This window comes from Onychostruthus taczanowskii, unplaced genomic scaffold, assembly GCF_017590055.1.
Source record: "Onychostruthus taczanowskii isolate IOZ18803 unplaced genomic scaffold, ASM1759005v1 scaffold46, whole genome shotgun sequence".
Taxonomy (NCBI): Eukaryota; Metazoa; Chordata; class Aves; order Passeriformes; family Passeridae; genus Onychostruthus; species Onychostruthus taczanowskii.
The window spans coordinates 5,004,763-5,068,609 of NW_024502125.1; the positions used below are offsets into that span (position 1 = coordinate 5,004,763).

The window sequence follows — 63,847 nt, forward strand, 5'->3', positions numbered from 1 at the left end:
GTGTGTTTTGTTACTAACTCCCAATTTTCCTTCTTTACAAAACCCTCCTTGCATTTTTGTCGTTTACAGATAAATCAGACCAACACCTGATCATTACACAGCAGGTTTTTAGGCCTTGTTTTTCATTAAATTCTTGGAAACTTTAGAGCTTACTAAATATATAGCCATCTCCTAATATATAGTGCAGATAGCTAGTAGTTTCTGAAGTTTATGGTTTGTTCAGGTCCCTATTGTCTGACATTCAGTGTCATGATCAAGATTTGTTCTTTAGATTTCAGAAAGTCAAAGACTTTAGCTTTTCATTTCTGGATCTGTAGGAGATATCAAGGTCTGGATTAAGAGCTCACAGAGGTAATTTCTGGGTATATGATAAATCACAGACTCGGAGGGAAGAATGAATGAACAGGGTATGTTTGATTGAGAGAGAAACAAGGAATGTATGTAAATCTTCAAATTTTAGCAAAGGAAGAAATTCTTCATGTCTTCATGTCTTTAATGTGCTGTAAAGAAATAATGGAGAAAAACAATAAAAAATAATAAAGAATAAATTCCATCAAGGAATATTCAAATGCGGAAAAATTTGTAAAGAGTGAAGTAACCAAACACAATCCTTGTGGGTCTCTTCCAACTCCAAATATTTAGTGTTTCTGTGATTGTACACATTAACTAAGCTGGTGTTGTCATGGAAGTTACATTAGATTTATTTCCAAACAGGTTCAGCAAACACCTTGTCCTACAAATAAATGATCCTTAGGGCACTGAATACAGGAGCTAGCCCTCTAAATCCCCTTTTACTTCCTAAAGTTTTCAAAAAGGCTTTCCAGGGAACCACATTTCCTAGGACTGTGCTGTTGGCTTTTCTTATTTCCTTAACAAGTAATGTAACTATTCATTAGAAACATGTGGAAATCTAACAGTTTCCTTATACCTACGTTGTTACACAGAAAGAAATGGGAAAGAAAGCTTGGTAGCTTGGTTGGCTTTGCTGGATGGTGGTTTTTTGGGTTTAGGATGGTTTTTTGAGGACGGTGCTGTTGGATTTTTTTAGGTGGAGTTTGGGTTTTCTTAATAGATTGGGTTTATCAGTGACCAATAAAGCACCCTGAAGTTGTTTCCATCCCACTGGAATTTCCTTTATAAACCCAGCCTGTGATATGAATAAAGCAGGGAATATTTGTTTCACCCTGCTCTTGGGCCAGCTCTCATTTTCCTTGTCTTTAAATGGCCTTTAAGTATTTCTAATCATGTGTTAAATTCAACCTTTTCAGACTGGATAAAATTTTAAAAAATTCAAAATAATATATTCATAAATACCAGGTTCTTCAGTATTCTGTGTTGTGAAGTCATTCATTTCAATACAAATTTTTGCACATTATGACAGTTTCCAAAAAATCAGCCCAGCTACTTGTATAGATAGTGTATGATGGTCAAACAGCATTCTATGCAAGAAGTCCCTAAATGGGTAATAATTGTTCAAAACACTTGTGCACTGGTTGTAGCCTTTGTTTTAAGCTGTCTAATCATGCATATGTTCTTAATGCTACATGCATTTTGATGATGATCAAAGATCTGCCATTCCTGTTTTACAGATTTTGCAATATTCCACTCTCTGCAGAGGTAATTTTGAGAATCACTTAGGAAGAAAAGGCGTTTATAAAGCATATAAAGTATATATAGTTACATTGACGTTTTCCAAATAATCTGCATTTTAAAATATCTAGTTTCTTGATTTGTCTGCTTTTGTCTTTCAGGCAAAATTTCCAGCTAGTAGGTATTTTAATCCGTTTTAAGACTGGGGAAGGCAGGTTTAAACCTGTCTGCCAATAACAGTCTGACAAGGATGCATGAAGTTTCTTATTGCATATGTAAGTGTTTCCTGAACTGCAGAATACCAGCATGGATAGAAACAAGGAAACAAGCTTATACATAAAAAGTAGTCCAACTACATCTTTCAACACTAACTGTGAGAATGAGATTTTCATAAAGGTAGTTGCCTTAATGTAGGACGGGTGAAAATTCATTCTAAACAGAAATTGAATTGTATGGTACTTCACAAAAATAAATGATGGAAATGTGTGCTTTACAAGTTCTAAATATAGTGGTACCCTTCCTATGAAAACCTTATCTTATTTGAAAACAAACCATTGTACAAATTACATGGGTTTTCTTAACTTAAGTGGATGAATCTATTTCCTAACAGAGTTTTTCATTTGTTGAAACTAAAATTGCAGAATGGATCGATCAGCTAAAAAAAAAAGGATGTTGTACTACTCTTTTAAACAGGAGTTATATCTTAGAAACCTGCTGTTTTAACATAACGAAGTAATTAAAGTGAGATATCCAGAAATCAGTTGCATCGTTTGAAAATTAGTTTTTTACTGCAGATACAATATATTTTTTGAGGTTTTACAATTTAAGGTGTGAAGATAAAACAGTACTATTTCATTATAACATTTTTAATTTATTTGACATTTCTTTAGATTGCAGAGTAATTCCTTAAGCCTTTTAATCCCCAGAAGAGTAAATCTTGTGTACATGGTACCTTAAGACAAAAACTGAGTTACCTATCTGCCATTTTCTCTTCTAAAAGCTCTCCGCATGTAAGAAATTCCTGCAAGATCTCATTTTTCTTACATTTTGATTACAATTATATATATATTTTATATATATATATATATATTTTTTTTTAGTTTACTCTTGTTCTCATGAAACCAAGAAAGTGACCACAAATAATTGGCAGTTTGTGTGTTCCTGCACTAGTTCTCAGCAAATCTTGAGGTCAGATGAAGCTCCTATAATACCAAACTGAAAACAGACTTGGGAGCTGAAGTCCATTGACACTGTATTTATAGATGGCTTTTTCTTTTTTCACAGGTGAGTTGAGCCAGTCATTACTTTCCAGGCAGTTCTGTGTCTACCGAATTAATGGCACTCAGCTAACAGAAGCTCAATTATTATGAAAATCCAAAATTACTTTTGACTGTGTATTCTCTAAACTATTCATTCAGAGAAGGATTTTGTTATCAAAGTTAGACATGTTTACTATGTAATCACATTTTTTTCTTCATTTTGTCTCTTTCCTTACATTTTAACTGATTAATCAATACAGTTCTCATCTTCACAGATTTTCTTCTGAAACATAGAATCACAGAATTTCTAGGTTGGAAGGGACCTTTAAGATCATGAGTTGGTCTGTAAATAAATCATTTTAAGATTTATATAACTGCAGATTAGAACTTCTTTTTCTGAAAGAGCTCCTTCAGCTGTTGTTCAGTTGTTGCTTCTTTCTGTTGCATCAGCTCCTTGGCTCCTCTGGTCACCCCCCAGCCATCTGGCTTTGACATGCAAGGACAATATGGCCTGCCGGAAGCAGGCTTCAGATTCTCCCAGTATTCTTTTCTTGCCCTAAATAAAGAAAAAGAAATTCAGGGGTTTTTTTCCCAGCACCTCATAATATTGAAGGAAATGTGACTTAAATGACAATTGCAAAGGGTCATCTAACCTGTAAAGATGGACAATATATTTATATATAGAAGTATGAATGAAAATATGCAATTAAATGCTACATGCTTTAAAAGTATGGTTCCATCTTCAAAGGAATACTGTAAGCAAGGCACGTTTAGGAGCTGATACAATATTCTCCTTTTCATTGTCATGAATTACATTCACAGGATCTCCTCTACTTCTCCTTCACCCCATTCCCTGTTCTTAGGTCAGCTTTAATTCTTGGAGATTAAACATAAGACATATAATTCTAAACATAAAATGTTTACAGTGATATTTAGATGCCCATATCAACTAAGCCAGTGTGCTCTGTGGAGCAATGTAAGCCTTTACAAAAGGTGTGTTGGTTTCCAGGTCAGATAAACATACCTTGCTCTGACCCAGGGTTTGGTATGCATGCTCAGGTTATCACCCCAGCTACCATGTTTCTCAGAAGCTTCTGGCAAAAATCCTCTTTCAGGAGCCAACTCCTCAGCTATTGCTCGGATATGATATGGCTCAAATCCACAGCAGCCTCCAATGAAACGAATTCCTAAGTCGTATGCTTTTCTTGCATATATTTGAATGTCCCATCTGGTGGCAATTCTTGGCTCCAGACCTGCAAAGACATTCATATCTTAAGTTTTCCACCATGGCCCATGCAATTTTTATCCATTTTTTTGCTAAGAAATCATGTTGTTGAAAGACTTGCACTTTGTTTGCAAAAGCGATTGTAGATGTAGATGTATGTGTTTGAGCTGTCTGACCTAGAATCAGTGATTGAAACTTTTAGAAGGCTAGCTTTCAGATTCTGTAGTGCTTCGCTGATCTGTGCTTGTAAGCTTGCTTGGCTTGGCAAAACAGCACCTAGTATCTTCTGAGGCTGATCATGTTTCCAATTCTGCAGAGTTCTTAGCTGAAGAATTGGAATAATTTCAATGTTATGGCTACATTTCCTAATAGTCAATACCTGGGAAAACTGATGACCACATGGTGAGCTGTGAAAGGAGAAGGTATGAGCCTACTGGCATAGGAATAATCCTGCTCATTATTCCTCAGAAATGTTTATTACACCTTTTTCCACAATCGGATATTGGCAGCCAGTTGTTTCAGCTGGGATCGTAGCTATTTCTTAGCCCAACCCTTAGTTATAATCCCAGTCATGAGCAGCTTGTTGCCTCGAAGCACCTCATTCCTTGTGGAAAGTCCTGTGTGTAGGTAAGTTAGAATGCCATCTCTGTTGTAAGTTTTGTTGAGCATTGTGATGGAATAACAAGGGTTGAGAGAGTAGACTTGTGGAAGGAAAGGAGTAAAAAGTGAAAAGAGCAAGGACAAGCACACCTCAAGGAGCGGGAGGCATAAAAGTGGCATAACTGGAAGGAAAAGAATGGGGACTGAAGAAGAAACTTTAAGAAATGAAAGTACAGAAATAAAAGAACAAAAATCCTCCCACTTCTTAATGCATATGCACATCTGCAGGATGTGAAACAGCATGGTTATCAGTTAAGTGCAGCATCATGTCTGTGCACTGAACACTGCTGAGCAAAGAAGCTGTGGTTGAGGTAGTAAGGCTCCAGCAACACAAAAGAGAGTAGGATTGAAGGATTTCCCCATGTCCTGTCCCAAAACGAAGAAGCTGATACTAAGCAGATATACCCTAAGTCCATTTTGTAGTTAAGAATCAGGTTTACAAATAAAAAAATCAGAAGGGTGACAATTAAAGATTCTTATGCAGAAAATTATTTGTCTCAGAGGGAAAGATGCAACAAAGGAAAAGTAGGTGGACTAATATGGCATGGAAAACTGTGATTAACCATTTTAGAAAGCTTTTCAAATAAAAACAAGCTTTTGTACAGTGCTGCAGTTGTGATAGAAAGCATCAGAAGCACAAATGCATTATTTCTTCTTTTTCATATATCATTTAAAAGCAAATGCAAAATTTATACAAATGATCAACAGCAAGAATGCATCATTGTGCACTCAGCTTACACCTGTATAAGCAACGAAGCGTCAGGGGAACAGTATAGGTTGTTTCCCTGTCATCTCCATCACCCTGTCACAATCCATGTGACCTGATGAGATGCATTGATCTGATGGCAGATGAAGTGGCTAAGCCACTGTCCATCATATTTGAAAAGTTGTGACAGTCCAGTGAAGTTCCTAGTGACTGGAGAAGGGGAAACATTACTCACACTTTTAAAAAGGCAAAAAGGGAAAAGCCAGAGAAAGAGAGACCAGTCAGTCTTAAAATGTTGAGAAAAACCTTGGATCAAATCCCCTGGAATCTGTACTACGGCACACGGAAAATGAGGATGTGATTGGTGGCAGCCAACATGACTTTACTGAGGGCAAACTGTGCCTACAAACTTGGTGGCCTCCTATGATGGGGTTACACCATTGGTAGAGAAGAGTGATGAAGGTCACCTTCCTGGACTTCCACAAAGCACTTGATACTGTCCCACACAACATCCTTGTCTTTAAGGTGGAGAGACACCTTCCCAAAACTGACTAACATTTTATTTATTTTTTCCACATCTGTCAATGCAATACTTTTCTTGGCTTTATTCAGAATTAAATATCTCTAACTTAACAGTTCTTGATGCAGAAAAACTGTAATGTGCTTGCCCCCTCATATATCTAGGTTTGCCCCCTCAATATATCTACCCTTGAGATAATTTGGTATGCTTTCAGTGACCAGGTAATTTCTTTCTAAACTATTGTCCTTATTTAACTTGTGACATTTCAGAGAAATTGCAGTAAAACAGAAGAGAAAACATAGAAAAAGCTCTAGAGAAAAATAAATCTTTCTGGCATCTAATTGCTGGAGTTTGTCAATACAACAGACCTAATGCTTCCTTAGAAACTTAGATCTTATTTCCCTTATCTTATTGCAGAGAGTATATGTACTCTTCAGATATCTAAATATCTCTTTGTTATTGTCTTCATGAAAACCAGGTAATTTGGTCAGTTTAATAATGATTTACTAAACAGATTATCTGCTGTCAAGCAATCAATTGCTACTTTTGGGTTTTGAAAACACTCACAGAGCCGGTCTTCACCAATTAATTATTCATGGAAATTCTAAATGCTGAGATGTCATACAGATTGCTTATAGCACACAAGCCAAGAACCATAACAAACCAGAGTGAATCCTTCCTTTCACTTGATTGCTCACTGCATCTGTTTGGTTTTTTTTTTCCTGCTTGCAATCAGAGGAACTATATGAAGTAATGAATAGGATAAATGAGTTCCTTACACTTTTAAACATCTTAGATATTTTCAGGACTCAGACGTGTTATTACCATTTAATGAATGCCCCAGGCTTATGCTTTATTCTCTTTCCTTCATTTATGTAAAGAGAGAAATTTAGAGAAAAACAACAAGCCTCCTGAAAATCACATCTACTTCTCAGGTTTTTTTTGCTGCAAATTCAAATTGTGAACGTTTTCGGACCATTTATTCTGATATTGAAAAGAAGGGTATATGTTATCTGAAAATGAAAGAATTTTCTAATCAGCCTTAAAATGTTTAAGCTGAGTTTGCCCCTATGTTACAGGGCAAAATACTCACATGAAAAGACCTAAATACACAAGCCTTATATAAATATTAAATGGCTGACTCTTTCAGTTTTTGTAGAGTTTCTCCTGAGCATACAAGGAGACTTCCTCTCCAAACTGCTAATTTGTTAGCAATATTAAAGTCTCCTTTCTGGTGTCTCTTTAATGTCACATACATTAGACTGTCACACAAGATTTAACTTTTATGAGTGTAATAATAATGATCCTTTATCTGTTGTACTGCATTGTACATTAAATCCTTACACAGGTAAATGTAGGCCTGGAATAGATATCACAACTTAGAAAAATGAGGGTTTTTTACTACATTTGCTGCTGCACTTTGGACTGTTTGCAGCAGTCCTGAACAGGGTTCTATAGCATGAGGAAGAATATTTTTTAAATTAATTTAGATTGTAAACATTTTAACTCTTTTCATCATAATTACACATTGAGTTACATGCCATGATACTACTGAAACATTCTCCCTATGTGGATGATTTTTACTCCAATATTACATTTTGATCTGCCTGTAAAATGCCAGACAGGATAACTAGGACTCATCATATTGAATAAAAGGACACCCTGCAGCTTCAGCTGTACTAAAATCTGGGGGCAAAAAAAAAAACCAGGAACAGCCAATAAAGCAACACCACCTATAAGAAATATACCCTTGTCTTACCAAAAGGAAATTCTGGAAGATCAATAAATCCCTGCTTTCCACAGTCAGGAGTATGGAAAGCAAGTGGCTGGCACATCAGGTGGGCTTTCAGTTTAGCAGCCTGCAAGCCCTCTTTCATCAGCCTCACGGTTTCGATGGAAGTTTCTGGATCAAAATGGCAGTTGACTCCAACTATAGAAGCACCTAGGAGGAGGAAAGTAACTTCAAGTCACAACTCCCCAGGAAGTGGGAAATGAAAGTTCCACAGCCCTCTAGAAGCAGTGCTGTCCATCCTCACATCAGTGCTACAAAAACAAGGCAGCTGTGCTACAGCCAGGCACAATTCTTCTCAGGGTGATCATGACATTTACATCTCAGCTGCACTCCTCTTTACCTTTCTAATGATGAATCACATCTCCAACCCTCCTATAGGTGTTTTTTCTTACAGATTAAATCAGTGAAGTCTGATTATGTAGAGCCACATATGGAAACAGGTGGCAGGTTCCTAAAACAAGTTCTACCTTTGGATTTCAACTGTAACTCGAAAGGAAAAGAGCAGTTCAGAATAGATATGTAAACCTGTTTATCTTCACCCATCATGCACCTGATTAATATCACCCCTTCCCCTTGTTCTGTAGAAAACAGCCTTTCCTAGGTACTATTATTAATTTTTTCATTCTCTTAATTCTCTCATCTTGAGCTTGAACTGTGTGCAAAAACAAGAGCAGAGAACCAACAAAGCTTTGTTCTTGTGATTCTAGAATTTAAGGATGGGTCTGCAATGAAATTTGAGTAGGTTTAGGATTTTGCTGTATTCAGTATCATGAATACATGCTCTTACCCATTTTATACCAATAATCAAGGATTTCTTAGCTGTATTTCCATATGTTTTCACAAGACTGTTCTAGTAAAGTACATAAAAAAACTTTTCTACAGTCAAAACTTCTATCAGCTACACCTGGGAAGCTACCTACTTGACATACACATCTATTTATTTAAATAATTAGGGAGTTTTCTTTGTTACATACTTTCAAAGGACATTAAAACAGATTCTTACCAGCCTTCACCAGCTGGACAGCACATTGTCCAGGGGACACTCCATGCATGTCTCCTTCTGGACCAATGCACATTGTAGCTGCAACTGGCTTTCCAGATTCTTTTAGAACTTCAACTGCCCACACAGCCTCTTCAACATGTTCAAAATACTGAAAAAAAATTGAAATTAAGCTATTTTGTTTATCATCAAAGAAATATAAAAATATTTATTCAGACCCCAAATTCACCATCAATACAAAGGTTTAATTATTTTCTGATTTATACTAGCATAATTCAATTGTGTTTACTGGCCACACAGTTAAAAAAGGATTTTTTAAAGTGAGTAAAAATAAATTAAAAAGAATCACACTTCTGTTTCAGAGCAAGAATGCCCACAGGGGACATTAATCAAGGATTAACCCAAGACCTATAGTCAACTAGAAAAGTCATCTTAGGTTGCTTTCCATGTACTGGAAAAAAAATTGGATTAGTCAAGATCCCAACAACATTTTCTCTTTGTATCTGTACAGAATTTTACTTGACTTAGGTAGAAATTGATGTTGAAAGATCCTATTCTAGAACACCTGCAGATGTTGGTGGGCATTTACAAAAATAGCTGATACTACTGAGATAAAAACACAGCAGAAAATTTTGAAGGAGGTAGCAACATGTAGTGATAATTCCTAAAGTAGGCTAGACATCTTAAAAGTTAACACTTTGCCAGTTGAAGGCACGTACTTATTTTACAGACTTACCTCTGCAATTAAGAAGTCCACATTCTTCTTCATAAAGACTTCCAGCTGCTTTTGAAAGGCTGCTTTAACCTCAGTTTTATCCTTGCAGCTTAAGTAAGATGGTGTTTGACTGACTCCTCCAGCCACTAAAGCATCACCTTCATTAGCCACTTCTCTTGCAATGTCACAAGCAGCTTCGTTCACTTTGTGGCACTGTGTGAACACAGAATCTGTTAGTTTTATCTTACCAGAGGTATGCAGAACCCTAGAAGGACAAAAATAGTCAGAAGTCGTAATGGCTTTTTCATATTTTTGTTAAATTTAAACTAAATGTAATTAAAATCAAATGGATTTTTAGATTGATAAGAAAGATAAGATTCTTTCAAGCAGTAACAAACATTAGGAAAATAATTTCTTGCCTTCTCTAAGTTATCATATTATCAAATACTACAAAATACATTACCTTTAATAGATCTGACACAAATAGCCTATAAAAACCAAGTATTTGATGTGAAGTGGAATTTTCTTTGCATCTCAGAAAATGAGTTAGTTACTCCTAAGCATATGTTTTCATTATGAAATTTGTGAATGGAAATATATGAGAATTTAATATATGAGAATTTAAACTTTTTTAAAATGTATTTTAGTGTTCTAATAATTGACATCTCTCACCCCGATATAATATTCATACAGGGTTATTCAAGACATTTTAAAAAATATCATTAATTATGTGATATTAAAGTTGCCAACTTAAAGAAAGGGAAAAATATTGCTAATTAATCACCAAGACCAGAAGTCATACTCCTATATCTAAATTGGGGTGACCAGAACAGCTTTTCAAAAAGAGCTTAAACTGAGAGAAAAAAAAAAAAAAAACAACTATCAGGGAAAAAGAATCATAATTTGTGGTATTTAACAAGTATAGATTATAGCAGGTTTCTCTGCAGTCCATAGACTATTTAGAAGTCTGTAAGTCCACAATCTTCTCTCCACTAAAGTTTTACATGGCTGCCTCAAAAAATCCAGCTGATTTTTAAAGCTGTTGCTGACAGATTGTCTTCCATTTGCACTTGTGCATGGGTACACGTCTGGGGACTCTGTGAGGTAGAACCATAAATTAGTTAAATCCTGGAGGAACCTGATTCTAGAACTGGCAGGAAATAAATTTTGAGAGGTTTGATGTAATGCAATTCAAATACCAGGTGCTTTCCAGCCTTTACAACTTTGCATGACAGCAAGAACTGAAGCATGGCTTGTTCCAGGGTTACTGTGTTTCTGGGACTACCACTTCAGACATTTCAGTGTTGCATCTATTGAATGTAAAAGGTACAGCATTTCAGATAAATTTGGTCATATGACATTTTGGTATGAACTCAATTAAGCCCCAAGTGTTTCCCTGGTGTCCAGATTGTTCTAATTTCTGACTGAGGATATCTTCACAGACACAGCCATTCCTCCCTTCCTGAGCCCTGGAGAATTTTCTCTAGTTTGCAGAAGACAGAATGTACAGTAGGACCAAAGGAACAGGATCAGAGAAACCACTCAATGCCAAACATTCTAGTCACAAAAGTACTATATAGAAAAGTGGAATTCCACTAGGCTTTGAGCCTTTGTCTAGTAAACACACACAGAATCCTACAATTCCTCTATGTAGGGGGTAAGAAAACACTGACATAGTACTTCAGCTGATGTAAAAAATTACCTTCACAAAGAGAAGGGGAATATCAAATGCAGTGTATAGCTTGGATTATTTTAGTTGCTACTTAATGAAGATGTGGTTTTAAAAACATTTTGTTCTCATTAGCTATTCATTATTCTCTAAGATTCTTCACCATTTTTACAATTCAGTAATTTCTCTGGATGCTAAAACATCTCTGTTTTTTTCACTAGTTTTGCTCCCTGTGCATTTAGTACTCCCTATAATCTTTGTATCTAAACTCCAGTAAACCCATCTCCTCAGATAAAAATACAGAAAAATACATTGTGGGCATTCTCTTTACTCTCTTCATCCTTTCCCTGTTTTGTGTTTGATTGTTGTTTTGGTTTGGGGTTTTTTTGTCACTTTGCCTTGCTTTTTTGCTATTTCAAACTCTGAAATTCCATCATCTCATTCTCTGGTCCTCAAATATAGCCAAAACTGTTAGGACAAACTTGATAATACCTTTGCCAAACCTTTTGAAATTGATCAACTTATTTTGTATCTCCAAAACTGGTTTACTCACACTTATTTTTTCAGCTACATAATTGCCCCTGTTCTCTAGTTTGTCCTCACTGGCATAAAAGGTGAAGGTCTGCAGAACATTGGATCCAGCTCTGAGGAATTCTCGGTGAAGCTGACGAACTGCAAATTAAGAGACAAAGTTATTACTGTGTTATCCCCAAATCCAGAGTTTATTGATGCAACATTACTGCAAAATAAAGTGACATAGTGTTTACTAGGAGACCAATTGTGAGAAATTAGAAGAGTCTTTCTTCTCACCATCAAAAAATTGGGTAGAAAATTTTCTTCTTCATTCTTTTCTGCTAAGAACGACTGAAGATTTCTATATAGTTTAGCTGCAGATTCAGTTTTGTCTGCCACCTTGACAATCCTCTATTTTCTGCAGTCCTTCAGATCTCTCAGATATAGGGCTTTATAGAGCTTTTTTACAGTGATTTAGGAAGGGATAACAGATGTCTGACAAAAGAACATGAAAGCATAACAAGGAATACCAGACAAAAGACTCTTCAAATGAAAAAGCTGTCTTCTCTTAGCTTCTCTATTATGAAGAAGAAAACAGGAGAAAGTGTCATGGCAACAAATTAAGGGACAAGATGATAGTTATATGGAAGAATACAGCCTCCTCTATTTTGCATTTTTGAGTTTTCTCCCCAGCGAAGTTTTAAGAGTATAGCCAGCCAAAACCAAAGAGCTATTTTGCTAAATACATCCTTACTTAAAAGAAGATTTGTTGCTCCAGAAAAGTGACTCACAGCACAGAGTTAATTCTTCCCATATGTCTCCACATCATGATTTTACTATATAGACAACAATCCTTTTAAAGGAAAGGTTACCATTACTTTGAATAGACAGATTTCCTACATTAGGACTTTGGGAAAAGGCTCTGTAATGGTAGTCATGCCTTTCTGGCTGTAAGCAGTACACTGCAATTATCACAGCAGCAACAGAACAGGAACTGTTAATTGATTTTATATATATATACCCACAGAATAATAATTACAATAATTACTATAATGGTACTGCTCATGCAAAACAGAGTTAAATTCTTAACAGCTTATAGCAAATACAGGAGTTCCTTACTTACTGTACACAAGATACTTACTACCTACACACACAAGAACACTGCAATTTCTATGGCAGATGTTTAGAAAGGTTTTCCTGAAGTCCTAGTTTATCACAACTCATTGTCTACAGGCACAGTTTGTGTCACTAAAAAAGTATGCAACTTGTCATGAGAATAAAATTACTCCCATATGCGGCAACAAACACAGCTTTCTACAGCAGAGAAGCTCAAAGAGCATTTTGTTGCTAGATTTACCATGCATATATGCAAGCATGTCTGCTTTCAGTGAGGGACTGGTGTAGTGTCCCTTTCTCTACTGACACAGTATTTTATTTCTAGTTGCTGCCTTGGGTAACTACAAAGCGCTTCTTTTCTTGCTATACAGGTGATTTAACACAGTGCTTCTTTGCCAAGCAGTCACAAAAATCTTTCCAGGAACATAGGTTATAGCAGAGCTACTGTTCAAAGAGTTTTTGGAATCTGCCTGAATGCCTGGAATCAAATTTCATTTTCACATCTTTATGAAGAGACAAAAAAGTTGCAGTGCTGGGAGTATTCTTTTTCCAACATCATAACAATAGGCCACTGATCCCAAATAAAAAGACTATCTCTGTATGTTTCTAGTGGGTTTCTTTTTATTCTCCTGAATGAGGAAGCATTGATGAAAATTGGTCAGGAAATACGGAAAGGGGAAAAAAAATCTACAAATATTTTCATAAATGCTCTATGACATTTCAATAGTAGACCATTCCTAGAAGAATGCTAGGGTTTTGTATGAATATGGATGGTGACATAAGTAGGAAAATGAAATATTATCTAACACATATAATTAAGGAACTTCATACCCCAAAATACCAGGTTTGTGAATAGGAGACATGGGATACACTTTGAGGGAAACAATAAGTATCAGCCTGCATCTCATTCAGCCTCAAGCTAATAGTCTTTACCAGTAGAATACACTGTCATTTTTATCAAAACCACAGCACTATGCAGTATCAAAACCCCAAATCACTCTGTACCTTACTTCTGTGACTTCCAGCATGTTTCCTCCAGCATTTCAGAAATGTGAATAAGTCACACATGAAGCTAAACCACTATTAATAATTCAATGCATTTTAGGAGTCAGATGTGTAACAACAATTTTTCATTTAAATCCATTATGAGTTGGACATGTCATAAAAGACACAGACATAAGCTGTGAGGACAGAGGAGCAATAAGCACCCATGCATATGGCTCAGCACAGAGCAATCTGTGATCTGCCTCAGAAGAAAAATACAGATCTCCTAATTTCTACAATTACCAGTCTGGAAGATCTCCTCTTTTGTAATACAGGTAATGGCCTTGAACATTTTTTTTTTTTTAATTCCTTGCTGCCTTCTCAGAACTTCCTTCCTTTTCCTTTCCTTATAAAGACAAGAAGCTCTAGTAGCTATATGGTTTTCACACCCACTGTCTCTGCCAGTTGCTCCTTGTGCTCTATTAATCTGCTTTCAAGGTAACATGACCCTTGAGTGAGCAGGAGCAAAAGCGTGGAGGGAAAGGAGCCCCGCTGCACAAAAAGAAATTAACAGATTTGACCTGAAGGGTGGATTTATAAATAGCCTATAAGAGACATGCGCAGAGTGGGGAGGGCTTTTGAGGTGCAAAAATAACAAGCAAAGGGGAAAGAAAGAGCATGGGGCAAGTGCTATGAGCTATAAAATGGAACATGCAGGGGCAGACAGAGGTAGACATGGAGAGAAATAGATGACAGAATGTCTCTTTGGCAGATGAGAGTCAGAAAATTAGGTCATCAGTCCTTAAACCTTTCCTGGAGCTCTGCATTCTCTAATGCTGCCCATAACCCTAAATTAGGGATGATAAGTGACACATAAGTGACATTTGAAGGCCGAGAAAGATTAGGCTGAATAAATAGGTGAAGTGTACAAAGTGATGTAGTAGAGAGAACTAAGATGTCTCTCCTTCTACTCCTTCCTTCTTCTCCTGCATAGCAGAAAAAACTAACTTGAAATGGAAAACACTTAGAAGAAATAAATTTTTTTTTCCCAGGATATTCTGAATTGACTTGTGGAATTAACTGCACATCACATTACTAGGCCAAATGTTTTCTTGTAATGAAACATACATAAATAGATAACACCATCTTCTTCTGCACTATTTATGAATAACACTATGATTAGTCTTTACACTGGAAGGCATAGAATGGTTGGTCATTTTCTCTCTGTCCACTTTAAGAGAATTACTCTGTAAAATGCTTATTGCAATTTTTAGGTTTATCATTCCCCATTTTACAGTGGGCCCAGAAACGTTAAATACTCCCATTACAATGTTTATTAAAAACTGCCATTTCTCTGAAAGAATAAAAAATATTTTAGATTATAAATATAAATGAATGACTAGAACAAAACAAAACAGATAGTTAACTGCAGAATTCATTTTTGTAAGATATTTTAAATGACAAGCTTTAAATGATCAGTGCAAGAACAGACCAGACAAATCCATGAGAGAGAAATCACTGAATGTTATTAAACACAAGTATAACTACATCTGCATGAAAGAGTCCCTGGGATGCACGTTATTGAAAACTAGGAGAGCATTCTGAAGAGGTATCGGTAGATGTTTGCACTACTCATATTCTTACAGACCCAACTGATTTTGGCCAGTGTTAGAGCAAGTAAAACAGGCAAGATGAGCTGGTTTTAGGCTGTTCTTAATGTAATTCTACAGTGTCAAGGAACACTTGTATTTAAAAATCTACTAAGAGTTCCTATATATTTAGTATTTACCCAACCATTACATTGTTTACATTCACTATAGGAATATCATTTCCCAGTAAAACTAACCTGCTTCTGGATGTTCTACAGTTGCTTCAGGAGTCCAAGGCCCAGCTTTTACATATCCCCTCTTTTCAAGAGCAAAGACAAATCCCCCATCTCCGATCACAATTTCTCCAGCATCCAAGCGTTCTAGAATACCCTGGAGAAAGCATGAGGGCAGGTTAACAATTACAGTTCTTCAGTTTGGTGGCTATTTTCTGTATTTGCAAGGCAGACAAATATCTGTGAGCTAGCAGAAATATTTTTGCCACAATAATAAAAAGTAATAAATTTCCTTTGTAAAATTCTAATTAAAGAACCGTAGATGTGCTCTTTTGCAGCATAAGGCTTTAATATGCACACATATATTATGTGTAAGACTTCTTATTAGTTAGTTATATTGTATTCCAGAGATATTGTTTCCAGAACTGTCAGTCAGTGGTCCAGTTCTGTTCCTATGAAAGTAATACGCCATCTCAAATTCTCCTGTAAAATACATGAGAACTGCTTAAAATAAGACACTGGTACCACTGATCTCTTCATTATTAGCTTATCAGCTCTCTAGCTTCCAATGCCACCTTCACAGAGCCTTACCACAAGCAGCTTGTGACTCCAGATGGCACAACAGGCATCACATAAAAGTAAGCATGCAACAGTTTCCTACCAAACAAGACACATCTCAGAAAGCTGACTTGCAGTTTCTGACAGTCTTTTCACAGGCCTGGGTTGGCTTACCCAGATTTAAAAAAATGAAAGAAAATCCTGTTTGTTTTGCATGGCCCTGAAAATGTTTTAGAGTGCCAAATTACAAACCTTACAAAACCCTATGCAAGATTAACCTTGCTTCTCCCTGCCACGCTAATGCAAGGAAAGTGGCAATTATCTTTTTTTGTAAAACTGAAAAACATGAGAACAAATACTGGCTTCTCCTAAAATACATTGCATTTTTATTCCTATAATTGCTTCATTGACTGGTTCAAAACTTCTAAAAAGTACCTACTATTAGAGTAGGGTCGATTTCTACTCTTGGATGGCAATCATAATTCCATCTACATTAAAAAGTGGTTGAATGCAGACTACATATATGAAGGTAGTGAGTACAGGATAAGAATTAGTCAAGGGTAAGACTGAAATTTCCATCCATAGTTTTCTTCATTTCAACAGAAGAAGTTTGAGGGAGTAGGAAAAAGAAAAGCCTTTTGGATATAGAGTTGAGTGTGATTTTCATGTTGAATAGACAGGTTTTTTTTACAATTAGCCTTTAAACTCCAGTTATTATCTTTCTTGAAAATTTCCTTCCCATTAATACAATTCTCTCATGCCATATATCCAACAAAGATGAACACTTACGACGTCTCAGCACTGCTGCTTAGGCAGAACAAGAACAAGGCCTTTCCTACAGTAAGGAGCAGTGTGCCAGCTGTGCCAGTTTCAGCACCATGCACAACAGTGTAAGGCTCCTTGGAGGCTACAAAGCCTGGCTGAGACCGTCACTTACTTTGGCTGAGGCACTGGCATTGCAGCAAAATGGCAGGACTGGTCTGTTCAGTGCTGCTGTGCACAGCTTTGCCAAGTGTTGGCCTGCAAATCTCTGCATCAGATTCCATTGCATACTACGGACTTGCCAAAATATTGAACTTCGACTTTAAAACTTCAACAAAGTGCGCAAATTTTTATCTTTGTTTCCACAACCAGGAAGAAACATAAGTAAATGTCAGGAGGTTTTGTAAAGATTGTGCTTGCAATAAACCAACTTTAATTTGTAACAAAATGTCTCAAATGGAGCCAGCAAAAGCTCACTGCTTGAGTCCGTGCTTCCTCTGTCTGCCAAAGAATCTTTTGTAGATGAAGCCTGCTTCAGAAATTTGTTATGCAGAGAACAGGTGTGCAGAAGAAAAAGAAATCTTTAATGTAAAGGCAGCCTTAGTAGTTTTTTAATGGAACACTGAGTAATAGACACAAAATCACATAGTATATAAGTATTATATTTGTTATTATGTATTTAAATGTACTACAACAGAACTTTCTTTTAACAAGTCACTTCTAGTATTTAATAGCAGTTTTTCTTCACAGTCTATTTCATTTTGAAATGGAAATCTTCACTTTTGACACACAGAAGAAACATAAGCCATGTTTGAATAGACCATGGCACATTAACATATTGTGATATATTAAGACTAGCACCAGGGTATCTAATGGCAGGAAAGATAAATACAAAGCACAAAATACTTAATAAAACCTTAGTTTTGTCAGGTCATGCTGGATTCAAATGGAAATAACCTTTTTGCAGACTTCATTATAGGTCTGCTTTCTTCCCTTCACACCATTTTTACTTTATATACCATTCAAAATACCACCTATTTAACCAAAATTCAGCATCAACATTGTTTTGTTCAGAGACCTACTGCTGTGCGCTTATGTCTAATCCAGATCAATACTGTACTGTCAGATGATCTGGTAGGAGACAAAAAATGTGTTAAATTACAAAAAAACAGTATATGTAAAAAGCTATCCAAGGTTTTTTTGAGCCATCTTTTGCTGCTTTACTTTTGCTACTATGAATGAAGTTGCATCACATGGTCCGTACACCTATACATGGAAAGCGTGAGTGCAAATGCCTCTATGAAGATATTCCTACTAACATCTTTAGGCATGTAACTGTACTGTGTGAGTGAAAAGCCTGCTTGGTCAACCTATAATCCACCTTTTCTTCAGTGGAGAGAAAATAAATCTTGAAACAACTATTCACATCTCAAGCCCTAAAGAGAACTCCACAAGTCCATTGTAGGAAAAATTTCTTCTAGGTGTTGAAATTAGGTAGTTTATGCCAAAATGTAAAAAGCAGAACAAATACCCCACACCTTCTTCTTTTATAATCAATCTACCAGTAGGACCTAGAGCGCATAGACTTTCCATATCTTTCTGCTCTTTTGCTCTAGACAAAAAAATGAGTAAAACCCATTCTGAGAAAGGTGGGCCCTACTAATGGCAATAGTGTCCTTTAAACAGACAACAGAATACGTGATTCTGCTGACCCAAGCAGCAGCACAGGGTACCAGTTCTGATGTATGTCAGGGAGTTTGACTTAGAGATTGCTCATAGGTTTGCCTTAATGACATGAATGGCTGGTGCCTGGATTACTTTTATACTGGCTTATTTCTTTAGCTAAATGGGGGAGGAGTGGGCATGCATACAAAGACTTTTGGGTTGATATTATAAACACCAGTCATATTAATCAAGGGGTGAGCAATCTGGACCTTTTAAACAGAGCAGGCAGGATGCTGGAGGCAGATATCTCATCCAATGACAGCTTAGCCTTAAAATATTTACTATTTTAATTTGCAGTGTGTTGCAAGTCCTGCTTAATTTGCGTATCAAATAATACAATAAATGTATTTGTACTCTGTTGGCTTCACTCCGTGTGCTCAGAGAAACAAAGATTATGTGAGCTGTGACTGCGTTAAGATCAATCTAATTTATCTGTCTTACAACGATGTCCAAATATCCTTAACGTCTCGATGCTGAACAGGTACAACTACTACGGCTTTATTTCAGGTTTTCACAAGATCGCCTTACCTGCAGAGATACCGGGTACCTTAGAGGGAGGTTAACCGGCGGGAGCCGCGGGCTGTGCCGGTCAAGAAGCAGCTCTCCTGCAGAGCCCGCGGCGGCGGGAGAGGCGGCCGGGAGCTGTTCCCGGGGCCAGGCTCCCGGCGCGGGGCTGCTCCCCCGCGCCGCCCCGTCCCGCCGAGCCGCGGAGGGCACCGCCCCGGGGGCGCGTCTGCCGTGCCCACGGGGAGCAGCGGCCGGGTCTGCGCAAGGGAGGGAGACGGGAGATTTACCCTTTTGCCCTGTTTCGCGGTCTTCCTGATCGGCAGCATCTTCCTCGCCCAAGGACGCTGGCTGCACGGCTACGCCCCGACGGCTCGGCGCGATACTGGACTCCCGGGCTCTCCGGCCGCGGGTTTATAGCCCCGGGAGGAGGCGGGACGCTGTGGGCAGCGCTGCGGGCCGTGCCCCCGCCCGGCCCGGCCCCTGACCCCGCGGGGCGCTCCGGTTCGACCGGGGCAGCCCCGCTCCCTCCCTCCCGCCGCCCTTGCCCCGCCCGAGGTCCGGAGGCATCCGGCTGCCCCCCCGGCAGCCCCCCCCCGGCTGCCCCCTGCTCCAAGGGGCGGTCCGGCGCCCTCCTCCGGGAGGGCCGGGCTCGGCGGGGCAGGGACGGACGGGACGCGGCGGAGAGCGGCGCGGGGCCAGCGCTCTCCATCCCTGCTGCGTGTGCGGGATGAGCGCGGTGCTGCGGGGAGCGCTGCGGCGGCTGCGGCGCCGGGCCGGGCGGGGGACGCGGGCAGAGGGGCCGGTCGCGGTCGCGGCCGTCCGCGAGTGGCTCCGCGCCGCTGCTGTCCGGGATGCGCAGAAAGGGCGCTGGTGACGGGAGCCAGCTCCGGCTGGGGCACCTGTGGCCAGGAGGTGCCTCTCTGCGCCTCGCACTGCTGCGCCAAAGCCGGAACCAGCCCGGGTGCGTTGCTGACCTGGAGTAGCGAGGTCCCTTCTGTTGTCTTCTGGGCCATACCGATAAGCAAATAATGACCGGTTTTAACTGGCACGATCAAGCATCTGAGTGACCTGTTCAGTTCACTGGGAAGGTGAACCGCGAATTCTTGCTGGGCTTCTGGGCAAAGGTTTGAAAAAAGCTGAAAGGCGCATGAGAAGATTTAAAATCCGCAGCTTAAAAGAACAATAAGAAAAGTCTTTATGCTTGACCTTGATTACCATATGCCTCCAAATTCAGTAGAGAAGCTGGTGTAAGTGTCGCACATCTGGCTGTTAAACAGCTTACTGTTAACTTGCAAAAATTAATATGTAATCAGAAAAAAGAACCCATGCAGGTGTGTGGTGCACCAAATACAGAACACCTATGGTGTCCTGTGCTCCCACTTATTTTACTTCTCATTTGCCACCACTTACTGTGTAAACATGGTGCATGTTCCACCGCAATTGCATTTAAAATGTTATAAGATCTCCACTCATAAGACATAAAACTAGTAGCCTTTATTTCTGAGTGGGAGGTGTAGAAGACTAGTTATACATTAGAAAGTCTGTTGCCTGAGAAGTTGAAAGTGTACGAGGAGAGGAGAGATAAAATTGAGTATAGATTAACTGAAGAGAAAGATACTCTTGTTTCATGGTAGCCTGTTCTGCTGCTGTAATAACATGTGCTACCTTGTCTCACATCCAAAAAAAATTGACTTCTTAAAAATTTGTGATAGATTTCCAGATATAGCTTGCTGCTTGGCTGTCTGTGAATGAGGCAGTAAAGAGGAGTATCACTTGAATTGCAGAAGAATAGGGCTGTTTCTGGCAGCAGTTGTGATTTATGCTGAATCAAGTAGTTTTGGAAGTGTGGAGCAGGTGTGGGCCATTGACAAAAACCTGTTTCTGTAACGTTTTGTCTTAAGCAAAGTAGGAGATGCCTACTCTGGGAATGGCTCAGTTGTTTAGAGCATGGTGCCAATAACACCAGGGTTGTGAATTCAATCTCTGCATGGGCCATTCACTTAGAAGTTGGACTTGATGATCATTGTGGGTACCATCCAGTTCAGAATATTCTGTGAATCTGTGAATGTGGCAAAATAGACAGAACATGAAAGTAAGTATCAAGCTTTTTTCTTCATGAACATGTACACTGACATAGTCTACTGACATTGGTTTTAGAAATTTATTAAGGGGCCTTACTAAGTAAGTATTTTTAAAGCCTATTTGTTGCACATACTACAGTACTTTGGAAAAGTCGAGTTTTGACATTGTCATGTTATGCATCAGCTTCTTTTTGAGAAATAAGATCTACATATAAGGGTATATTGGATAAATAATATTTAAAGTTGCAAATGGCAGCAAACTTGTTGTTTTCTGGTTTTGTTGTTTTTTTTTTTTCTTTTTATTGTTACTATTTACCTATATGACCCTGAAACAGCATTTACTTTAAAAGCAGATGTGAGTGAAGAGGTTAGGTCTTAAGCTATGTGTGTAAACTCCCAAGCAGAAACCCATGTGTATTATGGTTGAAGCTGTAAATAAAAGAAATGGGGAAAAGTGTAATTGACTTTTTCTAACTGTCTGTAATTTTTTCTTTTTTTTTAGTAAAGAAGCCTCATCTCCTTCCTTAGGGAAAGACAGAGCAGACACAGTGATCATCGGAGGTGGTTGTGTTGGTGTGAGTCTAGCCTATCACTTGGCTAAAGCTGGCTTGAAGGATGTTGTTCTGCTAGAAAAATCTGAGCTCACTGCAGGATCTACCTGGCATGCAGTAAGAAATGTTTTGTTCATGTCTCAAATTAACAGTAGTTTGTGTGTGCAATAGTAGTGGAAGTTTCATTAGCTTTTTATTCCCTCTCTTTCTTTCATACCATTGCTGACATTACATAAAATCCTGGAAGAGCAAAGGTAACAAATGTACACTCTGGGTTTTTTAAGCCTGCATATTTGTCTGCGTTCTACGGACAAGATCTAAAAAGACATACATGTAATAATGTCAGGGTAGCAACACCTCCTTTAATAATGTTAATCACATGGTCATACTGGTTCACAATGTGCATTTATGTAATTACATATTTTCTGAATCTATATCTGAGTAGGTAATGTAACAAAATTAAATAAAGCTTGCCACAATAATACAGTAATGGATGTATTTCCCATTTATTTCCAGCTATTCTTAACTTAAGTTGGGAGATTGTTATCTCTGTGTGTAGCAACACAAAAGAGCAGAAACTGAACAGTTTGATGTCTCTAGATCTACTCTGTTAATGCAATAGAGCATTTATGCAATAATTTACATTTCAGAGGACAAATTAGTTAATTATATTTTATTTGTATTCTCATACCTTTCCCAGAGAAGGAAGCCTGAAGTCTGTAATGCTTCATCTTAGTGCAGATATTTTTGGGGTTTTTGAGAGAACAATATTAAAAAATGAAATTAAAAAAATATCATTGCCTGCAGTGTATAAGTAGTATACTTTGTTTTACTTGCCTTTCAATAAACAAAGCAAAAGAGACCATGCTGTATGTAGTAAGAAGAAACAATATTCAGTAACTGTACAATACAACAGTTTGGCAATGCCATGTAAAGTGTCAAATAATGCATCTTTGTGTATTGAATCATAACTCCAAAATACTCAGAGGCACAGACTGAATTTTATTAGCCTAGTGCATATACAAAACGTTTATAAAAAACAATAAAAATCCCCTAGTTCAATAAGGAGCCAGAATCATGAATGGTGGTGTTACTGAATGTTTCCTGTGTTCTTGCTGTTACACTCGCTGACCCTAACTTACTGCTCATAGCAGTACTAAAGCAAACCTTCCTCCAGTACTTTTGCCCACACTTCTTAGTGAGTGCAACATTGGAGTTGAGTGAGGGTCGGTTTCAAAGGTAAGGAGCTGCAGCTGGAGCTCAGCAGAGAAAATGCCTGCACTACTAAAATTGACAGAGATGCCTCATGACACCTCTTAGAAGGAATTTGATGCAATTAACACAGCAAAACACTTAGTTATGGGCCATGTTAAAATAGATAACTACAGGTATATTTTCGTTGTCTTCATTGTCTCATTTCATTGAACTCAGTATTAGAGGACTTTGTCTGAAGATGAAAAAGTTGGTGATGTCCGTTTCAGATGAGTAGAAAAATCAAAACTATGACAGTGAGTTCCTTGTGACAGTGAGTTCCAGATACTGTGTATTTATCAATGTTTTCCTCACTAAACACAGATGACACTAAATACAGATACTAAATACAGATGACAATTGCACATACTGTTAAGATGTGAAATGGCACATAGCACATTGCCTGCGGCCGCAATTGTTGAAAGTCTGGCTCAGACGTTGCTGCACTACGCCACATTTTACCTCTCACCATCCAAGACGTCCTGCCAGAGCTCAGGATTATGTTTCAGATAGCTAATATTCCTGCTGGTGTTGCTGCCAAAACTTTCTTTCACTTCTCAGGTGTGAGGTAACTTTATGTGTGCTATTAAAACAGCACAACAAATATGCACATTTTTATATTACCAGTTATGGAAGGTGTAACAGAGCCAGTTATTACATGTTACGTTATACTTTTTCTTGCAAATGCCATTGATTTTGCTGCTGACAGTAAAGCACAGCGCAACTCAAATAATAACTTGTTACAATTTGGTCACTCTTGCAAGAAGAGAGAGTTTAGTATATAACAGTGTTAATAACATTTTCCTCCAGAAAGCTAATTTAATAATGGCATTAGAATAAAATCTGAAACTGATTGAAATAGAACAAAACTCATACATTAACTTTTCAACATTTAAAAATTTCAATTATAAAAATGCTTTAAAATATTTGTGTCAATTCTCATAGCAAAGTGGACATTCTTTAAATTATTTTCCCAGATCATGTTTATGTACAATAACAAAATCTCTTAGAAAAATGGAGTAAAGCCTAGAGAAAAATCTCCTTCAACTACAAGAATGGATCACTCTGAAATTCAGGAAAGCATGTAGATGTGTTAGGAAGCCAGCTGGGGTCAGAGTAAATTCATGGCTGAGTTCCAGAGAAAAATGCAGTATACTGACGATAAAACAGGAAAAAGCTGCAAATCAGACAATTTAAAAAAGTTACCTGAGCCTGTGAAGGAGATGTTAGGAAAGCCAAACCTCAACTATATATAAGATTTGTAAGGAAAATGAAAGGCAACAAGAACTGCTTCTACTGCTGCATTAATAGCAAAAGGCTGAAAAAATGAAAATAAGTGAATGAGGTGAGTAATTCAGTCACAATTTACACTGTTAAGGTTTCAGTGCCTTCTTGCCTCAGTTTGCTCTGACAGGGTTTCTCAGGCCTCCAGTTAAAGGAGGAGGGTAACTACAGGCAGTGGATGAGGATCAAATCAGGGAATATTTGAGTAATTTGGCACATGCTCATGTGTTGGAGCAGGCGGGCTGCATCCAATAATGCTGCTGGTTCATCACAAGGCCGCAGATGTATCACATTTGAAGTACTATTGAAATTGGTGGAGGTGGCAGAGATTTCTCAAAGGGCATATGTATGACTTTTTCTAAACAGGCAAAGGACTGTTTAGAAAGGAGCAGAGGAGCTAAAGGTCAGCTAACCCTAGTTCGGTTCTTCAGAAAATCATCGCTTGTGTCCCAGGTCCATAAAGGAGAAAAACAAGTGATTTGCAACAGTCAAAATAAATTTATGAAGAATAAATCATGTCAGATCAAATCTGATTGCTGTCGATTATGGAATATTATGGATTCTTAGACATGAGGAGATCAGTGGATGTGACTTACCTAGATTTTAGCAAGACTTTAGACACCCTCTCCCACACTGTCCTTCAGCTGAAGATGTTACTGTCTGGATGGCTGGACAGGTAGAAAGTTAAAAGACTCTTTGTATCGCTGGGCTTAGAGTGTAATATGAATGGGTAATATTCTACCCAAACCCAAAAATAAGTGGAATGTCACAGGAATCTGTCCTGAGACCCGTCCTGCTTAATATCTTTATCAGTAATATGGAGTAGGTGACCAAGTACATGCTCATCCACTTTTGAAGTTTACACCAAACTGTGAGGAGTAGTCATTGCACTCAAGGGCAGGGCAGCCGTGCTGAGGGACCTAGGCAGGCTGCAAGGATGAAAGGACAGTTTTATGGAATTTAACAAGGCCAAATGCAAAGTTCCATATGTAGCTAGGAAAGTAGAGCATCCACTGACTTTGAAGATTCTCAAAGAATCTGGAAAAAATCATGAGAAATGTGGTCTGATCTTGTAGCTGACCCTGCTTGGAATATGACATTTAAGAGAAATCTCCTAAGGACCCCTTCAATCTTTTTGTTTAATTAAAATTATTTTATGATTTTATTATCTTAATTTTTGTATAGTGAAATTGGGTTATAGTTGTTTGCCAGCTGCGCTCTTGAAATCAGAAACATTTGTTATCTCAACCCGAAAGGTGTCAAGTGCATTTAAACTTCTTTAACCCCTGCAATTAATTGTTCTTGAATATATAGGGGTTTTTAGCTAACTTGCAAGTGATTTGTGACCCATTTAGTTCAAAATGACTACACTAATAGTGACCACTAAAATGGAATTTCCTTACATCTGGAATATTTATTACTACATTTGGAAGAATAACAGAAGGCCAGAAAATCTTTACATTAATAAAATAATACAGTAAAATAAAAAGGAGATAACAAAATTTGCAGGTAAAGTAAATTAATTACTCTTAGGCATTGCACATAGCTAAGGAAATGTAAATATTTCACTGTCTTCATTCTCTACACACTGAAAAAAGGCCCTTAGAATATATTTTTTGAGAAAAAACCAAGTTTCAGCTAAAGTCCCTGAAGTGAAACAGCCCTGGGGCTTACTCGAAGGTAATTAAAATAAATGTGTTCACAATGTGAATGCACATGTATCAAATGAGATAAAAATCACATTTAGGCAAATGTCTAGTCTTCGGCTGTGTTCTGTGTGATGCTAATGGTTCAATATGATAATAAGAAATGAACAAGGAATATTTTTTCCAGACTATTAATTTAGCCCAGGGACTTCCTGAAATCAGCATTCCTGCTTTGTGCTTGATGAGGGCCTTACTAGATGAATATTCCTCCTACAGGTTTCTGTGATCTCTTCTTAAACTCAGATTTTTAAGGTAATGAAAATTGCCAAAAACACTTAGAGTGAAATTTATGAATAGAATATAGATAGAACTGAAAAATATTTTACTGACAAATGATCAATTTTACACTGTTTTCCACTGGATTATCTGGGCATTTCAGTAATCTGATGCACTATGATATTGTATATAAATTGAGATATCAGATTGGAAAGAACAACTGCAGCACTATCATGGCTTGGCAGACTTGGTGAGAAAAGACAGATGGGAAGACACCTGTGCAGAAAACAAAAATGGCTTAAGTACAAAAAAGACTTTATTTTTATTTTTGTAGCAGTTGGCCCTATCCATGTGTTGTTTTTCTTTACAGTATATTGGCAGTTCCTTTTTAAATGACAGTTGGAAGGAAGGCAAGAACACTGCATTTCTAATCTATGTTGTTCCTATTTCTTATTTGAGGCTGGTTTAACGACTTATTTTCATCCTGGAATAAACCTGAAGAAAATCCATGCATACAGCATCAAACTCTATGAAAAGCTGGAAGAAGAGACAGGACAGGTAATCCCCTTAACCTTTGAAGCAATTGTAGCAATAATCTTACAAGAAAGTGTAGTTGATAACAGTGTGAAGTAGGAGTATATACCTTTTCATTCAAATACATTCTTCTTCATGCCCAGTCACTACATTTTGTGGATGGTTTCCCAGATCCCTCTGCAATTTAGGAAAATGGTGCTCATAAAACATCTCAAGACACAACAGAGAGTCTGCAACTTTAACTTGATAAAGGAACTAAAATAATATAAGGAGTCTGGAATGAACAGATTGATTACGATACATTCCTGCCTTAAATATGTCTGCTTAAAAATTCATATGATGTGATGCTGCCTGTACTTGAGAAGATTGCTGAAATTCTTCGCATCCCTTTCAGTGTTTTTATTTAGTGACTTAAGGAATGATATGTGGAAAAACACAGGAGTTATCTTTTTCATTTGGCATCTCTCAACCTTACAGATTTCATTTACTAAACTTGTGCTTGTTTTGGACAGCAGCAGCAGAAGTTGAATGGACCGTACTTTACTAGTCTACAAATGTCATATATTTTTAATATTTATCATATATATACATATATATATATATATATATATATATATATATGACAGATATTTTTCATATTTATCATAAAATGCTTTTTTCTTCTTTCTGCTACTCAACTAGATAAGCTGCCATATCAGATTATCATTGTGTTTTCCAGTGAAAGAGTTATTCAGCCTTAACATTGTCCTGTGAGATAACATAGAAAAGGTGAAGAAAAGTAAGCATTCAGCTTACTGAATTCAGTAAGTCCAGCTCTGTAAGGATGTTTAATTTGTTTAAAAAAAAAAAAAAAAGGCAAGTGTTTTTTCATTGTGTTTGTAAAGGTGCTTAGGTAAATACATTCAATAGGAAATCATGCAAATGACAGCTTTTAAAATAAAGTATATCATATGTACTTATTTTTGAGACGTATCTGATTCTGTTTTTGAAAGTGTGTGAGTGCATATAACAGGTATTTTTTAGTTGTTAGTAAAAATGAATGTATTGTAGCATTCAGTAAACACTTCTTTCAACTGTTTTGAATATAGTATGTGTTAATATAGGAAGCTAATTTGATAACTTGTTGAAAAATTTTTTCGAGGAGTCTATATCTAAGGCCTCTTCCTTCAAAGGTCCATAATTTACTGGCATTTTTCTTAATGATGTTAGTGGAAAAATTCTGTAGACTCCCCTTAGCACAGGAAAAATACATATATGGCAATCAGTAAAGGTTCTTTAACTAATTTGCTGTTTCTCTTTGATATAGCCTGTGGGGTTTCATCAGCCTGGCAGTATCAGAATTGCTTCAACCCCTACTAGGGTGGATGAATTCAAATACCAAATGACTCGTGCTGGTTGGCACCCAACAGAGCAATATTTAATCACGCCTGAGAAAGTGCAAGAGCTATTTCCCTTATTGAACATGGATAAGGTAAAGAAGCCAGTTTTATGAAATATAACTTCCTTTGCTATTAAATATTGGTCTATCAGAAATATACATGTATGGTCTCCTCTCTTTATACAATTGTGCAACAGATTATTATTTTTCAATGGAAAAAAAGAGATGTATCATAGCCTAAAATCAGAATTTGTGAATTTTATGCCTACTGTATGTTAAATTTTATTAATTACCATGTCTATAATATTATACTATTAAAGCCTTTGATTGCATGGGAGATCTGAGGAATTTGACTGTCATAGGCCATTGTTAGGTTGGGTAAAATTATTATATATTTTGAAAATTTCTTTGACTTCCTAAAGTTTACTGTATTCAAGTAAGAAAGTAGTTTTTTTAAAAATCTGTCTAATTTTGATAAATTGTACTTTCTTTCATTTGGGGGATTTTGCCTCCATTTAGGTTTTAGCTGGCCTGTATAACCCTGGAGATGGTCATATTGATCCTTATTCCCTAACTATGGCCTTGGCTGCAGGAGCCAGAAAATATGGTGCTCAATTAAATTATCCTGTGCAAGTGACTAATCTGAACTCCCGATCAGATGGGACGTGGGAAGTTGAGACTCCACTTGGAATAATCCAAGCAAAGAGAATCGTGAATACTTCAGGTAGGATTTAATATAAGCATTTGAGTCCTTTTCAGATTTACATACTAGCTAACACAAAGCACCTGTACTGAATTGTGTAGGCTACATGTATAAGGAATATATATGGTTTTGAACATTCACTTGGTGTGGTTTGCACATATTTCTTCACAGTGTGGTGAAAATTTAGCTCTTATATTAGTTGCCCTTGAATATACATTAAAAATATTTGCCCTGATTTGTCTCCAGCAGTTAGTAATCAGACTTCCCTGTTAGATTTTAGTGGCAAAATAAACCTTTACTGGTCTACAGTAAGTTGTGTGGGAGAGAGTTGAGGTCTAGAGTCACAGAATCATAGTATATCCTGAGTTGGAAAAGACCCAGAAGGATCATGGACTCCAACTCCTGACCCTGCATAGCAACATCCCTGAGTCACACCATGTTCCTGAGAGCATTGTTCAAACACTTCTTGAACTGTGACAGGCTGGTGCTGTGACCACATCCCTGGGGAGCCTGTTCCAGTGTCCAATAGGTAAACTGTCTTTAAAACCTAATGAAGCATACCTAGGAAGAGAGATGGAATGTACATATGAAATAGAAATATCCTCACTGTTTCTTTGAAGGCACTGAGAATTTGACCTTGCCTGTTTCACTATTATCTTTCTCCAAGATTTAACTCTATCCACATATCCTTGAAACAGAAGATTTTTTTGTTGTCCTTTGAGTCACATTTTAAACTTGTGCTTGGCTTAACAGTGCATTTTTTGTATGTCATAAAAATTGCCTAACTCAAGGGAGCTTGTATTTACATATACTAATGTTATTCTTCATAGTGTTAAAGAGGCCAAACTGATGTTTCTGCTCAAAGAACTTTTGGGCAAGTGTCCTTTAGATTTGAGTCTATTTTCCTAAGCAACTTAATAAGTCTAAAAACCTGTATTCAATCTAAATTTATTCACTTCTTATTATGCTGCTTTACACATGTGTACAAAAATATATTATTGGTGGAAGGTCTTATGTGAAGCATGCTTTCTGCTTCCTAGAAGATGATTTTCTGTTTTCTGTTGTTGAATCAAAACATGTTGAATATTTACCATATAGATTAAAGTTTTGCTGAGTCTGCCTTAAACTGGATCACATCTGCATTTTTAGGGCATTAGTCCTGCATACCTCTCATTGAATCATCAGGTTTCAGTCAGACGCTCTGATATATCAAGCTGACTTTCTTACTCAGATGGGACTAATGAACTGAGAGCAAGAATACACATTTATAATTCCTTTCTGTATATTTGCGGTTGAACAGAAAAAAAAATAATAAAAGCACCTATTTCTAGTGCAAGGCAGATAAAATGAAGAAGTTAAGTGAGACAGGGACTCCTCTTGTTGGTGGGTAAAATACTATAGGTGACAATTGGAATTAGGAAGGAGTTGGACTGGAAGGGGAGTAGGTTGGGAGAGCAAAATGCCTTGGAAAGATTTCTGGAAATGTTTAGGAGCACTGGCAGCAAGTGGAACAGTTAGATGATACAGGACTTACTAAATAAGGAAGCTCAAACTGGGAGTGAATGGCAGCAGTAGGGATGACACCAGAGAGATAGTGAGAAGTTATCTGATTTGTTTCATTAAGCAAACTGAAGCTAGGAGCTTTCCGGATGAAATGATTAGTAAGGATACTCAAGGAGTGAAACTGAGTGGAAAACTGACCTGTTTAAGCATGAAAGACTGGTGTAATATGTAATGGAAAGGACAGATGAGAGTGGATTGGAAGGAAGAGAAGGCTACTGGGACAGAACTTGACAAACGAGGGAGACTGACTAGCACACGGTGACAAAATAGCTGAAGAAGGATGCAAGGACTGGGGTAAAAGTAGAATTTGAGATATCAAAAAAAAAAAAAAAAGAGAGAAATTAAGAGAGAGTGGAATCAAACAGCTGGACTCTCAGGGGATATGCTTTAGAAGTCTTTCTTTCAGATTCTGGGATATAGACAACCCTGTCTTGTGTTAAATCATTCTGTGCTTTTGGTGAAGACCTATTGGAAAACCCATGGAAAAGTGCACTTTCTTATATATGCCTTCCACACATAGGTAATCACCTGCTATTGTTATATGCCTCACTAAAATAACAAGACTCTGCGGCTCTGAGCTTGCTCGTGAGTGCTACATAATGAATTTTGGAAAGAAAAGGACTAGAAGAGTTTAGTATGCTTTTTAGAAGGCAAAATCAACCACACAACCAGGGAAACCAAATTTAAAAAAAATTATGCAGATCACAAAGTCAAGCACTTGGAAAATGAGATGTGTCAATAGTTGACTGGCTTTGGACTGACAGGTCATATCTTTCAGGCATGAACTATGGAACAGCATTCAGTTAAAAAATCATAAGCTCTCTTACAAATAGGATCCTTATGTCTGTTTTTATACAGTGTGGATATATTGGTCTGGAATGGATCTTAGATTATGAAAGGGAAAGGCAGGTCTCTTGGCAATCATACTTATTTAGGCCGCAGACTTCCAGACACTCATTATTCCCACCTATTTGCTCTGCATCATATTGATGAAGTATCACAGATGTAGTAATTTTCTTACATTTTTGTAGTTATCTTTCTTTGGCTAATATATCAAGTTGGTATTAGGCAGAATTTTCTGGTAAATGCTTTTCAGACCTTATTTGCAAATATCAGAATGCACTCTTGTGAGCTTTTCATAAGTCTTTTTTATTATTTAATAAGTTTTTTAATCAACAATATATTTACTTAATTCTCCTGTGTAGTTAACTGTTCAGCCAAAATGAATATTTGAAGCACATATTGCTTAACATTCTGGCTAATGATGTAAAATCAATACTGTATAACACATATCTCTTATAAATGTTTTCTCAGATAACATTAGTTTTTTTTCTCAGCTTTGCCTCATTCTACTACAGATCATGACTTGTATAATTTTAGGCTCATGTTGCAGAGAAAAATACATCAGAAGGCTCTTTACATTCCCTCTCCCCCTCCCTGCCTTACCCTGCAACTGACATCTGCTGCAGAACTGGAACAAACTAGTTCCAACCAATCTTTAGCTGTTCCTTATGTGAGATTTCCATTTTAGAGGAAAGCAGATGCCTAATAAATAATCCCTGACATGAAGCAACTATACTGAGCCTGCTGAAGTTATTTGCAGCCTATTTGTAATGGAATGTTTGATGAAAGTCTCCAAAAATAGTGAATTTTGTCTGTATATACGGTGTGGGTGTGTGTATATAAGCATGTATTTTCAGACATGTACTCACTATATATACAAGCATTTATATATAGTCATAGAAGGTTGTCTTTTTTAAAATGATGAAATGGTCTGATGACATACTTCAGCAGATATGTTAAGTAATACTACCACTAAATATTTCAGCATCAGATGTTTGCAGTTGCAGTGTCTACAATTTAATCTTCACAAATGTCCTAGAGATATAATGTATGCTGTAATTTATCTCTACTATGTGTGATATGACTTGACATCTGCTTCCAATTAGAATTTTGTTTCAGAGAATATATTCTTCTTTTTGCCATTTTTGTTTTGTTCAAAAACCTTAAACAAAGAAACACAGTATTTTTCTTGTAGTAAATGTCACCTTTTGTTATTTTAAGCAATTAAAAAAGTACTTATCATAAGTGGGACTTTTTTAGAAGTACAGTACTGTAAATTTTATTTTAAACAAACCTAAACTATTTGTCTCTTACTTTAAAGCACTTTAAAATTAGCTCTGTGTGTAATGTTATCCTCAAAATCTAACTGCTAAGAAATTTCTTATTATTAAGAAATATTTATTAAGAAAGAAACAAAGCTGTTTCAAAGACTTGATTTTCTGGTGCTTTAACTTTTTTTGTCCTCTGTGGATCATTAGCTCACCTTACCTTAAAATAGTTTTATTTGTGGGTGACATGGAAATGCCCAAATCAAAAGAAGTTCCCTAAAGATTATTAGCTGCCACTTAAATCCACATTTGCATGTGTCCTGTGTAATGAAGAAAACACTTGCATATGTGCTAGAAATGCAGATTTATTCAATATTTTTCATTATCTTCTGTACAGGAGAACATAAATAATGTTTCATTAGCCTTAAAGGATGTTTTGGATCACTCAATCTATATGATTATGGCACAGTCATCCCTCAAACAATTTAATTGACATAACAAATGTTCTGGCAATGAGTCTCCTCCAAATGCGAAGATGCCATATAGAAGCAAAAGCCTTACATATGACAGCTGCAACAGGTGCTAGTTTCTAGCATTTACTGGGCAAGGGCTTTTAACTGAGCAGATCTCTTGAAGGTGGTGCTGGATTTCCTCTGCTGCTTTGTCTTAGCTGGCTGTCAGTAATTGTTAAGTAAATCACCACAGAAAATGTTTTCCTTGGAAAATTCACAGTTTTTTAAAACTGTGGGTGTTAGGCCCTGTGGCTGGTTTGTAATATTAAATAAGAGACTGACAGCCATCCTGGCATGGGGGAATGGCACAAGGCCAGCACGGCCCAATTCAGCTTTCCTAATTGTCCTGGCTTCAAGCCATGCCGGAGGTGAGAGGATGTATTCCCGGTTAATGTCAGCAAGCAGCATGAGCCAGCTGCTCCCACAGGACAGGGAGCCAAGCAAGGTAACAAGGCTGGCCGAGCCAGCAAGGGTTCTGTCCAGCAGGGCACAGGGGACGGAGCAGGGGAGGCCCAGGACTGCAGCTGGGGTCAGGCCGCGGTCCAGGCCTCCACATGGACTTGTGGAGATGAGGCACAGTCAGATCCACAGTGATGAAGCCAGGCTGAGGCCAAGCCAGGAATGTTCCAGGTCAGGAACAGGCCTGGTGACGGTAACCGAGGTCAAATGATGCCCGCCAATCAATAAGCAGGACTGTAGAGTTGAGACTGAGCTGAGGTCAAGCTGAGAAGTAGTCCACGGATCAGGGTCTGGATCAATGTGTTCCATGGCCAGTCACAGACACGGTTGTGACAGAGTTGTAAACAGGCACACAATCAAACCAGCTCAGACAGGTTCTGAAGGACCTGAGCTGACCTGGAATGGGACTCCTGTGCCCATGGGTATGGGTGGATGTCCCAGGTGAAGGTAGTCAAGCTCATTTATGCCTTTTGATGTGCTTGGGGCACTGAGAAATTTTGACCAGCTCTTGGAGAGTACGAAATTGAAGAGAGAGGTAGGAGAATTTGGTTAAGGCAAGTAAACAGCAAAAAGGAAGAAAAGTTGCACATTAAGCTGGGCAGCATGAAGTGTATGTCCCAGGAGAAGGGACAGCTGTGTTAGGTAGAAAATCTTGCTGGAGGTATTTTGTCTTAAGCAGTTCGGAGTCAGCCACAGGAACCAGGCTGACTTGCCTTCTTTTACTTGGTGCTGTATGGCACATAGCCTTTTATTTGGAAGGGCCTGCTACTTCTTCCTTGTCTTTCATTTTGTCTTCCTTCAACCCTCACTCCCAAACCCCCCTGAGACTCCTATTTCGTTGGATTTTCCCCTTTCATTCCCACTCTTGAGACCTCTGGTCCTTGACATAAAAGTCAGGAGAGTGCAGCTGAGGGATATTCAAAGCAGCTTAGGGCAGCTGCGATTCCAGTCAGTTGTACCTGTCTGGTTCCCAAGTCTGTTCCGTTCCAGCCTCACAGCAGATGTGAGAGCCATTATGCAGAGCCCAAAAGAGAGTTTGGCAGTTCAGTGGTTTCCACTCCTTCCTTTTGCCACAGGGACCTCACTACCTTGAGGTGAGTGTGCCTTACCCACTTAGCCTTAACACAGGAAAATGAGGTCTTCTCTACTTCTCTCTAACGGTATGCATAAAGGATCTTGAGCCAGCTTCAGAGGCAGGGGAATGGTTACTTGCATTTTCTGGTCAGAGTCTGTATCAGAACTTCTAATTTGACGACTGTGGGAGAGCACATTTGACTATTCACCAATGCAAGGATCATTATGAATTGATTGCTGTGTGAGAAACAATTATTGTGAGTCACAAGGTGTATGTGAAAGAGGAGAGAAACTCCAATTCCTGAGGTCAGCTGCCTGAAAATTACTGCCTTAGTCTGTTGGGATGTTAGGACTTAACTAGTGTATTGGTAAATCTTACTAGCTCATTTGGTTGATAGCAAGAGGCTTGGTTGACACTTCTGATGTGAGTTAATTAATTCTGGATTTTAAATGTCTCTAACTTTGCTAGGAGTACACTGCAGACCTACTTTACTGAAGTAAGCCATGGGGTTTCTAGAACTGTTAATTAAATTCTCTTCTGAACTTTTAGAAGTCTAATTTATAATTTACTAGTTATATTTTAATATGTGCATACTATAATAATATATAGTAGTATAATTAGGAAAAAAGGACATGGAATTATGGAGGGAAAAATATGCTAGACAATACGAAAAATAAAGTGAAAATTAGAAGTATGGGGGGAAAAAAACCTGTCACACTTTAAAGCACAGTGTGTACTGCAAATATTTTACTGTCATTTTCCATTCACTGAAATGAATGTTTGAATATTTCTATTTTGGTTTTGGGTTTTTTTCTTCTGTAGGTTTCTGGGCCCGTGACATAGGCAAGATGATCGGCATGCAGCACCCTCTAATACCTGTTCATCATCAGTATGTTGTAACATCAACTATCCCTGAAGTGAAAGCCCTAAAAACAGAATTGCCTGTGATTCGTGATTTAGAAGGATCGTATTATCTAAGGCAAGAAAGGGATGGTCTTTTATTTGGTCCATACGAAAGTGAGGAGAAAATGAAGCTGCAGGAGTCATGGGTAACAAATGGAGTCCCACCAGGTGATTAAGAACATTAAATCTTTAAACATAATAAGCACTAGCACAAATTTTAATGTGTATAAATCCCAGGCTGTCATGCTGCCTTATGTGACAGAAAGTACGAAATATTTGCAATGCATGATTGTAATGCAAAAACTTTTTGCAGAGAATAGTTCTAACTCTGATGATAAAAGATAACAGAAATACAAATGTAATGTAAGAAAAACCTACTACAATGTAGTCTTACCCTACTTCCTGAAGGGGTGCTTGTGTGTTTACATTAGAGGCAGCTACCAAATCTGCGCTACACAGCCTTTTTTGCCTGAATAAGAATTTTTCTAAGTTACGGTTCTCTCTAGCATGCTGACAGGGGCCCTGGATATTTATTGATACCACAGAGATAATGTGATTGTCAAACAGGAACATCAAAGGAATGTCTTAGACAAAATGCTGTGTTTGGATATAAATGCAAGAGAGCTGTAGATATGTATAGAATACAAAAATATCCTATGTCATACAGCTGCTTACTAAAAACCATTATAAATCATTGTGTTATATCTAGGCTCCAGCTTTCCATTCACTTCCAGACAGAAAGTTATATGAAGTCATTACTATTGCTGTTTTAAAAAACACTGTATTTCCCAAGGAAGGGCAGTTAACATGGTTTAGTTTTGGATAGCCCTGTCACAGCTTCCAGAACTTACTGTCTCCAGTAGCATCAAGTGCCTCTACATAATGATGTTCAGCCATGCTTAGAGTCCAGACTGAGGGCTGAAATATACCCAGAAATTCATATGATTTCATGGAAATCATAAGCGGATACAGGAAGTGTCTTTTCTCCCCTCCTCAAGTTATTGGCATATTGAGAAAAATACCTAGGTCTTATTAATGAAGAAAGTTTCTGTGTGTCTTCACTTCCTTTCTACTTCATTGTTGAATTTGCATGACCTTAGGGTTAAACAAATATGTGTAAAGGATAGTATAATTGCAGTGACAAACAAACTTGGTCCTGCAGGTAACTAGGTTTTTATGCATGCCATCTTTCCTATGTAGGATGTTTTATTCTAGTAAAACTTTTATCTGTAGATAGCTGTATTTGTTAGATAGCTCTATTGTACAGATAGCTGTATTTACATATAGATAGCATAACTGCATTGAAAATGTATGTGTTCCTTGTATAAATACATATATATAATGAAAGTCAATTACTTGTGCAGGATTTGGAAAAGAACTTTTTGAGTCTGATTTAGACAGAATAATGGAGCATGTTGAGGCTGCCATGGAAATGGTCCCTGTTTTGAGAAAAGCAGACATCGTAAACACAATTGCAGGTCCTATCACCTATTCTCCAGACATTCTTCCTATGGTGGGACCACATCAGGGTGTCAGAAATTACTGGGTAGCTATTGGTTTCGGGTGAGTAAGTTCTTTGTGACAATTTTTGGCTGTCATATTGTTAAAATGGTAGTCAGCTCAAGCTTTGTGCATTTTTATGGGCTTGGGAGTTGTTTTGCACATATTTTGTGTTAAATTGTAATTGTAAATAATCTTAATATCCACAACCTGTATAATGTAAGGTCTTCCTTCTCTCTTATTTCATTACTCTCAGTAATTTTTTGTTTCCTCCTTTTAATCTGGAGGCCAATACATGTGACACTTCATGAAGCAACAAAAAATGGTAGTACTTCATACTGTCTGTGCAGCAATTCAAAGTCACAAAAGTACTGGGTTTAAAATTACACTGTGTTTTACAGTTGTATTGCAACTGCATTTTACAGTTGTTTGTAAAACTTGTTTCACTGCAGTTGGACAAAAAATGAGTGTGCAGTATACAGTTCTGTGTGAAGAACTGAAGGCTTATTAAATAGAGGGCAATACAGTATAGCGTGTGACTGACTGCTCTAGGGATACAGATCCAGTGTTTCTGACTGTTGAAAGTGGAGCTGAAAAATTAAATTGCCAGGTATTGGAGGAAATCAAATAAAGAGAGCAGTACAGCAAAAGAAATATATGGTTTACTGGTGTCATTCTCCCACCTGTTATGGCGTTCTTCTTGAATGTGATTTACATCTTATTTATTATGTCTGCACTGGAGCCAGTGTTAAAACACCAACATGTCTTTAGTTGTCTTAGCTTGACCATTGATTCAAGATGGATAGAATGAACCAAATACAATTCCAAGCAGATGTTATTGAACATATTCTGTTTACATTGTTTTTCCAATTGCCTAATTTGCTGTTCAAAATCCAGCTCAGCTTTTTCCAGTTTTCTTTCATTCCAAACCAAACAAACCTTCCGATCGTAAGATAAGGCAGTATCACTAACATGCTTTCTGAGGCCCTCAAAATAAGAGCTTGGTAATTTTGCAATGATTCATTGTGAAAGGCATTCACCTTTGCTGCTTGGATTTAAAAAAAAAAAATAATGTTATCTTTCAGTAACATTTGCAGAACTTATAGTTACAAAAGCAGTTTGCCTAGACCTTGTTCACCAAAACGACTGTTTAAGTTCATTACTCTGTGGCCAGACTTTGAAGCATGTTTTTCTTTGGTGATGTCAATGGGAGCAGAATCAAATTCCATATGTAAAAAATTGAAGACTAGTGTTACATGTTTAATTTTTGTTAAACAATTTATTTCAGGAGTTTGATTAATCTCACGATGTTTAGACACAGGTTGCAGTTATGTGGCTGTCATTGGATTACTTTGTCTGCTTTTCAGGGACTTTTGACTCTCTGTTCTATGCTTCTGGGTCACTGCAGTGGTTCTACCAGTGTTGTAATTTTTTGTGTGCATTAGCAAATCCTTATCTTGCAGTCAGCTAGCAGGGACATTGTGACAGAGGACTTAGTGCTGTTAGATTAGAGGATTTTTATTATCTAAAATTAGCAGCTTGCATTTAACATGTGAAGAAGTTTAGTTAGCAGAGCTTGTAGCACTATTTATTATTAAGGTTGCTCAATGCTTCCCATTTTTAGTTACTTAAAGTTTTGAAAATATTAGCAAGAATAGTTTAAGGATTTTATTCTGAAAAATTTAATTCAAAGCAGTGAAACCATTCCATAACCTGGGACAAAGACACTAGAAAAGGTACCACAGTGTGCAGAGACTTAGATTTCCTAGGAATAGGAATGGAACGACTTGAAAGTGGGTGAGACACAACACCTCATAAGACACAAGAATGTTACAGGTACAATGGGGAGTTAATGGGGAGCTAATCTGTCAGGGATTGGAAGGAGAGAAGAAACACTGGAGAAAAATAGCTCATGTTCATGAAGGAAATTTTAGTCTGAATCATTTCGTCTGAATCATAAGAAAGCTGAGATTCCTACACTGTACCACTCTTCATAGCTACTTGTAATATCCTATCTCTGAAATACATATTTCATTCTTATGCAGCAGAATTGTGGTGGTTGTATTTACACAATCAGCTCCCTTTTATCTGAGATAAAGAGGGATTTGGGCACTCTGTGTAATGTAAAATCTCTGATAATGTAGGCCCAACTAAGAGCACCAAAATCAAGGGGTTGCGCAGTCAGTACTGAAAAACTGCAAAATGCAGAGACCTCTCAGTCCAGTTGCAGGGCTGTACCTGTACCTGTACCTGTACCTCGTCTGCACTGCCTCGCTCCTGGGCTTACCCTGCCATCAGCTCAGCAGTCTTTAGCTGAAGCTAAAAGTCTTCATCGTGCTTGGTCAGTCACCACTCACAATCTCTTTACCGCTCTCCTTTGCCATTGGCTGCAGTCAATGGTGCAGGCAGACTTAACCTGCCTGAGATTTCATCTGGAGCTGTACTTGAAGGCATCATATGCCTTCATGGTACCAAAGCTTGTACCCATGAATAACTAAGAGTTGCTTAATTGAATTAGCACCAGCAACAGCTAACTCTTCTGTAGTGGCAGTTTACAAGCACTCATGCTTCCTGCATCTACTGCAGTAATAGATGTTTCTGCTGAGTCTGAAGATTTGTGCTGAACTGCACTGTACTGACTGTAGTTGGCAAAATTATTTAATGTACTCAGTTTTTTGATGTTTCTATTTTATTTAGTTAAATAAGTAAACAACAGATAAGATATTATATCAAATTCATATCATTGCTATTATGGATTCATTCTTCTTGTGCATATACATTAGAAACGACTACTTATTTTTTTTCTTCTTAGTGAAGTCCTTGCCTATTTAACTGAAGACATAGAATTCAGATTGCAAAGTTGATGACCAGCAATTTAAGTTGGTTTTACCTTCATTATTCTGCATAAGTGTCTATGGTTTAATTATTGCATGTTAATCTAAACTTGATTTGGAACAGGCTTACTGTTTATTCAAGGATTTTTCTGTTGTGCTCATGGGAGCATTTCGCAAACAACTAAGAATTAAATGTTACATATTCTAGATGGAAGGATATTTTGGCAATTTTTTTTAAGACATGGTGGTATTAAAAAGTATTAAAAAAATTAAATAATTTGATGTTAATGATTATTTGTCAATAAACTGCAACTACTGTACATTACCAATGACATTCTGCTGCTGATAGTGAAGCTGTAGAAATATGCGTTAATGTAGAATTTAATTTCTGAAAAGAGAATAAAACAGAACAAATTCAAAAAAAAAAAAAAAGAGGGGAAAAATTCAAAATACTTTGGGGATTGTGTTAGTAGTATATGTTAGTACTGATTTTAAAAAGCAAAATGTGAAACACTTGGCACTGCAGGACTTTTTTTCCTGTTTTTAAGGTATGGCATTATACATGCTGGTGGCATGGGAAAGTACCTCAGTGACTGGATCCTTGAGGGGGAACCTCCATTTGACCTGATAGAAGTAGATCCAAACCGCTATGGAAAGTGGACCACTACGGAATACACAGCAGCCAAAGCAAGAGAATCTTACGGCTTTAATAACATTGGTAAGAAGATATTTTTTAAAATAAATTTATGTCCTGAAGATGGATTCCTATATCTAGATTTCTCTGTTTATAGATGTGTTTTCTATCTTGGATCATGACCTTAGCATGCCACAGTTTTTGGTGACTTTTGAGGGTTTTTTTCCTCCCTCTAGTTGGTTACCCTAAAGAAGAAAGATTTGCTGGGAGACCAACGGAGAGAACCAGTGGGCTGTATGATTTGCTAAAGTCAAAATGTTCAATGGGATTCCATGCAGGATGGGAGCAACCTCATTGGTTCTACAAACCTGGAGATGAGACTGGATACAAGTAAATGGAGTATTAATTTTTTTTCTTCCCCTAATAAATTGTCATGATAGCAAGAGCCAGTCAATTTAAATTTAATGAGAAGCATGCACTTATCATTAATTTCAGCAACAGGTATCTATTAGACTGATCTTCCATTCTTGCTTTTTCCATAGGTAGAGTACATTTTATTCTGATAATGTAGATATTTCAAAACACACATTAAGCTATCTTGTATCTGTTCTAGGTTTGAGATATCAGAAAGCAACCTAGCTCAAGGAAGAGCTTGGAAAACAACTTGTTCATTATCAATGTGTGTTTTTCTCCATCCCTTAGTATTTGATCAGCAGCACAGTATAGTATTTTAATGAAAAAATCTCATTCCTCTCTGTGTAAGTGTCTGGAGAGGAGAAGCCCAATCTTCTTTGCTTTTTTCCCCACTTCTCTATGCCTGCTTACCTAGCTACATGCCTGCATCTGGAAGTCTCCAGCAAATAAATATTTTCTTTGGGGATGTTGGAGTCTAATCCAAATGAGGCTCATAAAGGAATAAAGACACACACTTTGCTGTTCAGAAATAAAGCCTTTGACGCCTCAAACTGAAATAAATGATTCATCAACAAAGTATGCTGTAAATATACTCATGACAGACCAATACTTATTCTAACATTTGAACAGTCCACAGTTTATTATACAAAATGGTTGATATAATATCAAGCCATATCTTTCTGTGTCGTTAAAGGATTTTAATTATTAAGCTGTGTTAGACTAAGGAAAATATTGGGTAAGGTACCTACAACTAGGAAAGTCTATCTTTTTTGGATGATTATTAAACTGAAAAAACTGAAGACTACGTTTTGCTGCAAAGAGCGCAAAATTTCTAAATTGTGTTTTATGTGTCTAAATGCTCTGTTTCAGACCCAGTTTTCGGCGCACAAATTGGTTTGACCCTGTGGGTCGTGAGTACAAACAGGTTATGGAAAAAGTTGGTGTGATTGACCTGTCACCATTTGGCAAATTTAAAGTAAAAGGCACAGATTCTGTTAAACTGCTTGATCATCTATTTGCAAATGTTGTTCCGAAGGTAAATGGGACAGTGGTAAATGTTGTAATGTGTAACTTAGACAAGCTCTGTTTCAGATATGGAAATGAACCATAATATTATAATAATATTTCTTGGATACCAAATACACAGTCCTTTGGAGAAGTCTCTGTGTCAGATGTATTCCTCTCAGTTAAAAGCACAAAAATGGAGTTTATGCTAGACTAGCCCCACACAGAAGTACCTTTTGGCAGAGATCATTGAATCAGAATGGATGAGGTTGGAAGGGACCGCTGAATATCATCTTGTCCAACCCCCTGTTGGACAAGCATCACCTGGAGCTCATTGCCTTGGGGTATGTTCAGGTGGCTTTTGAGTTAACTGGGCAACTGGCTCCTATGTTTAGCCACTTCATAGTAAAAAAATATTTCCTTATGTCCCCAGGCTTATGTCCTCAGACAGCCTCCTCTGTTTCAAACCTTTTTCTAAAAAATGGAAGTGAATCCTGCCTGGAATTTTTTTACAGTAGAATAGCTCGGCAGCTGCCTGCCTAAAATTGTGCTTTATGGTGGTAGCTCGAGCAGCAGAGCAGCACAGTGGAAGGGGCTCTTGCCTGACCACAGTTGAATGACTTCCCAAGGGACAGTCTTTTTTTTTTTTTTCAAATGAAACCCATTGTTTTCCTCTACTCATACTGACTCTGCTTCACACCTGGCTGCCTGGTGCAGGCAGGGTTGCCAAGACTCAGGAGATTCCACTTCACCTCACATGTATCGTTTCTTCTCAAGTGTGGCTGTTCATAGATCCTCAGAGTATGATGCTTTGCTCAAAAATGGCATACTGTGACAAACTACCCCAGATTTCATATTCTTGGTCTGCAGGTTTTGGTCCTGAGTCCTTTTTATTTCCTGCTTTGTCAAACACTCTCATGTAGTGTCTTTCACTTTAGAGATACACCTCCACCAAGCAGATTGCTTCTTTCTGAAGTGACCCTGACATTGCAGGATGACTTGAGTTGGTAATTTCAGCGCAGAATTGCATTAAGTATTTGCAGTAGGTGTCAGTTTTCGTTGCTTCAGACACCAAAGGGAGAAAATACAGGGAAACAGCAAGTATGCAGAGAAGTTTGGAAGATGGATAAGCTCTTCTGGAAGGTTAAAGTCAATTCAGTGGGAAGGCACAAGATTGATATCTTAGGAGAAAAAAGAACTTGAATTTCCATCTAGTCATATTTTTTAACTGTATTAACTTTGTGATAACAATTTGAATTGAAAGTTTTTCTTCAGTCTAGTTTGGGATAGAGGTTTTTCTTCGGTCTAGTTTGGGGTAGAGGCAGAGTAACTGAGTCATCAGTGAGCATGGATAGTACTTGCTGAATATGTGAATATGTGGTAAAGGGAAATCAAGATTAAACAGGAAATGATGAGAACAAACCAAGTGCTTTATACAGAGTTTAATCAGTGATTCTAAGGGAAAGTTAGGTGGCAAAGCACAAGGTACTGTTTATGAGTCCACTTCAAAATGCAACATTCAGAGCTGTAGTTATTTAAGCTGCCTGATTTTTAGCCCCATTCATGCTTGTCACCATCATAAAATAATCCAGTGGAGTTACCAGAGATATATTTGTATTGCAAATGGATTAAGAGTGACCAGCATCAGGTCCTGAAAATTCAAATGTATGCCTGTAATATGCCAATAACCATGGCAGAATTAATTGATATAATAAGGCCTGAAAAATACTCTTAATATCTGAAATATATTTTTCCTTGCTTGGTTCATTGTATGGAATCTGGCTGCTGACTGGGTTATTGACAAGTTTTGGTGAAAGCAGAATGATTAAAGCAGAAAGGTTAAATTCTGCCTCTGGAACCAGGCCAGCACAACAGCTATGGCACATTCACATTTCTGTTTCTATGGATGATATGTGTGTGAACATGTATGTGTTTTATGGTCACTAAGTAACTGTTACTTGAAATTGTGTCTCTAAGGGATTGAGTTTCTATATGGAATCTGATTCAAATGTGCAGACATACAGATTCATAGTCAGCAAGTACGTTCATAAATCAGGGCCACAAAAGCATAAGCCAGCTCAATATTTCTCTCTTTATAGTAAGGGGAAAAGCATATGTAATTCTCTTGGGATCTAAAACCTTATTCACAGGACTGAAAAAGAATATTCATGTTAATTACATGGAGAATTTTTTATTTAGAAGAAAACAAATGTAGCTTAAGAATGCCTTGTGTAATGCATAATTAGAAAATATTTATAAAGGTCTTGATTTAACTTATTTGTAAAATTTCCATTTTTTCTATAAAGGAAAAATTGAAGTTTCTGCTTTAAAGCTTGAGATTGGCCAGCTGTATATCTCTCCACTCCTATTATGGCATAGCAGAGCAAACATTAAAAAATTGTTTTTTTCAAATGAAGAAAAATAACTGTATGTTTAATGACGTTAAAAATTCAAAGGTTTTATTTTGCATTCTTAATGATCACAAATTTTACTCTGTAGGTGGGTTCCACAAATATAAGCCATATGTTAACACCAAGGGGCAAAGTTTATGCTGAGCTAACTGTCTCTCAGCTGTATCCTGGAGAATTCATGCTTGTGACTGGGTCAGGATCAGAACTCCATGATCTGAGGTTAGTGTATTTTTTATGCAGTCACATTAGTACAGAAAAATTTTTACTAAGTTCCAAATTCTCAATTTTTACTCAACAATTTTTTCACAAAGTTCACAAGAATTCTACTTATTTATTGATTTTAGTTTCTTAGAAACTTGGTTGACTTGAATTCGGAAGTATAAGCACTTGGGTATTGGATTATTGCTGATGTAGAAAGATGGAGAACTTGCTAACAGTTATGTAATATACTTTACTGGAGGTAGTTTTTGTTTTGTTGTTGAACCTGTTTGTCTTTGGCATTGCATGATGTAACACAGCACGGCTGTTCCTTTCTAGTGTGTTCTCTTACGCAAAAAAGAAAATTGGCTCTTAACAGAGATGACCCCAGAGGCACTGACCTGGCCCAAACAGATAGGCAGTGCAGTCTTCTTGACGCTGTTGTAGAGTCTTCTGCTTTGAGCTCTTTTCACAAAGAAGAGAGGAGAGGAGAGGAGAGGAGAGGAGAGGATTCTGGCATGCTCTGAATTGTCCTCTGGAATCCACTGAAAGAAAAGAAAAGAAAAGAAAAGAAAAGAAAAGAAAAGAAAAGAAAAGAAAAGAAAAGAAAAGAGAAAAAGAAAAAGCAGTTGCAGGATGGCTTCACTAAATTACTTCTCATAGATGAGTATCAGAATTGACATTTCTAGTGCTCTTCTTACTGGAGATTGCTGGCAAGTCAGTTAATCAAAATGAATCAACACATTAAAGATTGAAATTCACTACCCTAACAGGCAAAGAATAATGTAGTGTTTCATAACAGCCCCACAGGAATTGGTAGGAGCACTGGCACACTCAGAAACCAAACAGCAGAGCCAAATCTAATGTATTTAATTCTACAGATTTTCTGCAGTCCTGTTTGGTACTTACCTAGGCCTGAGATCTTACAATACTGCTTAAAAATATAGTACTCTAAGATTTTTAAATATACCCATTTTATTTATTTTCTGAGCTTCCCGAAAGATAATTTGCAGCTGTTGTTTTTTAATAAATCCTAACTGAATTTCCTGCCAATACTTTGAATGCTGTATTCAGGAAGCAACAAACCTGCTTGCACGTTTCTGTTGTCACAGAAATTTATTTCGAGATTTCTTACGTTCATAGTGTTTATTCCTTACTCTTCCTGTATGTTAACATTTTATTAACACATTCTGGATCCAAGCCCAAACCTGTTGTCATTGTAGGAGATCACTTCTTTCTCTTATCTTAAAAATAATGTTCTACCTATTTAAATGCTGTTCTTTCCTGGCTGTATCTCAGATGCCTGTGTTCCTATATGTGTCTCACCAGAAATCAGCAACAGATTTGTCTGTCTAATGTAGCACACAGTTTTGTTGGTTTTGAGAGTGGGGGACTAGGAGCTGCTGGGGAAATGAACATTAACAAAAAAAAACACCTAGTAAAATTTTATAAAGCGCAGGTTTTTTCATAGGAAGTGTAAAATTGGTGTTATGTTTTATATGCAGATGGATAGAAGACAAAATAACAAGAGGTGGATACAAGGTTGAAATAGAAAACGTGACAGATGAGATGGGAGTACTTAGTGTAGCAGGTCCGTATGCACGACAGGTCCTCCAGAAGTTGACAAATGAAGACCTAAGTGATGCTTCATTTAAGTTTCTCCAGTGTAGACATCTGAAACTTTCCAATATTGCTGTTACTGCCATTAGGATATCTTACACAGGTAAGCAATGGAAAACACATACACTTAAGGAATGAGACAATTAATTAAATAATAAATGTCACTAAAATTATGTTGAAAAGTAAGTCTTGTGATGTATTAATGAGAAGTGGGTTTGCTGCATCTTACATGTAAGTGTGGGAGGCATCACACTGATTTTCAAATGTGATATGGTCAGGGTCTGTGCTGAGTTTTCCAAGACCTTTTTCTCTAGAAATACCCTATAGTGTAAATATTTATTTTGCAGAACAAAAGGCCAGTTCTGATAACCTCTTTGGTATTTGCTGCAAAACCAACGTCAAGAATTGGTTTTGGATTACTGTATATTGGTGTTTGTAATGTGCCTTGATGTAATGCTGTAGTGCTTAGTATTTGGCTTTCCCTGTTACTATTTTTTCCTTTTTACATCAGTTTTGAGTGTAATAGACCGAATTGAGAGCATTCTGAAGCAGCTGAAGTCCTTGCAATTCATATTCTCTTTCTGTTGTGCTAAATATGCTAAATACACTCATTCTTATTTACACTCAGTTATATTTGCTGTTCACTTGCCAAGTCATCACCAGTTCATAATGTCCTTGATTTATCCTTGTGACTTTGTTACATGACCTTTCCTTATCAGTTATTTTGATAGTTTTTTTTTACCCACATTTTTCAATTAACAGTTCAAATTTGAATAATAATAACACTGCTTAAGATGTGGGGCACAAATCCTGGTAGTTCTTGCTGGGAATTAGACTTGCTATATGATAGAACTGACCCTAGAGTGTGAACTAACACTAACTGCATTGATCCTTACTTTTGACCAAGGACAGGTGTATATTTATTAGGATCATTTAACTGAGCTGATAAAAATATTAATCTTTTTTGTGTTAACAGGTGAATTGGGCTGGGAGCTCTACCATAGAAAAGAAGATTCTGTACCTCTTTACACTGCAATCATGGAAGCTGGGCAAAAAGAGGGAATTGATGACTTTGGAACATATGCTCTAAATACGTTGAGGCTGGAAAAGGGTTTCCGAGCCTGGGGAGCAGAGGTCAGGAAATACAACTTCTTTATTATTCTTTCTGGAAATTTTGGGTTTGTTTGGTTTGTTTTTGGTGGGTTTGGGATTTTTTTTTTTTTTTTTTTGTGGGGTGAGAGGTGTTGTGTTTGTGGGGGTTTTAATTTCATTTTTTAATTTTGTTATGACTATGCAGTTTTTAGTCAGAGTTAGTGCAGCTGTTATTTGTATCATTTTCTCTGTTTAGCATGAAAAGAAAATTTTCCTCAAGCAGGAAAAGCTGCTTTCTTACTAGTGATTTTCTAAATAAAAACAACTGGTATACTCCATTGCACTGCTGGCAAAGAAACACTCATTTTGATTCATGGATGGTTTTCCTCTTGTGTATAACAAAATTATGAGGGTTTTGCTGAGCTCTCGTGTTTTAAAATCAAAGGTTTGGCTGAGAGGTACTCAAAATGTTTTATTTCTTTAACAACTATGTCATGAAAGGCAAATTTTTTTTTGCTTCATAATGTATTTGGAACTTTTTTGTTTCCCATTACCTTGTTCTTGCAGAATTTGCTCACTCATAATAAAGAACTACTCAAAGGGTCTAGAGGATTTGGGGTAAATCAGTATAATTTCATTTCATCTTACATTTTTCCTTTGGAAATGAAAGAACTCAAGAGGCTGAAATTGTGGGAATTTAGGGGTCCTTTTGTTTGCCCTGTGATAGTTATTTTCATTCTTTCTTCAAGTGCTTCCTAAGAAATTATTCCCCCTACACCGAATGGGAAGGTGGTGACTGAAATCGGCTTTGTGTTTTATTTCCTTCTCTGGCTGAGCCACTCTGCTGTGTTGCAAATGGTGTGCATACCTCAGTTACTCAGTTTTCTGAGGTTCTGTTCTGCTTTGATGAAAAATCATATTTCTTTCTGAAAAGTGCTTACTTTGCATATGGAAAATCAGATGACTGGTTTACACATCTATATGTCGTATTAGGTGTGTTAATTGATACCTTATCTGAATCCCATTTTGGAAGCTTGTGGTGTATTGAGACAGAAGCTGTGCATGCACAGTGTGGAAGACTGGCACAGGAGTAAACAGAAGGCTGTATAGAATGAATACTGTCCAATCCAAAAGCTATGATGGTTCATAATGTATGGATGGTGAATTTATATCTTTTAACAGATGAACTGTGACACTAACCCCTTGGAAGCTGGGCTGGAGTACTTTGTAAAGCTAAACAAGGTATGTCTTACTATTTTCAAAATGTTCTATTACATTCAAGATTATTTCTTAAGTGTTTGAATGTGAAAAATGCCATTAGCTGGAAAATAAAATAGATTTAGTAAATCAGCACTACAATTATAATTACTTTACAAGTAGCAACTTGTTTAAAAAAATCTTCCCCATGTTCCTTGCTGTCAAAATTATACATTAGATCAGAAATTTGCAAATGCTAAATGTTGTCTACATGAAAAATAACTCCATGTGATTTATTTTCAGAGAGAAATTTTAGTCATGTCCTTTTTTAACTATATAGTGACTGCATACACACACACACACAAATATATATATATACATAAGTTGAACAAACCTGTTCATATTGTGATAATATTCTACCTATTAATTCTTGTTGAAGCAGGTATCTCTAGAATTTTTTTCCCTGACTACCACTCTACTACAACAATTACTGAAAAAAGTATATTTTTTAGAATTGCTAGGGACAACTGACAACAGTAAGTTAAATATAAGTTAAATTAGTACAATGCTTAAAAGAATAATTAGTTGCTCATGAAATTTCTGAAGAGGGCCTCTGCGCATAACTTCTTTTCACCGGATTTGAAGGTTAGAAAATGGAGCTAGTTGAATTTAACTGTGCAGTAAAAAAGAAATTATGTTGCTCAATCTCCTCTAATTAGCAACCTCACTTTTTTGTATTAATATTTTAGCAATTCATATTCTGTTTTAGTCTAATAGATACAAAAAATTGCTTGTAATTCTCTTTCATGGTCCAAATGAAACACAAACCAAATGTCTAAACTCTGTCAAATAGAGGACCATGAAATCTGGTGAAATCATGTCCTGTGCAGATCTAAAGCCATGTGCTGCTATTAGTTACTCCATCAACTCAAACAGGAGTTGCCTGCACAATGGATCTGAAGTTTCCAACATGAAAAATCTGGTCCCTGAGACTGCAAGTGAGATGTCCTAAATGACAGGCTATTTCTGACATAATCTTTTGCTTCAATTATTAATTTGTAAATTAAAGCATATACATTTACAGTCTATAAATATAAATACAGTATATAATATAAAGTATATTTTTCTTCTTTTGAGAAGAAAAAATGTTTGCAAAACATTTAATTTTGACAATGATGCAATGTGTTATAGCAACAAGCTGTTATTATTTATGCTCCCTTTATACCTGAAATTGTAATAAATAGCTAACACATGATCCTTGATATTTTTGCCCTGTTATATGGAGGCACTGTAGAACTGATAAGAAGAATCCTGAACTTTAAGTTACAGCTCTAAATAAAAAACAAATCTTAAACTTTGCACAGGAAAGAATTACAGAAACATGTTAAACATAAAAGGACGCTTTTATATTTATGAGACAATTTCACTGAATGTAACAGAACAATCTCAGGAAGGTGTTTTTCCTCTCACTGTCAAACCTGACTATAGAAGGTAAAGTTCTCCAACCTATGCAGGATTGAGGCAGGGTGCTCCCAAGGATGTAAATGGGAGTTCCTACATGTAGTGGAGTTACAGCTCTCTCCACTGGGTAGTATAATTTTGCCTTAATCTGAGGAAGTGACACATGCTGTGAAATACAGAGTTGTATAGATTAGGATTTAGCTGCATTTACAAATCAAAGCCTTTCCATCTTGAGGACAGATTAGTAGAATTGCAGGGAAGGCAATAAAAAATGTTACTATTACTTGTTTTCCTTTCCATTTCCTTTTGATACATCTGTTTGGGGTTTTTTTTCCCCCTTTCCTTTAGTTTACATAGGAAAGCAGCCATTTCCAACAGCAGGGAAAGCTGTTGGAAAGCTGTTGCTTGCCAAGATACCCATGCGGATCATAGGAAGGCATTAAAGTGCAAGAAGCAATTGATTCATTAGTTGCTCTGCACACTGTGCATGGTTGAAAGGCAGGGTTGGAGAAGTTCTCCAGAGCAGGTACTCATATTGTAGACAAACGGGCATGAATGAATGTCTCACAGAAATGCAGTGTGTCAGCCTGAAACATCTGCCAGTTTTGCTGAGCTAATGTGAAAAAGGAAATAATCAATGTTTTTTTATTGACTTAAATGAGGGCAATTGTGACTATATGTTGACACTTCAGCGGTACCTGAGCTAATTCAGCTATTGGAAGCACTCTGAACACTGTAGCATGAAATGCAGTGTGAGATTATTTACTCTGCTTCTTGGCAGTTTGAGTCCCAGTTCCATGCCTCTGGTTTTGTTGCACATTTGGCATAGCAGAGACCTCACCATTCTTTACAGGCAGCTGTGAGTCTACACAAGCCAAACACTATTTTGTTACCTGTTTTTATTGTTGCAGAAACATTCCCCTCAAAAAAGGGTAAATGAGATAAAAATTACAAAAAACAGATACTTAAATACTTCTTTTTGACATTTTGGTCTGTTCAGCTCCACACAAAGAGTATTCCTTTAAGCATGCGCCCCCAGCTGGGGAAAGTGCTGATTTCTGTGTAAATTAGAATCAAAACTGTGCTTCTTACTGTGCAACAAGCAGCTGCAATACTCGCAAAACTGCTGTGAAAAGACTTCAGCATAAGTGAATCTTGAGTGGAATGTCATGGAAAATGAGAACAGTTTCTAAACAGATTAAAAAGAATGAAGAGCCAGATGCCAGTAAAGGTAATACGATAAAAAAAAATTAATTTTTACAAAAGGATGTTCATATATCTGGGGAATATATATGAAGAGATGTAAAGTCCTCATAAAATCCTGATGGTCTCTGTGTTTAGAAAGTTTAGTATGCATCATCTTCATGTATAGACAGACTAGTAATTTTTTTGTCATGCATAACAGGAAATGCTCTTCAAAGCTGAAGCTGACTTTCTTTAATACCTCACAGGGTATTAAATTATAACATGGCAATAAGTAAACACATTTCCACAGGGTTTCTGTGGCAACTTTCATTTTGTCAGTAACAAAATGGCTTTGTTGTCTGAGGCTTTGTTTTATGTGGTTTCCTCTAGAGTCTGCTTGGTAATCCCTGTTTCACTAATGTTAGTGTTAGTTGCTTCCTTACACAGATGAGCAGGGTGGGCTGCAATTTAACTAAAGTGGAGGGACACTAACAGGATCAATTCATAATTTAGAGTATAAAATGCTTTCACAACTTTGCAACAAAATTCTGTCCGGGTTAGGAATGGTTTGGGGTTTTTTTATACCTGTTGTCTTTTTTTTGGCTGTTCAATTACTTTTAGTAAGTTAGTTAGATAGTTGTTAGATAGCCTCATCTCATTGATAAGCACTCTGCTACAAAATATTCAGTGGAATCCTAATGTTAGTCACTGTGCCAAGAAATACACAGAATATTTTTAAGGAAGAAATCTGCAATTCTTTTTGGTCCACATCCAATAATACTGTTCCATACATTTGTACTTGCTCAGATTTTCGAGTACTCAAAGATATCACCTCTAAACGCTTAAAATAGCCTTATTTTTCTCCTGACTGTAATGGACCAGAAATCCCTATGAAACTTGATGTTAGAGTAAAAACCTACATACCAGCTCACAGAAATTAATTCTTTCAGAAGGATTTTTCTGAGTTCCTTGTCCGCAGTTGGCTGTTGGTGGGTTTGTGCTTGTGTTGCTGTATCCAAGGCTGCCATCTCCTGGTCGCGCTCGCTGCAGAAACAGAGACTTGGGAACAGCACCGTGGCTTGGGAAGGGAGTTCAGTAGATGAAGGAAACCCTTTGGAACTCTGCCCTAGTGTGCTCTTCCAAGTCAGGATCCGAGTGCTGAACTCATATTTTGTCTGTTTCCCCTAGGAGAAACTACTGTTTTCTGAGGCAGTGTTTCTTTGCGTCAGCCCTCTTTATTTACTGGGGCAGGTTTTTTGTTCTTAATTCCAAACTTCTTTCCAGATTTTTCTATATCCAGAATCTCTTATTTTTTCTTATGTCTATTCTACCAGGGTTTTCTTTCTCCCTACCTCCCTTTTTTTTTTCTTTGTATTACCAACGTAAAACCTTCTCCTTTGATTCTTGTTTTTTTCCTTGTCTGTTTATCACTAATTGCATTTCATCTCCTCCATCCTTGCTCAGTGGCTACCTGAATGTCATTGTCAAAGTACATCTCTCAGGCTACAAGTCCTACCTCTTTTTCTCACTTTGCTGGTTTTTACTATTACACCTGTTAGACACATGAGTATTTAATTGCTTGGTATACATTATGAATAGAAGTTTTGTCACACCCTTCAGCTTCATATAGGTAAGTGAATGACAAGATCCAGTCCTGGAGTAGTGACCTGTCCTCCAACATAACAATATGTAAGATGTTATCTCTCAGGAAACAAGGATGAGCGGTTCTAAGGACGTGCCTCCACCCTTTTATTCCTTTGATAGCAGACTTAGATCTACAGTTTTATTCCCTCCTCTTTCTAGTCATTTGTTTCTGGCCGCTCTCCAAAACCGCCCCTCAGTTGTTTCTGTCCAACTCGTGTTCCCATGGTCTTGGTGTGGAACAGCCTGAGCTTCAAGAATTCCTGCAGTTCCTCCTGATTGCCATTGTCTGCTCTTGCTTCACTTTTCCAGCTTGCTTCCCTTTTGTTCTGAGAGGAATGACTACAATAGTGGTCACTGGCTTCACTCCATAACCTGGAATAAGACTGTGTTCCATGCCAGCTTTACTCCACAGAAGAAAGGGGAGATGAGGAAGAAAAAAGAGCAGAGGCTTTACTGAAGAAGGGCTAAGGAGCCTGGGGACAGGAAAAAGGATGGAGTGATGGATAGGAAATTTGAGATGGGGCATGGTACTTCTTCCCCCTTCCCCTCCTTTCAATCCCCATTTATTATGCCTATAACCTCTTGAGTGTACTCTTCCACCTAAGTCCTGTCCCCATTCAAGCTGAAGTTCAGGAGTGAGTGGAACTCTATTCTATCATTACATCATTTGGTGTCCAGAAGGTCAGAAGACAGAGGACTTATTCCATAAATTTATACAGGTTAGGAAACATGTTAGAAAGGATCTGCAAAGATTTTGTTGTATGTATAAAATGTACATCTAGGTGACTCCCTGTGTGTTTCTTTGGCCGTTAAATAGGGATTTTTAGCCAAAATAATTCAGTAATTCATCAGTTGTTTTTATCATATGAACTTCCTAGAGCTGCCTGCATACAAGAAGAGTTTAGGTGAATTGAATAAAAGATGCATTGGTGTAGGTGCCATACATACAGAGTGGACACCTCCCTTAAAAAAATTTTGTGCAGTGTAAGTTGCAACTTTGATTTGCTACAGAAAAAGAAACTTGTCAAATATTTGCTCTCTGAGAAGAAAAATTGTTTTCATTTATCAGGCTGGTGAGGCAGATATCATTTGGAGTGTTACCCTGAAATAATTAAAGAGCATCTAGCTATGAAAAATTTCAAAATACTGCAGAGAGGCTGCCTCCAGAGTGTTGTAACATTATGGTTATAGTAGATAACAGCAGCTGTTGGTGCTGCCTTACTCTGTTGGGTCACTTTGTGATCATAATTTGGCTCTATGCCCACAGTCCTAAATGGTATTCTGAATAAATTACAGCAATTCCTTGTTGAGAGAGTTATATATCTTTGTTGCAAGTAACTGTTGAACAGATATAGCATATTTCTTTTCAGATACTTCAACTTAATTCTGATAAACTGCACAGTCTGAGAAACATGAAAAAACTTTTTGAAAGGCTTATATGTAATTTCTATTCCTTTGCTTCCCTTAAACTAGAAGAAGTTTTTACAGAGGGTTACAATTAGGATTGGGGTGCCATCGAAAGTCAGGTGCATTTGAAAGACAGTGAGTTAAACTCCTCAAGGTATCTCACAGTGCATAAAAAATCACCTTGGTTATTGTCTTGTAAGCTCTTTCTAAAAGAGTGGGTTTATCTTGTGCTATCGAACACATGGCAACTAACACGAAGTAAAAGCCTGTTAAAGAAGGATAAGGCAAATACATATATACAGTATATTAATAGATTAACTAATCAGTGGTATCCCTTCGCTATGTGTTATTTTAAAAATTTGGCTGATTTGTCTTTGTGATATGATTTTTCATTTTAATTTTATCTAAACTTATCTAACACACAAGTAAAAAGGAACAGCCCATCTTTTTATCTGGTGAACTGCACTCAAATTAAATGAAGCTAAACAGTAGATATTGTCTTTATCTTTGGTGTCTAAGAAGTGTTTTTATTTTGTATTAAAACCATTACATCTGCCAGTGCTTTGGGAATTCATACCAAAGTAATGGAAAGTCTTCTCTATTTTAAGCTTAGCTTTTTAGGATTGTCTTTGCTTCAACTTGTACAAAAATTTTACATTGTTCCTACATGTCAAGTATTTTTTTTTAACTCTGACAGTGCAGAGCAGCTTTAAATTTGATATTTGTTCAAGTTTGGAATTGTGTAGTGTTTTCATTTGTTTCTGTTCTTTTTCTTTTGTTTTGTTGGTTTGGGGTTTTTTTTAATATTAATTTATTGGGTTATACTGATTTAAGTAGGATTTTTTTTATTATATTTTGTATGACAAGATAAAGCAAATAGAAGCAGTATGCAAACTATTTTTCTCCTTTTTTTTACCAGAAATAGCCAGACTGAGGTTGAATGCATCAGCTTACAAAATCTGTTTTGATTGGAACAAACAATCCCATGCATATACACTTAAAAACCAAAAATGAATAATGGTCGGATTATATTAGTGTGAAATTGACATGGGTAGCCAAGAACTGTAAAAGAAATAAACTGAACTAGTTGAATTCCTGTAGTTGGAATTTAAGACAGTGCTTTAAATATTTAAAAGTGTATATAGACTTCAGCAGTTGTGCATTATATATACACATATATTTTCACACATACATTTTTATGCATGTTCATATAGTGTTCAAATATATATGTATGTATGTATGCATGTGTTTATGTATTTATACATGTAGATACACACATTTTTGCAGTGTGTGTGTATATGTGTGAGAGGCGTGTATTTTGTAGAGTTTGCATTCTAGGTTACGTCCTGGTTATTTTTCCAAGCTATCATTCTAAAAAGACTGGAATATTCTTAATCTTCAATGAACAGAAGATAGCAAAGAACAAGCCCTTTACATTAAATTCCCCGTATGCATCTTCAGTTAGCATAATAGCTATGTAGTGGTTTATTCCAGGTGGCCAAAAGCTTGGCTACTGCTTGTTCTAGTGGTTTCCATACCTGGGGCATATAACATTGCATTTGAATACTTGTGTTTAGTTCCACAGTTACATTCCATGTGACCAAATACCTGACATTACATTAGCATGAATAGGGAGGAATTGATTCAGTGCTACGTATCCTTGTAGAATGTTTACTTCTTGGTATTTCTCTTTGTTATGCAGAGCATTTTAGTCTGTGAGCCATGCTCTGGTATACAGTCTTATTTGCATTTCTAGTTCGTAGAGTTTCGTAGAGTTGCACCCACCATGTAGCAGAAAAGTGAGAGGGAACTACCAGTAGCTGGTTATCCTCTGGTGTTAGATCTTTGCTTTATATTTTGCAGCTGCACCTTGACATATTCCAAAATGAATCCTCACAGTCTTTTTTCTGATCTGAGCTCTATTTCATCCTTTTTTTCCCCCAAAGGGTGTCAGCTCTGATCTTTATGTGCAGTATCTGCTTTATCCCCAGCTGAATCACCTTGATTTTCGGACTAACTGCTCCTTCACTGCTTCATAAGCTGTTTTTCACAACTGCTTAGAGATCCTAGCCTTTCATAGTGCAAAAACTCTTCATCACTTAAGTAATTTCTTCTGAGCCTACACATGGATTTATGTGGACCTCAAGAAATACAGGAACACATGAACTAACTGTATAATATCTATTCCAAGTACGTGTTGCTTGTAATTCTGACAGTGCAATAATTCTCTACTGAAATTAAAGAACATTACCAGAAATAGTATTTTTGAAGACTTCAACAATATCTCATTTCTTTTCCCTGAAACACTCATTAAATTAATATAATTCCTTCTTCAGACCTAAGATCAACTGCCTTAAAATGGCTTTCACTGCTAGTGAAGCAAAGGCTTCAGCTAGAGGACTTTGTAACTGCTGTTATATTTCTGCCCCTGGGGAGGCTTGTGTGTATTTGATAATTTAGTTTGAATGCAATTCTTTTGTTCTGTCTGATCAATGCCATAGGAGATAAAATGGATATCATAAAGAATTTCTTCATGGGAAGGCTAGTTAAGTATTGGAAAGGCCTGTCCAGGGAGGTGGTAGAGTCACCATCCCTGGAGATGTTCAAGAAAGAACTGGACATGACAGTTCATGCTATGCTGTAGTTAACACGGCAATGACTGGTGAAAGATTGCACTCAATGAGCTTAGAGGCCCCTTTCAAACCTAAATGTTCCTGTGATAGAACCAGCTCCATGTGATCAGATACAGTAAATACTGTCCTATAGACCCTTGAGGGTTCTGAAACTTGCCAATGACTACCCCATACTAGTCAGTCATTTGTGCAGTCTTCTGGAAATATGAGAATCTGCTTGTACCTTTCTAAGCAGGCTGAAAAAGGGAACTCCAGAAAACAGCAGTATTCTTTACAAAACATGCTGTGTTATCCCATAAAATGGTAGATATGGGAACAAAATCTGCCTATCTTAAAACAAGAATATGGAGTAAACTGCCAGCTGTGCAGCCTGGCAGAGACATCAAAGTGGAATACTGGCAGGTTACTGTCATATTTTGACGATGGCTTCAAAAGGAAGTGTGTTGACAGAGCAAGGCCCAGTCTTCAGGATCTGGACATTGGAATTCACCTCTTCTCATAGACACTGAAATGATGTACAGTCTTCTGGCTTTCAACCTTAACTGGGCAGGTAGTCTTTACCACAGCTCACTATGTATGTGTTTCCACTACATTGGAATTATGAATCTAGGAAAATGAATATACAGAATAAATTATATATATATACATGTATATATAAAAATATATATATTATATAATACAATGTATGTATATAATACAATGTATGTACCAGTATAAAAATACCAAGATGTCTGCTAAAGATTTGATTTCGTCTATCTTTCATGCAATATACTCATGTGACGGGCAAACACATTAAGATACATGTAAATATTTATATCTCTAAACATATTGGAGAACCCAAATAAATGTATATCATCATTATCTTCTATTTTTTCAGGCAGCAGACTTTACAGGAAAACAAGCACTGAGGCAGATTAAAGAAAAGGGGCTCAAACGACGGCTGGTATATCTCACCCTGGCAACAGATAATGTTGATCCAGAAGGAAATGAAAGCGTGTGGCACAATGGCAAGGCAAGGACTATAGTTCATGTTGCAAAAAATCAGTCTTAATTCTCCATTAACACAATCTTTGTGTTTCAAGTGTGAATGCATTATTTGTATTTTACTGGCACAGAACAATTTGAAGCTATTATAAACACACTAATCTTCAAGCAAGAAGTAAAGACTAAATACCTACAGAGAAGATGTGAAATGCTGTCAAGTCACTGAAAATAGGGCTAGGACAAACTAATGGATTGTCATCCATTGTTTTCTTCTGCAAGTTCACTGCTGTTCTAAGAAAACACTTTCGTTACTCAAAAGAAATTAAACAGCAAAGTTTGGGGCTCCACACTTCAGCACAGATTGTGTTGAAATATTCAGTATCAGTTAAATTGTTATAGATAATAAACATATGCATGTGTATTGTGTATGTTCCAGTGATAACTGAATTGAACATAATAAGAACAGGGTATGTTTTTAAGAAGCAAAAACTTCCCAGCTTCAGGTGGTGTTACTCTCTGTTGAGAATATTATGAACTGCATCACACATTTGAAACTAGCATGATGTCTGAAGTCTATAAACCAAAATGTTAGATGTCTGGTTGTTTGGGTTGTTGGCTGGGGTTTGGTGGTTTTTGGTTTTTTTTTGTTTTTTTTTTTTTTTTTTTTTTTTTTTTTTTCTTTTTTTTTCTTTTTTTTTTTTTTTTGATTGATTGGGGTTTTTTCATTGCTATTGTTACTGCTTTGTTTTTGGTTTTTTGTTTGGTTTTTTTGTTTGCTTTTTTTTTTTTTTCCCCAGAAAATCCACTGTGTCTTGAAAATAAATACAATTGGTTTTGGTTTTTTTCAGGTTATTGGCAATACCACATCTGGATGTTTCAGCTATGGAGCTCAGCAGAGTCTAGCTTTCGCATATGTTCCCATGGAACTCAGCAAAGTTGGACAGAAATTGGAAGTTGAACTTTTAGGCAAAAATTATCCAGCAACCATTATAGAAGAGCCACTGGTGCTGACTGAACCAACAAGGATGCGCCTTCAGAGAAAGGGTGAAAGTCCCAAAATATAAACACAGATGAGGATACAGCAAATTGTGCAGTAGGAAAAAGTGTCATTAATATGCATAAAATTAAGAGAATTAAACTACTCACATTTTCTAATTACTAAACTCAAAATCTTCATTGCCATACATAAGTGAGAAATTCAATGGCATTACTTTCTAATTCCCTGTGTGCGCTGTTCACATTAGAGAACTGAGCAGAGCTGATGAGCTGCCATCTGTTCTGCTTCCCAGTAGTGCTTGAGAGCAGTGGCAGGGAATGAGCACATCACTGATTCAGCTTGCTCCCACATTGGCTAGCAGATCTGTGTTAATCCATATGAGAAGTGTGCTCTTGATTCTGTTCAATAGCAAATTCCTCCCCCTCCCTCACACTCACAGTTCCTCCTTTGCCTGCCCTTGAGGTAAAGTAGCTTATCCTGTCTTCTTTACACATGAATAGCAAGCTTACCATAAAATCATGTCACTAGTTCTACACAGAATACTTCATAAAGAATTGAAAGACATATCATTAACCATTAAAATAATAAAGACATTACTAAAGGTAAACTGAATTCTGGGCATTTTTTTCTCTGTGTGTCAGCCTGGCAGAAATTCTCATAAAGACCAAAATCTAGTTCTTCTCAATGAAACAGTTATAGGAAGCCCATTCTTCACTATTTCACAAAATCATCTGGCATATTACATATAATGTGCTACAACAAACAGTATATGATTGCTCAATTTCTGAACAAAGCTTAAATTAAAGATTTACTGTATTAAATCTGAACCACTAGACAGGCACCAGAGATGGTCAGTTTTTTCTTACTGTTAATCATAGATTGAAGCAACAGTATGAGCCATATATTATTACATAGAAATATTAGAAATGAAAAAAATATAATTAAATTCACAGCAAAGGAGCTTTATTTAGTGTTAAATATTCAATAACCCAAGTAAGCAGCATTGGGATAGTGTGTATGATGGGAACACACTAAATTAGTAAAACAGTAATTTGGAGTTCAATAATATTCTCAACAATTCTCTTGAATAACAATGTTAAAATTTCCAACTTAGTAATGCTGTTCTTTAGGCTATAGATACATGTTTTCAAAGTATGTATAAACCATGCCCAAAATGCACTTTCTTCAAGAGAGTTGGTGCCTCTAAATCTTCAGCAAAGAAGCAAATGTATAAATAGTATATACCAGGAGAAACACAATTTGAGTAATGAACACTCACTCTTGATAAAGTAAGCTGACATTACAATGTGCTGCTTTGAATATCTTTTATAAAGCAGGTAAAATTAAATATATGAGCTCTGCCAGGTTTGAATGTCATACTATCTTGAGTGAAAAAAATCCATTCAGAAATTATTCTCTGCTACACTTTCATAAGTGATTCAGTTCTACTGTGCTGAACCATCAAAATGTTACTTTTTCTAAAGATAACATTATTTGTAATGAGGCACTTAACCACTGTGACTCTGTGAGCATTGGAGAAATCTGAAGTACAACACAATGCTATATGGTTTTATTTAGACTGGAGAAAAAAAACTATGCTTAGAAACATAGTTTTAAATTTCAGTATTTCCCAAGATTATGCAAATTCACTAGACACCACATCCTGGAGTGTAGTGTAACAGTTACACTGAGACAGATTCATCTATACTTTCCTAATTAGCTTTGCTATGCCAAAAGTGTTCCCACAATGCCTCCATATCCCAGCCCGACAGTTAGAATCAGGTTTGTAACTCCTTTTCTGACTCAGAAGAAAGATTAATACGTCAGCTGGGTCAATCTGACTGCAGAAGGGACAGGCTTTCTGCAGCCTGAGCAAAGAGTAATGAATAGCAGATACCATTCCCACAGTCAAGTGAACTCAGAACCTGTACCCTCCAACAGCTTGTACTGCATTTCCAGCTGTAACCTCCCAACCCCTAATATCTACATCTAGCTGATACGGACTTTGCTCATTTTGCAGTGTAATGTTATACAAGCCCAGACACTGACTTCTTTGGGGCTTTCTCGCTGACAGGTCTTGTGATCCAAGTCACACCAAAATCAAGCCTTGGCCAATTCGTAGAAGCTGTATGAGGAGTGGATGAGGTCACAACTTCATCGTGAGGGACAGACACTGATCTCCTCTCTGTGGTGGCTGGTGGGACACGAGGGAATGGCCTGAAGCCTAGTTGGAGAAGGTTTAGTTTGGATGTTTTGAAAAGGCTCTTCACCCACAGGGTTTTTAGGCACTGGAGCACTTTCCGCAGGGAAATGGTCATGGCACTAAATTTGTCGGAGTTCAAAGAGTGTTTGGACAATGCTTTCAGGCACAGAGGGTGATTCTTGGGGTTGTCCTGTGCAAGGCCAGTAGCTGGACTCAATGAGCCTTGTGGGTCCTTTCCAATTCAATCAGCATATTCCATGGTTCTAAGTTTAATTTAACTGCAAGACTTAGATAAGCTAACAATGTTTCTGGGTCTAGGCAATGTAGTTTCTTTCTTGCAGTCAATTTAAAAGACTAAAACAACTTCTGATTGATCGCTGACCACATGTAAGGCAAATTAAATATCTTGTTGCTCTCTGTTACTTCTTAAGAATGCTTATGCTTTCTCTTTGACAATGAATTCAGGAGCAGAGACATCAGAAGTAGCACGGACTGCTGAGAATTAGAGGTGCTGTAGCTGTGATAGCAATGTTTGAAAGTGCGTCCTAGTTGTCTTGGCTTCTTTTTACTGCTCTGATACCCAAGTCAGCTTACTGAATATTCATCAGAACAGCTCAACATTGCATTCTGCACAGCATGGATAAATGAAACAGTATCGAGACAAAGGTTTGCAAATCATGGCACCATACAGGTTCACATACACAAGTCAATCCTTTAAAGTTATTGTAAAAAACAGTACAAAACCATGAAAAAATGAAGTGGGGGAAGTGTTCAGCAGCTATTGTAGATTCCTCTCACTTCTTTTTGTTACAGATTGAGATATGGTGTTGCCTAAACTTGTGCCAAGGCACAGCAAGAGGAAGTGAATAAGAGCAAGAATGTTTGAGTTTTAAGAGGGCTTCTAACCAATCAAACAGAAATACCAGTGTAGTAAGATTGGCAGGGACTTCTTTAGAGTCTTTCTTAACTTCATCTGCTAACAGAGGAGACACATCTGCAATAAGGTGAAAAATTTACAGTCATCTAGGAAATTTTCTGAAATCATCAAATCAGGGTATGTAAAAAGCAGTTTTCTCAGACAGTTTTGTTTGCCATTTTCCTATATTTTTCCACCTCTACAGTTTTTGCACAGCAGAGTAGATGTTACTATTACCATTTGAATTTTTTTCCAAGTTTCCATGTGCTAAGGCAAAAAGAGTCCAGTACATGCTTTTTACAGCATAATAAATCCACACTGATACTGTAACCTTATGTGTCATGCTAATGACTTCTTTAATCACTGATCCCAAAGCAACATCCAGATTATTCAACCCCAAATTCAGAAAAGACAAACTGAAATGTAAGACACTGAGCATAGACCATTTCCTGGATTTATTCTTTTGATTCAAGGGAATACTGTTTGAGAGAAATAGATTTTTCTGATTGGGGTTCCAATTCTCTCAACTAGTAATGAAAGAAATAAAAAACCAAAAATCCTAGAAAATATGACAGGCAGCAACATTCAGACTGTGACTGTGCAGTATCTGCAGTATACATTTAAGACAGTTCAATGTAATGTTCTAACTATGGTTAGGCAACAAGGTTATCCAGTTCTAGTGGCATGGGATAACCAGTACATAACTCTTGACGCTCCTCTACAAGGAAGTATGAATTCAGCTACATTTGAACACCATGATAACTTTGAAAATATGAAAGGTGAATAGAAATTATGAATTGTGTTTCAAAATTTCTGGTTTCACCAGCACTGTGCAGATTTCAAACTACTTACTTTGAGAGAACAAAAAGGGTTTCTGTGGGAATGTGCTAACTCTTGAATGAAACTTCACCTGTAAAAAAGACATGGAAGGTGTTAGAAAAAGAAACAGTTCAGTAAGACATTTGAGACTGGTCATGGGATCTGAACTAGAAACAAGAGAAAACGGAACCTTGCAGCTTTTGAACAGTATGAATCACATTTCAAGAAGGAAAATACTACTCTTAGTCACATACCAGTTTGTCAGTAATCCTGGAATTTACTTTGGAGAAAACTGACTTTAGGACAGTACTGTTGCTTCTCGTTCCAGTACTGACTGTAGATTGTAGCACATTCTCATTGCAGAAAAAAAATGCTGAGATCACTCATCATAGCTGCTGTTTTCTTAAAATCCAAGCAGAGAAATCTGTGGGATTTTAAGAAACCCAACCTGGTAGCTTCATAGGCTTATCCACTAGACTTCACTAAAAGAAGCAGGAACTTTCTTCCTGCAGAAACTTGTCAGGAAATAGTCAGGAGTCCAGTATACTCAATATTTGGCTTTCTAACAAAGAAAAAAACAAATTTTATTGTGAACTGTTCTTTTGCCTGTTACCAAATGGCTATATAAACTTGGGAATACACATATTTAGCATTCCAACTAAATGTGAAATATATGGTTGATCTTCCACTGGCCGCTGAAATTTATGTGTATTCCATGGATGAACAAATTTGACCAGCGTTGACAGCTGTTTCTGTCCTTTCACTCTCTTAGATTTCACATCAAGATTATGACTAAGGTAGATCGCAATATTGCTTTAGACAATTACATGGTTTGAAGAAACAGCCCTGTTGAAATTGCTGCTATTTCTGCTTCTGTGTTAATTCACTTCCTTCCTACACTGTAACAGTCACAAGCACCATCTTACAGCCAGACCTCGATCTAGGCTTCTCATCGGAATGGACAAAATGGAGAGAAAAATCACGGGCTGCTTATGATTTTGCAGGGGTCTGGGGGTTGAAGGGGGAGGGCAGACACACGGGTCTCTCTCTTATTCGTGTGTGTGGGGGTGGGGGGGGGTGAGTGTGTGTGCACTAGCAGCTGATGCTGACAGGAGAGTTTCTCCAACAGGAATAATCGCCGCCTCGCTCAGCTCAGCTGCATCTTCACTGGTGGTTGCAGCTTGTTTTTGCCTGCCCTGCACATTGGCCAGCGGCAAGGCCGTGTGAGTGCTGCAGCTGCCTC

The 63,847-nt window shown here is 37.3% G+C and overlaps 2 protein-coding genes across 2 annotated transcripts; one reads left to right on the forward strand and one right to left on the reverse strand.

The window, feature by feature from the left end:
- Positions 1-2,932: 2,932 nt before the first annotated feature.
- On the reverse strand, positions 2,933-19,498 carry LOC121341255 (betaine--homocysteine S-methyltransferase 1). Its single transcript, XM_041414629.1, has 8 exons — positions 19,411-19,498; positions 15,596-15,728; positions 11,690-11,808; positions 9,489-9,680; positions 8,756-8,903; positions 7,720-7,902; positions 3,874-4,102; positions 2,933-3,405 (listed from the first exon to the last, which is right to left on the reverse strand). Exons 1-8 carry the CDS (start codon positions 19,447-19,449, stop codon positions 3,231-3,233), a joined length of 1,218 nt encoding a protein of 405 aa, XP_041270563.1. The 5' UTR covers positions 19,450-19,498; the 3' UTR covers positions 2,933-3,230.
- A 352-nt stretch (positions 19,499-19,850) lies between these two features.
- On the forward strand, positions 19,851-58,733 carry DMGDH (dimethylglycine dehydrogenase). Its single transcript, XM_041414654.1, has 16 exons — positions 19,851-19,909; positions 21,707-21,872; positions 26,672-26,770; positions 28,053-28,217; positions 28,644-28,848; positions 35,370-35,618; positions 36,815-37,013; positions 40,333-40,502; positions 40,655-40,808; positions 41,703-41,868; positions 44,337-44,467; positions 45,952-46,169; positions 47,043-47,200; positions 48,341-48,400; positions 57,563-57,697; positions 58,518-58,733. Exons 1-16 carry the CDS (start codon positions 19,851-19,853, stop codon positions 58,731-58,733), a joined length of 2,550 nt encoding a protein of 849 aa, XP_041270588.1.
- The last annotated feature ends 5,114 nt before the right edge of the window (positions 58,734-63,847 follow it).

Excerpts from the sequence above, each read along its gene's own strand:
- DMGDH (XM_041414654.1), top strand. The coding sequence starts at position 19,851 with ATGAGCGCGGTGCTGCGGGGAGCGCTGCGGCGGCTGCGGCGCCGGGCC. Across the intron at positions 19,910-21,706 it reads CGCCGGGCCGGGCGGGGGAC|TAAAGAAGCCTCATCTCCTT; the intron begins GCGGGCAGAGGG and ends CTTTTTTTTTAG. Across the intron at positions 41,869-44,336 it reads TTGCAAATGTTGTTCCGAAG|GTGGGTTCCACAAATATAAG; the intron begins GTAAATGGGACA and ends TTTACTCTGTAG.
- LOC121341255 (XM_041414629.1), bottom strand. The coding sequence starts at position 19,449 with ATGCTGCCGATCAGGAAGACCGCGAAACAGGGCAAAAGG. Across the intron at positions 8,904-9,488 it reads TGGACTTCTTAATTGCAGAG|TATTTTGAACATGTTGAAGA; the intron begins GTAAGTCTGTAA and ends ATTTTTTTTCAG. Across the intron at positions 4,103-7,719 it reads TCTTCCAGAATTTCCTTTTG|GTCTGGAGCCAAGAATTGCC; the intron begins GTAAGACAAGGG and ends ATGTCTTTGCAG.